The sequence below is a fragment of the Anomaloglossus baeobatrachus genome, chromosome 5 (assembly GCF_048569485.1).
Source record: "Anomaloglossus baeobatrachus isolate aAnoBae1 chromosome 5, aAnoBae1.hap1, whole genome shotgun sequence".
Taxonomy (NCBI): Eukaryota; Metazoa; Chordata; class Amphibia; order Anura; family Aromobatidae; genus Anomaloglossus; species Anomaloglossus baeobatrachus.
The window spans coordinates 467,013,823-467,085,911 of record NC_134357.1 but is presented as its reverse complement, the minus strand read 5'-3'; the positions used below and the strand labels follow the sequence as shown (position 1 = coordinate 467,085,911).

The window sequence follows — 72,089 nt, the reverse complement described above, 5'->3', positions numbered from 1 at the left end:
CTGCAGTCTAGGGGCAGGTGGGGCAGTCGCAGAATTCATCTTACCCCCTCTCCAGGTGCTGCTGGTGGCCGCTCTCCTGGCCTCAGGGGCCCGGTTGTTGGTGTAGTCATCGGCAAGGGCAGCTGTAGCCGTGGACCCCTTTGGCTTCTGGTCTCGGATGAACTGGCGGAGATCCTCAGGGCAGTTCCACAAGAGTTGCTCCGTGATGAACAAGTCCAGGATCTCCGGTCCGGTGGAAAGCTGCAGGCCTTGGGTCCAGTGGTCGGCAGCTCGGGCAAGTGCCCGCCGGTGGTCAGCCCAGGAGTCCTTTGGTCCCTTCTGTAGGCTCCGGAACTTCTTGCGGTAGGACTCTGGAGTGAGGTTGTACTGTTGGATCAGGGCCCGCTTGATGGTGTCGTAGCCCTGATCTGCCTCAGCAGGCAAGTCCCCAAGGATATCCAGGGCCTTACCCCTTAAACGGGGGGTCAGGTATTTGGCCCACTGGTCCTTGTCCAGATGGTGCTGCAAGCAAGTCCGTTCAAAAGCAGTCAAGAAAGAGTCCAAGTCTCCATCCTTCTCCAGCACTGGGAAGTCCTCAACACGGACCTTTGGAAGTTTGGTGTCTCGAAGGTCACATGTGGCTGATGAGGGCCGGAGCTGAGCTAGCTGCAGCTGGTAGTCACGGTCTGCCTGTCGCTCTCGCTCTCGCTCTTCACGCGCTGCCTGCCGCTCTCGCTCCGCAGCCTCACGCTCTGCGTGCCGCTCCGCAGCCTCAGCGTCACGCGCTGCCTGCCGCTCTGCCCTGCGCTCTGCCAGGAGTTCCTTGTAGCCCTTCTGGTCTCCAGCCTGGAGAAGGGCCATAGCCATTTGAAGAAGGCTATCCGAGCCTCCCAGGCTCGGTGGAATGGCACGTGGTGATCTGCGGCACGCTGCAGAGCTAGGCGATTCACTGTCCCTTTCAGAGCGGAGGGCTGGCATCTGGCTCGTTGAGGAACCTTGGGCGAGCTCCTCCTCATCTTGTCCAGCAGTGCCAGGTTGTGCAATGTCCTCTGCAGAGCTGTTCTCTGGCGTCGAGCTCCTGGAGGACTCGTGGGCAACCTCCTCATTGCTGTCCACAGCACCGTCCTCCCTCTCTTCGGCTCCTGCCTTAGCATTGGCCAGTTGCATAGCTCTGCTCCTGGTGCCATCAGCCATTCTTGCAGACTTTTGGTCACTGACACAGAACTGACACCTGATGCCTCCACACACCTTACAGTATCTGCACTCTGACACTCTAGTGTTGAGCTAGTCTGAAGACCCCAGCAGCCACAGCTGCTGCAGGCAGTCTTTAGTGTCTGGGAGTATGGGTCTCACACTCACACACACTATTATCTCGATCCCACCGCTATGCCACCAATATGTCACAAACCACCGGGGGGGGTCACTCAGAAATCCCCCCGCGCTGGCTACCAGTACGTCACAATCGGGGGGTAACAAGTGGGGGTCACCCCTCCTTTATACCTCCCGACCGACAGACAGAGCACGTGACGCGCTCTCTAGCGCCCCTCTTATAGTCAGGCCAATTATGGAATTGCCCGACCATAAGCAAGGAGGCCGCTATACTACTTATGCCGATTATTGAAGGGTCCCCGGTGAGAGTAGGGTATATATTCCCCCGACCTCCGCGGGCGGAATATATAAAATCTCCCTGAATCTCACTGGCCTCCCCACAATAATCCTTGGCACAAACTCGCTGCCACCAACCGATTTACGGTAACTATTAGCCGAACACACAGACGTGGGATTCAAGATCGAGATAACAGAACAGCCCAAGATTAATTATATAATTTAATCAGCCTAAAGCACACTAGAAACTACAATATATACAATAGGGAATCTACAGAATATACATATGTCAGAGTACAGTTACAATCAAAGCATGGGTTACAAACAGGCATACACAGTTCCAGCAGTTACCTTGTTGCGTCTGGCCACAGGGGGGCGCTGTACCCAGGTTTCTAGGATCCTTCCCACAGATGTTTCCTACACGTGCCCCCAGCGAAAAGAACCCTGGAAAATGGCCGAAGTAGGGTTATCAACCTGGGCAAATCCAGGTCCCCTCCTACCTTAGTGACCTCAGAGGGAGCACTGCTCCACCCCTGGCTTGAGTTATGGACAATCCACAACATGGAATATGGGCCATAACTTTGCCTGGGAGCGTCGTAGGCGGACGCCAATGCTCTCATTGTGACAGTTATGAATTTAGCTACAGAACGAGGGGACTCATGACCTGTCTGCCAGTTCCCCATTGGCTGATATCACGCCTGGGGCATTTCCCAATGTCCTGCTCCCATAAAAAGGGTGTGCCGGCATCGTCCGCATGCGGAGACACCATTTTTATGGTTGCCATATTTATCGGAAATATGGCTTGCGAGATATGAACCATTTTTTACTGGAGTCGTTCTGTCTGGCTATTTCCATAGCCTTGCTAACTAGCTAGCAGCCCCCACTACAGGGTCACGGCAGGGAGTCATCCTGTGTCCATTGTCCCCAAGCCACCTAATTTCCATATCACAGGACATGGCCATGGAGGTGTAAGTGGAACACTGAGAACAAGAAGGGAGGGGGCACTGCCAGGGAGTGATGAGGGATTATGACTGGAGTCATAATTCATCTTCATATCCCGGGATTTGCCTCACACCGTGTCTCCGGTATATACGGAAACGGACCAAACACGCACGTGTATCACGGACGTGTGAAGGGGGCCTTACAGGGTTAGCGTCCCCTAACCCGGAAGTGCTTCTCAGGTCTGGAGGCTGCAGGTATTTAAGGCACCTCTGCCCTACTGGGCAGCGTGTTAGTTTAGTTGCACATTTGTCAGGTTCTCAGTGCTGATGCTGTTACTGACATTGTGCTGTCTTGCTAAATTTCTGCTTTGTTGTTATTGCTGACCTGTACTTCTGTTACAGTGTGCCCCCATCTGCTGCTGAGGTGACCATCCACGCTGGCTGTCTACTATACCAGCTGTCGCAAGTGTCCACGCTGGTCGCAGATTCTAGTGGTCCATCGTTGAGTATGTTCCACCCTAGGGCTCCACACCCTGCACTGGGCTGGTTCCAAGGGAGCTACCAGTGATGAGCTCCTGTCCTGTCGCCTCCTGGAACTCGATTCCCTGTATGTGTGGCTCCTTCTCCCCCTCAGTGGCTGCTTCTCCCCTGGGTCCCTGTCGCTAGTGGGTGGATGCCCCAGTGTTTGGTTAGCAACCTTAAGACCCGACCCTAGCCCGGTTCCCAGTGGAGAGGGAAACCTACGGTGTGTATTGTATGAAATGCATGTGATACCTGCACCGACCTCCTCCGGACCCTGGATAAGTACCGCACCTTAAGTTAGGTGCAGTACCCTGTAGTGACTGAAGCCTCAGGGGCGCCACATGTGTACCTGCTGTCACTTCGGGTAGCAGTAGAGAAGACTCAGCGGCTGGTCAAGTTCGCAACACCAAATGAACAGTACCTATGGTCCAGTTGACCCACTAACACAGTGCTCTCTCTGCAAACATAACACACACTAGTGTGCAATTTTACCATCCAGCGATCACCCCCTCCATATTCTGGAGTTGTGTGAGTGATTTGCTCCTCTTGCACCTATGATACTTCCATCTATTGGGGGTTTCGCTGCACCCTGTTAGTGCATTAGTTTTTCTTGGCCTGAGCAGTTCACCACTGCTTGGTGACTTTTATGCCCTCTGCTCCTCAGCACTCGGCACCCCGCTCTGTAACATTACGTGGTCTCCACTTCGTGGCTGATTTGCTGCGGTTCCTTCCACTTCTCAGTAATATCACTCACAGGTGATGGGTGAAGATTTAAAAGAGAAGAAATGTCAAGAATGGACTTGTTACCTTGGTGGCTCCTATTCCAGGATCACGCTGGTATCAGGGAGCTCTTAACCACCAGAAATGCTGTCACACGTTAGTAGACATGTGGCACCCCTGAGGCTTCAGTTGCCACAGGATACTGCATCTCACCAGAGGTGCAGTACTCATCCCAGGTAAGAGGAGGTCGGTGCCGATTCACAACATCCACAACCACACATAAGCCAGTTGCCCTCTCAGTGAGACGGGGTTAGGGTAGGGTCATTTAGGATGGTCACCATATCATCTGGGGCCTCCCATCCGTTAACTCTGGGGCTCGAGTGTGCAGGGCGACTGATCAGGGGAGTAGGAGCCACACACACATACTGAAAAGATTCCAGACACCACCGGGGAACCAAATGAGATGCAGGCAAACATGGTTGCTGAGGGGAGAGCTAATAGTTCACTCAGGACCGGCGTACATTTCATGGTGCAGAGCCCTAGGCTGGTGGGCACTTCTAGGCCTGCCAGTAGAATCCGCCGGGCAGAGGATTTCAAGTCTTCTGGCCCACAAAAGTGCCCGGGGCAAAGCAGCAAATAGAGCCAGGAGCCGTGACCATAGGGCGGTCCATCAACGGACTTGCTCTTCCTGCTATACGGGATGGGGAACATAACTGTGACACCCCACGGAGCAGAAGATAAGAGCTTACCTCCGTACCTTGTATACCCGTTGCCGGGCCAGTGGTTTGTAGAAGTCGTGGCCTGACCCGCTTCCATGGCCCTGTGGTACACAATAAAAGGGGGTTAGCAAGGATTGTCCCTGGAGAGGCCATCACCGGTTACAGTGTTGACTGTGTTTCTTGCCTCCTCCGCTGCGGACCCTTCCTCCGATCTTTCCCCCTCCAGGAGTGGAACGGATGATGTCGACTACGCCACCTGTGCTGTGCGGCCAGGGATAAGTCCGCCGCTCCAGGGTACCTCGCCGGGGAAGATGTTGAGGTACAGCCGGGATGATATCGCTCCCCACAGGTGGAGCGGTCCCTGGGAGGGAGAACTGGGAACTGGGAATCGCCGGATCACAAGGCGATGACAAAGAGAGTCAGAGTCACTGGGTTGTGGGTTTCAGATTTTGTTTACTCACAGTTCTTTCTTTACTGCAATGACTCCGGTCGTTCACAGGCAGGACAGAGGTCAAAGTCTAGTAGAGCAACCTGTGGGCTTTCTCCTTCTTGTGCGCTCGTGTAGTGGTGCCTTCCTGGGCTCTGGAGCTCTTGGGACCCACTTCTCTGCCACTCGAAGCTGCACTGGTTCCAAGGGGGCAATGACATCTTTCCCTCTGTCACCCCTCTTCTCCTCCATGCCACACGACTACCAGTTCCAGGCTCTCAACACCTTCCCGGCTAGCCATCTCTCCCATTCCAAGTCTCTGCCGGCTAATGGACCTGGAGCCTCCTAACTGGCATCTCTCTCAGCTTAGGGGTCCTCAGCCATCCACTCGCCAAGTCCCAGGTAAGGAAAGGGTGTATAACCAGTCTAGACCTGGTGGCTCCTCTGCTCTGCCTCCCTGAGAGGGAGCTCCCTAGGGAGCTGCAAAAGTGTGCCTCCGCTCTCTCTCTGGTCCCCCAGCGTTCTGATGTAAAGTGAAACCAAACTGTCCCTTTTGTACCTTCCTCCTGCACGTGCCCCCACCTAAGGAATGTTCCCTCTGTCTGTGTGTGTGAGGCTGAGTGAAGCAGGAAACAGAGGCTATGTGCGCACTTACCGGATTTTGCCGCGGATTTTCCGCGGATTTGCTGCATGTTTCGCTGCAGAAAATGTTCATAACATCTCTGCAGTGAATCACCAGCAAATCCTATGGAGAAAAAAAATCCTGTGCGCACTGGGCGGAATTTGACAGCTGCATGTTTTGCTGCGGGAATCCCGCAGCAAAAACAAGTGCATGTCACTTCTTTTCCGCACATCGCTGCGGGATTTCACTCCATTGACTCCAATGTTAATCATGAAATCCCGCAGGGAATAACGCAGGAAGCAAATTCTGTGCGGTTCACTGCGTTTTCCTGCGTTATTCCCTGCGGTATTTCGCGGTTTACCTCCGGTAATGTACATCGCCTGTCTGCGGTTTTGCAGGGAAGTGATGTCATTACAGGAAGAGGAAGCCGTGCAGAGAGTAAACACACACATCACACACACACAGACATCACAGACATAGATCACAGACACAGACACATAGAACACACATAGAAAGAAAACGGAAATATAGAAAACAAAGAACGTGGGCTCCGCTGTATATTTACCGTCCAGCCGAGGTAAGCACACAGCGGCGGCCGGTATTCTCAGGCTGGGGAGGGAGAGGGGCAGGGTTAATGTCCCCCGCCTCACTCCCCCTCCGGCAGCCGAGAATATCAGCCGCAGCTGCCCCGGCACTGTCGCATCCATTATGCGGCAGCACCGGCGTGTCCTCGGCTCTTCTTGCCACCGTGTAGCAGTGGCAGCAAGGTAATACAAGGGGTTAATGATGGTGGGGGACCACCGCCATTAACTTCAGGCTTGATCATGGCAGCGTCTATGTGACAGCTGACATGATCAACCCGTAAGTAAAGTGAAAAAAACACAGACACCGAAAAATCCTTTATTTTAAATAAAACAAACAAGCCTCGTTCACCATTTTATTAACCCCTCCCGCACCAAAGCTCCGGCGTAATCCACCGCTCCGGCGTAATCCACAGGTCCTGCGCTGCTTCCATCCAGCCGTGACTGTCACAGACACAGCGCTGAATGAAAGCAGCAGACAGCAGAGGTAATTACCGGTCATTTCCCGGTAATGTGAACTCACTGCCGACCGTGGGAAATGCAGCGATCTGTCATCTATCTATCTATCCCTCTGTCTATCTATCCCTTTATCTATTCTTCTGTCTATCTACTATCTCAGAATTAAATGACTTTTTTTTTTCTTTTTTTTTTTCAATGTGCTTTATTGCATTGAATGCAATAAAGCACATCTCAACCCGCACGCGGCAAAACCGCGAATAATACCGCGGTAAAACCGCAGCAAACCGCGGCAAACCGCATGCGGTTTTCGGGTGTGGTTTCCCGCGGTTTTTTACCGCGGGTGCGGTAATCTTTGAGAGCATGCGGAATTTTCTCAAGAAAATTCCATTTCCCAGTGCGCACAAGGCCTTAACCTCTTCCTGCCCAGGATGGACGAACATTATAAAATACATAAAAATACATACAATACAATAGACAACTTTTCTCAACATCCTCCATGGGGCCTAGCTCTGCCTGTGGAGAGCTGTGACATCTGAGCTGCATTACCATCCATCACAGCAGAGAGAGACCTTGCACAGCGACTGCTCCCATCCTGGCCGCATACCACAGGTGACGTCACGAAAGACAACTACTTCCACCATCATCATCCCCAAACCCATCATTTGGTTGACAATGCGGGATCAGGGAACCAGGCCAGGCCACTGTGACAACCCCAAACCTCCACACCGGCCCAGTGACGAGTGAATCCCCCAGGACCCCGCGGGCGGGTCAAAAGCAGACGGCATGGTGCAGGGGGCAGATGTTCTATACTGGGGGCGAGGGGCCGTATGTTATTCACCTGTGCATCAAACTGCAAAACATGGATATGCACATACTGCCTGACATTCATATACCGACTAGGACATAAGTACAGGTGCTGACCTGATGGAACACCCTATTTAGTAGATGGAACGACCTGTCTGTGGCCATTAAACTTTTTCTATTCCTCGGCATATGTAGCCACCTCTCCATGGTTAAACTGTACCCCTGTTCTTTTGATTACTGGGGGCTTCCCAGATTAGACATTTATGACCCATCTTATTCATAAATTACTCAACAGCATACCACTGTTCTTGGGGACTCTTAAATGTTTTCCATAGACTGGCCATCTATGCACCAGGGACGTGATGTTAGGTTGCTCTTTTCGGGTCTTACCAGTCATTAAGACACTTTTTATGAATATTCTTCACTCCTCTATCAGCCCAACACATGGCTCGTAGGCTTCTGTATAAAATATGGAGAAGTAATATTTTTTATCATGATTTTTATGTATGTGTGTCTATGATAATGTAATGTCCGCCTGCGTGAATTCATCACTTGCATCTGAGATTTCATGATCGAATAAAATCTGCGGGTCTTTTTATGTCACTTTTTTTGTACTATTTTTTATTATTTTTATTGTAAAAAGTTGCACAATCCACAAAATATGCACATAAAATTTTGAAGCACATATAATCACTCCTGGTACAGGCAAGGACTAGAATACATTTGCTCCAAAATTTGACAACTTTTTAAATAGTCATAGTTGATAAATCAGCTGAAAACATCTGGAAACTCCAAACCTCACTCACAGTGCAGAACAGTATATATGTATATATGGCGGCCTTGAGGCTTCAGTCGCCACAGGCTACTGCACCTCACTTAAGTTGCAGTATTCATCCCGGGTAAGGAGGGGGTTAACCACCTTTTATTGCACACCTCGGGGCCATGGAGCCAGGCAGGGCGACCCGTGACATCCCCCTGACCCGATATCGCCAGCCTGGCGACGAGTACGTTTAACCCCTTTCCCCGTGGGTGCTAAATATATATAACAGTACAGTATAGTACTATATAGTACAATAAATATATAAATAAATATATATATATATATATATGTCTCAAGCAAACACATTTCAAATAGGTGTTAAAAAAGCATAAATTAGAAGACAAATAAGTCACAAATGAAAAAAGGCACAAAACACCTAAAGCTAGACAAAAAATAGGTGCAAATGCAATAATGAATAGGGCACAATGTGTGGATCCAGACAAAACGGATGACACGCGTTTCTGTATGCTTAGTCGAGGAAAAACATCTTGCAGATTAATGCCGGCGTCACACGGTACGATATATCAGGCGATATGTCGGCGGGGTCACGTCGTAAGTGACGCACATCCTGCATCGTTTTATATATCGTAGCGTGTGACAGCTACGAGCGACGGTGAATGAGCAAAAATACTCACCTTATCGTTACTCGTTGACACGTCGCTCATTTTCAAAAAGTCGTTTCTTCTTCTGTGCTTCGGTTGTTCATTGTTCCCGAGGCAGCACACGTCGCTCCGTGTAACACCCCGGGAACGACGGACACAGCTTACCTGCGCCCCACTGGCAATACGGAAGGAAGGAGGTGGGCGGAATGTTACGTCCCGCTCATCTCCACCCCTCCGCTTCTATTGGGCGGCCGCTGTGTGACGTTGCTGTGATGCCGAACGTCCCTCCCCCTTCAGGAAGAGGATGTTCGCCACCAACAGCGACGTCACTCAGCAGGTAAGTGCGTGTGACGGGGGTTACCGACTTTGTGCACCACAGGCAACTAATTGTCAGTGACGCACAAACGACGGGGGCAGGTACGATCGCTCGTGTGATCGCACGATAGATCGTCTCATGTGACGCCCGCATTACAGCGATTGTCAGTTGGGTTTAATAAGGATCACAGTGGCAAATCATGGTAAGAAGCATGGCACAACTGCCACATGTGAGTACGCTCTAAGGCTATGTTCACATAAGGCATTTTTGCAGCGGTTTTAGCATGGTTTGCTTTGGTTTTAGGCAAATCCATGCTAATAAAACAGTCTTCACAGTCCAAGCAAAGCCTATGAGATTACAGAAATCTCATGTACACACACACACAAAACACCAGCGATGTTTTCCTGATGGTTTTGTCAACCACCCTGTTTTTTTCTGCGTTAAAAAAGAATGAACATGTCAATTCTTTTCAGCGGTCTTGCCTTGGTTTTTTCCCTGATGATGGGCACACTTGCAGATATCCTGAATCGGCAGATCTAAACAGGTTAATATAAAACCCTGTTTGGCCCGGAATTGATACAGGGTATCTGGCCGGACATCATTCCCCTCATAATATAATATGGGGACCGTAAAATAAAAGAAAAAGAGGGTGCGCTCCTGTGTAAAATCTAATGATAACTTATTAAGTGTGCAGTGTGATGGTCACACTCACCTGATCCTGTTGTACGTCAGGTACAACACTGGGGAGACAGCCGAAGGGAGGTCCACGGTGTACCGCTATGGCATCAGCGGGGATCTCGTCCTTTCCAGCCCGCAGTATTTCCAGCTCAGGCCGCCGCTCTCGCGATCGATATCCCACATGGAGAGCACAGCCGTCAGACCAGCGCTGAGCTGCAGCTCCTCCTCTGTGGTGGACGGACCCGTAGAACAGATGCCGGTGACTCACCGGCCCTTCAGAGGCTTGATGTGATTCAAGCAGAGTCTTGGAATAGCTGCAGCAGCCCCGTGCACTCCAGGAAGGAGAAGGAGAATGGATTAGGGGATAATGAAAAAACCACGGTATTGGCTGCGCTGCTATTAAAGTTCATAAAGATGATGGTATTGTTCCAAAAAACTTTTTTTATTGCAAGATTATAAGCCACAACGCGTTTCGGGGTTAAATGTTCCCCCTTCCTCAGGTAGCAACAATCATATGAAGTGGTATGCCTTATATATACATGAATATGTAGGTCCCCACACCCCTTGATTAATTCAACATATGGATCATAATGATCAATCAGCAGGGTTTTCAGGGACCTCGCCTCACAAAAATCAATTGTACAAATTCACATTTGACAGCGATGTTCAAGAAACCACAAATATATTTTGTCTCAAGTATATTGTGATACCCTCATCATTAAAAAAATCTTTTGAAATATATTTAAAAATTAATAAACATGAATAAAAGACTCATCAAGGAAATTACTTTAAAAACAAGAAAATATGAAATTTAGATTTTGAGATTTAAAATTTACAAATAGAGGGTGAAAATGGATTAAACTAAAAAAAAAAAAAAATAAAAAAATAAAAAAAAAAAATATTAAACTATACGGTTCTACTAAAGGGCTAAAATATTAATTGTTAAAAGTGAGAATGATAGCTCTAAAAATCCATAGAATGGATCGCTAACTAAACAGGTCATAATCCATAATTTATAGTGTTTGACATATGAAAAATACATTTGCTGAAAAGTAACTGCCTATATAGTAATTAAACCATATTTTAACCTCAATTTTATTTTTTTATGGTGCTAGTAAAAATTATGCTCTATTTGATCTGCTCAGTCATTATATTGAGGCCTTCTGGATTCAAAGTGGCTAATTTAAATATCCAGAAGGATTCGCGTTCCACCAACCTCCAATACCTAGCTGTAACATCAGCCATAACCTTACAGCTAGGTATTGGAGGTTGGTGGAACGCGAATCCTTCTGGATATTTAAATTAGCCACTTTGAATCCAGAAGGCCTCAATATAATGACTGAGCAGATCAAATAGAGCATAATTTTTACTAGCACCATAAATAAAATAAAATTGAGGTTAAAATATGGTTTAATTACTATATAGGCAGTTACTTTTCAGCAAATGTATTTTTCATATGTCAAACACTATAAATTATGGATTATGACCTGTTTAGTTAGCGATCCATTCTATGGATTTTTAGAGCTATCATTCTCACTTTTAACAATTAATATTTTAGCCCTTTATTAGAACCGTATAGTTTAATATTTTTTTTTATTTTTTTTTTTAAAAAAAAAAAAATTTTTTTTTTTTAATTTTTTTTTTTTTTTTTTTTTTTTTTTTAGTTTAATCCATTTTCACCCTCTATTTGTAAATTTTAAATCTCAAAATCTAAATTTCATATTTTCTTGTTTTTAAAGTAATTTCCTTGATGAGTCTTTTATTCATGTTTATTAATTTTTAAATATATTTCAAAATATTTTTTTAATGATGAGGGTATCACAATATACTTGAGACAAAATATATTTGTGGTTTCTTGAACATCGCTGTCAAATGTGAATTTGTACAATTGATTTTTGTGAGGCGAGGTCCCTGAAAACCCTGCTGATTGATCATTATGATCTATATGTTGAATTAATCAAGGGGTGTGGGGACCTACATATTCATGTATATATAAGGCATACCACTTCATATGATTGTTGCTACCTGAGGAAGGGGGAACATTTAACCCCGAAACGCGTTGTGGCTTATAATCTTGCAAAAAAAAAAGGTTTTTTGGAACAATACCATCATCTTTATGAACTTTAATAGCAGCGCAGCCAATACCGTGGTTTTTTCATTATCCCCTAATCCATAATATGGGGACCAGAATTCGGCACTTAAAAATGGTGGTGGAAAGGATAGGGGGATTGGAGCAGTCACGTTACTTACCGGGTCACCGGCACGGCTGTACACTCCTTGACTTCCAGGGCCGCTCATTAACTTTATTGCATATTCAGTGCTTTCCTCGCCCACCGGCGTCTGTGATTGGTTGCAGTCAGACAAGCCCCCAGTCTGTGTGACAGCGTCTAACTGCAACCAATGACAGACCGGTATGTAGGTCTATCGTACAGTAAAAATAAAAAAAAAAATTAAAAAAATTAGCGTAGGACCCCCCATATTATGATACCAGCGCAGATAAAGCCTATGGCTACAGGCTGCGGCCCCCATCCGTGCGCATATCTTGGCTGTGTATCAAAAGAGGACCTCCATGAGGCTTTTTTTAAAATTATTTAAATAACTAATTATAAAAAAAACGATGTGCAGTCCCCCCAAGATAAAGCCTGACAGCTGGGGACTGGTATTCTCAGGCTGGGGAGACCCAAGCTTATTGCCCCCCCAGCCTTAAAAATAGCAGCCTGCAGCTGCCCAGGATTCTCACATCCATTAGATGTGATGTGACAATCCCAGCTCTTCCCGATTGCCCTGGCGTTGTGGCAATCTGGGCAATAAGGGGTTAGTGGCAGCTCACAGCTAGCACCTGAAAAGAAATAAACACAAACACTGAAAAAATCCTTTATTTGAAATAAAATACAAAAACCCCCTCTTTTACCACTTTATTAACCCCCCAAAACACCACTGCAGGTCCAACGTAAGCCACACGTGGTCCCACGACGATTCAGCTTTGCTACATCTGAAATTACAGTGCGCGGCCATAGGACATGTCCGCATGCTGTAACTGCATGCAGTGAATGAGCCGCGATCAGCGGTGACGTTACTCAGGTGATGTGTGGTCACAGCTGGAGGTTCCTACGGTCCACCACCTGTGACCGTAAATAGCCTGAGTGACGTCACCACTCTTGGCGTGGCTAACACAGACTGTGCCTGAACCTCACAGTGAAACAAAAACAGGATAATTGTGGTATACTCTACGCTGCTGTACAAAGAATCACTCCAAGTAATAAAGCAATGTGGGTGGTTTATTGCGGAGCATACCACAATTATCCTATTTTTGTTTTACTTCTGCCTTTGGCACGTGGGTTTTCCTTTATAGTCACCATATTATACATCGGTAAGACCCTATTGCGCTCCTTATACCCACAGCTTGTTCCTGTCTATGAACCTCACAGTGGACAGTAATGTTATATGGTGCTCAATATGAGCTTCATATGTAGCAGAGCTGGAATCATTGTGGGACATCATAGGGATTACGTCATACCTGCAGGGGTGTTTTGGGGGTTAATAAAGTAGTGAAAGATGTTTTTTATTTGTATAAAGGATTTTTTCAGTGTTTGTGTTTATTTCGTTTCACTTACAGATTAGTAATGGGGGTCTCTCATAGACGCCTAACATTACTAATCTAGGGCTTAGTGGCAGCTATGAGCAGTGACTAACCCCTTATTACCCCGATTGCCACCGCACCAGGGCAATTTGGCGAGAGCTGGGTAAAGTGCTGGGATTGTCACATCTAATGGATGCGACAATCCTGGGCAGCTGCAGTCTGCTATCTTTATGTTGGGGGGGCGATAGCCATGGGTCTCCCCAACCTGAGAATACCAGCCCCCAGCTGTCGGCCTTAGGTATCCATAGTTGTGACCACGCATATAGAGAAAGTTTGTTAGTTCCTAGTACTCATAACCATGGATACCCAAGGTCTTGCAATGCCCTGCACATGAGGTAAGCGACATAGTGAATCAGGAAGACTACAGTACATTTCTAATTGGAGGTATTTACTAATAATATTATTACTACACCTACTACATATTGGATAGGATCTTAGAGATGGGAATACCCCTTTAAGTCACATTTGAAGCAATATTTAAGGTGCTTTTTATAGGAGCAGATGTGTAAAACATCCTGGAAAAAAAAGTATGAAATATGTACTTTTTTTTAATCCGAAATAGAAGTTTTGATAAATACTTGATGGAAAAAAGAATAAGTGCTTCTAGTGCAGTTATGTATTGCGTTTATTGGTTTTGGAGTTTCTAAAACACTTTTTATCACTAAATTGTACTTGTGACCACACAATGTGACTACACGGGTCACAGGGCTGAATTTTCCTGTCAGACGAGTCAAAAACTTCAGCCAACAGCAAACGCGCGCCCAGTTTGGAGACAGCACAGCGCAGGCGTAGTGATGAACACTTGGGCTCGGGGTCGCGCCTCCCTGACAGGTTCACGCTGGCGTGCGCGCACATTCTTGTCTGCGTGCTGACGTCACATGAAGGAGGAAGTGGAGCGTTCTTCCATAATGGCGGAGGTGAGAGAGAAGCTGCGGCTCGGGATGTGAGAGGGGGCGCTGCTGCCGCCTCTGCACCAGCAGCTCCCGGCCTGGGTGTGTATAACCGGATACTGCGGGACATGCTGCTTTGGCTGCTGTGGGGGTTGGGGTCCGGCTCCTCCGTAGGCCGGTTGTGGTTTATAATATCTCCTGTCGGGAAAATGGGAGAGAAGGAACCGGGCAGGAGGCAGCACCTGTACCCAGACCGTGCCCCTCACCCGGGGATTACTGCAGAAGACGAAATATACTGTCATCTGTGCCCAGGACCGTGTGGGAGCGGCGAGTGCAGCATCCTCGACTAGAGGATGTGTGTCACTGTGTGTGTGTGTGTCACTGTGTGTGTGTGTGTCACTGTGTGTGTGTGTGTCACTGTGTGTGTGTGTGTCACTGTGTGTGTGTGTGTCACTGTGTGTGTGTGTGTCACTGTGTGTGTGTCACTGTGTGTGTGTGTCACTGTGTGTGTGTGTCACTGTGTGTGTGTGTCACTGTGTGTGTGTGTCACTGTGTGTGTGTCACTGTGTGTGTGTGTCACTGTGTGTGTGTGTCACTGTGTGTCACTGTGTGTGTGTGTGTCACTGTGTGTGTGTGTCACTGTGTGTGTGTGTCACTGTGTGTGTGTGTCACTGTGTGTGTGTGTCACTGTGTGTGTGTGTCACTGTGTGTGTGTGTGTGTGTCACTGTGTGTGTGTGTCACTGTGTGTGTGTGTGTCACTGTGTGTGTGTGTGTGTCACTGTGTGTGTGTGTCACTGTGTGTGTGTGTCACTGTGTGTGTGTGTCACTGTGTGTGTGTCACTGTGTGTGTGTCACTGTGTGTGTGTGTCACTGTGTGTGTGTCACTGTGTGTGTGTCACTGTGTGTGTGTGTCACTGTGTGTGTGTGTCACTGTGTGTGTGTGTCACTGTGTGTGTCACTGTGTGTGTCACTGTGTGTGTGTCACTGTGTGTGTCACTGTGTGTGTCACTGTGTGTGTGTGTCACTGTGTGTGTGTGTGTGTGTCACTGTGTGTGTGTGTCACTGTGTGTGTGTGTGTGTCACTGTGTGTGTGTGTGTGTGTCACTGTGTGTGTGTGTGTGTGTGTCACTGTGTGTGTGTGTGTCACTGTGTGTGTGTGTGTGTGTGTCACTGTGTGTGTGTGTGTGTGTCACTGTGTGTGTGTGTCACTGTGTGTGTGTGTGTGTCACTGTGTGTGTGTGTGTGTGTCACTGTGTGTGTGTGTGTGTGTGTCACTGTGTGTGTGTGTGTCACTGTGTGTGTGTGTGTGTGTGTCACTGTGTGTGTGTGTGTGTCACTGTGTGTGTGTGTGTCACTGTGTGTGTGTGTGTCACTGTGTGTGTGTGTGTCACTGTGTGTGTGTGTGTCACTGTGTGTGTGTGTCACTGTGTGTGTGTCACTGTGTGTGTCACTGTGTGTGTCACTGTGTGTGTCACTGTGTGTGTGTGTCACTGTGTGTGTGTGTCACTGTGTGTGTGTGTCACTGTGTGTGTGTGTCACTGTGTGTGTGTGTCACTGTGTGTGTGTGTCACTGTGTGTGTGTGTCACTGTGTGTGTGTGTCACTGTGTGTGTGTGTGTCACTGTGTGTGTGTGTGTCACTGTGTGTGTGTGTGTCACTGTGTGTGTGTGTCACTGTGTGTGTGTGTGTCACTGTGTGTGTGTGTGTCACTGTGTGTGTGTCACTGTGTGTGTGTGTGTCACTGTGTGTGTGTGTGTCACTGTGTGTGTGTGTGTCACTGTGTGTGTGTCACTGTGTGTGTGTGTGTCACTGTGTGTGTCACTGTGTGTCACTGTGTGTCACTGTGTGTCACTGTGTGTGTGTCACTGTGTGTGTGTCACTGTGTGTGTGTCACTGTGTGTGTCACTGTGTGTGTGTCACTGTGTGTGTCACTGTGTGTGTCACTGTGTGTGTCACTGTGTGTGTCACTGTGTGTGTGTGTCACTGTGTGTGTGTGTGTCACTGTGTGTGTGTGTGTCACTGTGTGTGTGTGTGTCACTGTGTGTGTGTGTGTCACTGTGTGTGTGTGTGTCACTGTGTGTGTGTGTGTCACTGTGTGTGTGTGTGTCACTGTGTGTGTGTGTGTCACTGTGTGTGTGTGTGTCACTGTGTGTGTGTGTGTCACTGTGTGTGTGTGTGTCACTGTGTGTGTGTGTGTCACTGTGTGTGTGTGTGTCACTGTGTGTGTGTGTGTCACTGTGTGTCACTGTGTGTCACTGTGTGTCACTGTGTGTGTGTCACTGTGTGTGTGTCACTGTGTGTGTCACTGTGTGTGTGTCACTGTGTGTGTGTCACTGTGTGTGTCACTGTGTGTGTGTCACTGTGTGTGTGTCACTGTGTGTGTGTCACTGTGTGTGTCACTGTGTGTGTCACTGTGTGTGTCACTGTGTGTGTCACTGTGTGTCACTGTGTGTGTGTCACTGTGTGTGTGTGTCACTGTGTGTGTGTGTCACTGTGTGTGTGTGTGTGTGTGTGTGTGTGTCACTGTGTGTGTGTGTGTCACTGTGTGTGTCACTGTGTGTGTCACTGTGTGTGTCACTGTGTGTGTCACTGTGTGTGTGTCACTGTGTGTGTGTCACTGTGTGTGTGTGTCACTGTGTGTGTGTGTCACTGTGTGTGTGTGTGTCACTGTGTGTGTCACTGTGTGTGTCACTGTGTGTGTCACTGTGTGTGTCACTGTGTGTGTGTGTGTCACTGTGTGTGTCACTGTGTGTGTGTGTGTCACTGTGTGTGTCACTGTGTGTGTGTGTGTCACTGTGTGTGTCACTGTGTGTGTGTGTGTCACTGTGTGTCACTGTGTGTCACTGTGTGTGTCACTGTGTGTGTCACTGTGTGTGTCACTGTGTGTGTCACTGTGTGTGTCACTGTGTGTGTCACTGTGTGTGTCACTGTGTGTGTCACTGTGTGTGTCACTGTGTGTGTCACTGTGTGTGTCAGTGTGTGTGTGTCACTGTGTGTGTGTCACTGTGTGTGTGTCACTGTGTGTGTGTCACTGTGTGTGTGTCACTGTGTGTGTCACTGTGTGTGTCACTGTGTGTGTGTCACTGTGTGTGTGTCACTGTGTGTGTGTCACTGTGTGTGTCTGTGTGTGTGTCACTGTGTGTGTGTCACTGTGTGTGTCACTGTGTGTGTGTCACTGTGTGTGTGTCACTGTGTGTGTGTCACTGTGTGTGTGTCACTGTGTGTGTGTCACTGTGTGTGTGTCACTGTGTGTGTGTGTCACTGTGTGTGTGTGTCACACTGTGTGTGTGTGTGTGTGTCACACTGTGTGTGTGTGTGTGTCACACTGTGTGTGTGTGTGTGTGTCACACTGTGTGTGTGTGTGTGTCACACTGTGTGTGTGTGTGTGTGTCACACTGTGTGTGTGTCACACTGTGTGTGTGTCACACTGTGTGTGTGTCACTGTGTGTGTGTCACTGTGTGTGTGTCACTGTGTGTGTGTCACTGTGTGTGTGTCACTGTGTGTGTGTCACTGTGTGTGTGTGTCACTGTGTGTGTGTCACTGTGTGTGTGTGTCACACTGTGTGTGTGTGTGTGTGTCACACTGTGTGTGTGTGTGTGTCACACTGTGTGTGTGTGTGTGTCACACTGTGTGTGTGTGTGTCACACTGTGTGTGTGTCACACTGTGTGTGTGTCACACTGTGTGTGTGTCACACTGTGTGTGTGTCACACTGTGTGTGTGTCACACTGTGTGTGTGTCACACTGTGTGTGTGTGTCACTGTGTGTGTGTGTCACACTGTGTGTGTGTGTCACACTGTGTGTGTGTGTCACACTGTGTGTGTGTGTGTGTCACACTGTGTGTGTGTGTGTGTCACACTGTGTGTGTGTGTGTGTCACACTGTGTGTGTGTGTGTGTCACACTGTGTGTGTGTCACACTGTGTGTGTGTGTGTGTCACACTGTGTGTGTGTGTGTGTCACACTGTGTGTGTGTGTGTCACACTGTGTGTGTGTGTGTCACACTGTGTGTGTGTGTGTCACACTGTGTGTGTGTGTGTCACACTGTGTGTGTGTGTCACACTGTGTGTGTGTGTGTCACACTGTGTGTGTGTGTGTCACACTGTGTGTGTGTGTGTCACACTGTGTGTGTGTGTGTCACACTGTGTGTGTGTGTCACACTGTGTGTGTGTGTGTCACACTGTGTGTGTGTGTGTCACACTGTGTGTGTGTGTCACACTGTGTGTGTGTGTCACACTGTGTGTGTGTGTCACACTGTGTGTGTGTGTCACACTGTGTGTGTGTGTCACACTGTGTGTGTGTGTCACACTGTGTGTGTGTGTCACACTGTGTGTGTGTGTGTCACACTGTGTGTGTGTGTGTCACACTGTGTGTGTGTGTGTCACACTGTGTGTGTGTGTGTCACACTGTGTGTGTGTGTCACACTGTGTGTGTGTGTCACACTGTGTGTGTGTGTGTCACACTGTGTGTGTGTGTCACACTGTGTGTGTGTGTGTCACACTGTGTGTGTGTGTCACACTGTGTGTGTGTGTGTCACACTGTGTGTGTGTGTGTGTCACACTGTGTGTGTGTGTGTGTCACACTGTGTGTGTGTGTGTGTCACACTGTGTGTGTGTGTGTGTCACACTGTGTGTGTGTGTGTGTCACACTGTGTGTGTGTGTGTGTCACACTGTGTGTGTGTGTGTGTCACACTGTGTGTGTGTGTGTGTCACACTGTGTGTGTGTGTGTGTCACACTGTGTGTGTGTGTGTGTCACACTGTGTGTGTGTGTGTGTCACACTGTGTGTGTGTGTGTGTCACACTGTGTGTGTGTGTGTGTCACACTGTGTGTGTGTGTGTGTCACACTGTGTGTGTGTGTGTGTCACACTGTGTGTGTGTGTGTCACACTGTGTGTGTGTGTGTGTCACACTGTGTGTGTGTGTGTGTCACACTGTGTGTGTGTGTGTGTCACACTGTGTGTGTGTGTGTGTCACACTGTGTGTGTGTGTGTCACACTGTGTGTGTGTGTGTCACACTGTGTGTGTGTGTGTCACACTGTGTGTGTGTGTCACACTGTGTGTGTGTGTCACACTGTGTGTGTGTGTCACACTGTGTGTGTGTGTCACACTGTGTGTGTGTGTGTCACACTGTGTGTGTGTGTGTCACACTGTGTGTGTGTGTCACACTGTGTGTGTGTGTGTCACACTGTGTGTGTGTGTGTCACACTGTGTGTGTGTGTGTCACACTGTGTGTGTGTGTGTCACACTGTGTGTGTGTGTGTCACACTGTGTGTGTGTGTCACACTGTGTGTGTGTGTGTCACACTGTGTGTGTGTGTCACACTGTGTGTGTGTGTGTCACACTGTGTGTGTGTGTGTGTCACACTGTGTGTGTGTGTGTGTCACACTGTGTGTGTGTGTGTGTCACACTGTGTGTGTGTGTGTGTCACACTGTGTGTGTGTGTGTGTCACACTGTGTGTGTGTGTGTGTCACACTGTGTGTGTGTGTGTGTCACACTGTGTGTGTGTGTGTGTCACACTGTGTGTGTGTGTGTGTCACACTGTGTGTGTGTGTGTGTCACACTGTGTGTGTGTGTGTGTCACACTGTGTGTGTGTGTGTGTCACACTGTGTGTGTGTGTGTGTCACACTGTGTGTGTGTGTGTCACACTGTGTGTGTGTGTGTCACACTGTGTGTGTGTGTGTCACACTGTGTGTGTGTGTGTCACACTGTGTGTGTGTGTGTCACACTGTGTGTGTGTGTGTCACACTGTGTGTGTGTGTGTCACACTGTGTGTGTGTGTGTCACACTGTGTGTGTGTGTGTGTCACACTGTGTGTGTGTGTGTGTCACACTGTGTGTGTGTGTGTGTCACACTGTGTGTGTGTGTGTGTCACACTGTGTGTGTGTGTGTGTGTGTGTGTCACACTGTGTGTGTGTGTAATGCTGCCGTATATATTTGACATACAGATTATTATACTGCAGTGCTATTACAGATGCTATGTAGTTCTGCAGGGCTGTACATTATACCTTATAGCCTCATATAGATGATATATGATAGACATAAAGGCAATTATACTATAAAGCTGTACATTGTATACTAGAGGCACCGCTCTGGTGTAGGATAACTATATAATGGATGTGTGTAGTATATTATAGTACTGTACAGCAAGTGCTATAGCCTCTGTGCTGGTCTATAAGTGATGCTGTATAATGGACAAAGATAGTATACCCTATATACTCTGATGTACATATGGATTGTTAGAGTGCTATACTATATACATGTGGATTATTACTTGCTGTACCTTTTTATATAGTACATTATATAGTTAACCAAAACGACCAGTACGTATCTTTATGACATAGTTCTACATTATATCTTGTAGTCTCTTCTGGTTTATAGATGTTTTTATAGCTGCTTATCCTGCTGTCTTTTACCCCATAGTGTGAAACCTTCTATTAAGGTGGTGTCACACATAGCGACGCAGCAGCGATCAAGACCATCGATCTGACCTTATCAGGATCGCTTCTGCATCGTTACATGGTCGCTGGTGAGCTGTCAAACAGGCAGATCTCACCAGTGACCAGCCCCCAGCGATATTTACCTTAGTTACTAGCGTCTGCCGCTCTCACGCTGCCAGTGCCTGCTCCCTGCACTCCTAGCCACAGTACACATCGGGTTAATTACCCGATGTGTACTCCAGCTACGTGTGCAGGGAGCCGGCACTGGCAGCGTGAGAGCGGCGGACGCTAGTAACTAAGGTAAATATCGGGTAACCAAGGAAAGGGCTTCTTGGTTACCCGATGTTTACCGTGGTTACAGCTTACCGCAGCTGCCAGACGCCGGCTCCTGCTCCCTGCTCGCTTCAGTTCGTCGCTCTCTCGCTGTCACACACAGCGATGTGTGCTTCACAGCGGGAGAGCGACGAGCAAAAACTGAAGCAGGACATTCGGCAATGACCGGCGACCTCACAGCAGGGGCCAGGTCGTTGCTGGATGTCACACACAGCGACGGGACGTCGCTGCTATGTCACAGAAAATAGTGACTTAGCAGCGACGTCGTTGTCGCTATGTGTGACACCACCTTAAGGGTAAGGTTGTTTATATGGACTACATTACATTGTATCTTGTAGACTTACACTATATAGGTAATGAGACAAAATGTGTAATTCGGTATATGATTAGTGGCGTTCACCACCAACAATAATTTTATTCCTACATGGGACAGGGATACAATGTAGATATTTTGGGCCATTAGCCGAATGTTTTGTGTCACTGGGCCGCATCCCAGTACCACATTGGAACAATATATCATTGTTGAAACATTGGTGGTGAGCGCCACTTAGGTTGGAGTCACACTTGCAAGTGTCTCGCCTGTGACATGCATCACATCACCCGACAAGGACCCGACAAGGCCTGCTGCTCTCCAGACAGGAGCGGCTCAGCTGCATAGAAATATACAGCTGACCCGCTCCTGTCAGGAGAGTGTGCGGCCGGGGTGATGTGATGCGAGACTCAGCGAGTGACTCGCCAGTGTGACTCCGGCCTTATACTGAAGATCTGCTATTGTGCTGTTTTCAAAGTTGAGCATCACTGGCGTCGAGTGAACTCTAAAGTGGATATGACGCTGAGCACGTGCACTCAGCTCCTTGGTCGACCATGGCAAGGCCAGTTCTGAATGGAATCTGTCTGGTTAAACCCCTGTATGGTCTTGGCCACCGCACTGAGCTCAGTTGCAGGGTATTGGCAATCTTCTTATAGCGAGGCCATCTTCATATAGAACAACAATTTTATTTTTTTTTTTCACATCCTCAGAGAATTCTTGGCTATGAGGAGCCGTTTTAAACTTCCAGTGACCAGTATGAGTGTGAGTGATAACACCAAATTTACCACACCTGCTCCCCATTCACACCTGAGACAATGTAACACTAATGAATGAGTCACATGACACCAAGGAGGGAAAAATGTCTACTTTTGCACAATTTGGCCATTTTCACTTGAAGGTGTACTCACTTTTGTTGCCAACGGTTTAGACAATGAGTTATTTAGAGGGCATACCTGATGTACACTGTTAGGCTGGGGCCACTCGGGGCACTACTGTGATGCTCACATGAGACTCGGCTCGCGCTGGCAGCATAGCAGGAGCCAAGTGTCATGCGAGTGTGCCTGCGTCTGAGGTCCGACTCTGCGACCGTACCTCAGCTGCGGAGGAGAGGGAGGGATTTATCTCCCCCTCTCCTCCGTAGCCGGCTATTGCGATTCTCGCTCTGCACGCACAGTACACCGGTGTACCGCGAGTGCAGTGCGATTTTTCTCTCGCCCTATTCACTATAATGGGTGCGAGAGAGTCTCGCATTACAGTTGCAGCATGCTGCGATTGTTTTCTCGGTCCGATTAGGGCTGAGAAAATAATCGCTCATGTGTGCTGACACACAGGCTAGAATTGGTCCGAGGGGAATGTGATGTTTTATAGCACTCTACTCGCACCGATTTTCTCGCCGTGTGGCTTAGGCCTTATACAAGCTGTACACTGACTACTTTACACTGTATCAAAGTGTCATATCTTCAGTGTTGTCTCATGAAAAGATAAAATATTTACAAATGTATATGACGGGTGTACTCACTTTTGTGATCTACTGTAGATAATATACATTTTAGTGACCATACAGATTGTATGGTGTAGCCTCAGCACTGTGCTATAGGTGATGTATACTTAGTATATAGATTATCCTGCGCTGCTGTACATTGTGACCTACATTTCTCAGCTGGAATATATTGGATTATATATAGAGATGTATAATTCTTCTGTTTTAGACTCAGAGCTGACATATAGGTGATATTCTGCTTTCTTAAACTTGGCGTGGAGAAAGCTGAATTCATCATTCCACTACCTCTCTCAATTGTATTACCAGATATAACAATTAGTGTTAAAGGGATTGTGTCAAGTTTTTAAGTTATTCCCTATCCATAGGATGGAGAATAACTTCACGATTTCTGTGGGACCCCCCACTGATCCTGAGAACAAGGCTATGGGGAGCCCTGGCTGACTGAAGCAGAAGTCGACCTCCGCACCATTCCTCATCTACGGGACTGCCAGAAATCTCTGCGTACAGCGCATATCTCCAGCAGTCATGTGACAGTGAATGGAGCGTAGGTGAGCAGGTCCCACCTGGAAACCATTAATTGTCGCCATATCTGCTCCTACCCTCACAGGCAGGGTCCGCTCACTCCCTCTGTGTCTGTCACTTCACCATCTTAAGTTAGACTTTTGGTGCCTTATGTTTTAAGTGATTGTCTTGTACACCTTTTGTTTATCTTGTGCAGCGGTGAGCAATATTAAGGAAATAAATTATATAAAGCTGTATTATGCTCTACAGACTGCATCAGCCTATAATATATTGATCTGATGGCACGGCCATATGATGATATATTATCAGCCTGCTGATATGTGGATAATGTTACTGTTGAATTTTGTAAAGATCGGCATGAACTAATGTCTGTACAGAGTAAGCCCTTGTGGTTGTGTTGCTGTTTGTTCCTTTATAAAATTCTATTCTTCTGTCGCTAAATGAATATTTAATGATCTAGTTTACCAGGCCAGGTCTTCATATCTATGTATGTATGGTGTAGCCTATAGCGCAATGATTGGTCGGTATGTACTATCCTGTGCGTACCATGCAGTGATGGATGAAGCTGCTCCTGTAGTGGCCAGTCGATGATGACTGCATACAGTGATGGCTTTCCCTCAGTAATATGCGGACAATGTGTACAGCAGTGTGACCCCTGGCTAGTCAGCAGATAGGATCATGCATTGTTTACTGGCCTCAGAATGGGTCTTTCTTACATTTGCAACATTCTGGTGCAAATTGTATGTAAAATACAAACCTGTTGTGACCTATTGATGTGTAGGGTTGAGTAGGAAAAATATTACTCATGAGAAGAGTGTCGATTCCTCATGAGTAATAGTGAAGTTAGTGTTATGACTAGTGTTGAGTAAGCACTAAAATTCTCGCATGCTCGCTCCTTTCTCTCCCTTTGTTCAGTCCTTGGATCGAGCAGGTCGGACGCTCGGACAGGCTCGATTCGAGAAACGAGTATAATATAGTCATTGGGGAACTCGAGCATTTTTCTGGAAATCCTAACAGGAAGGCCTGGGAGGCCCTCGAATTGCTGAAATGGATGTAAACCGCACTCTAATGGAATGGGAATAGCATGGGGAAGACGCCTGAACCCATCTGACTCCCAGGTCGCTGCTGGAAACTGTCAGAGTATTACACCACTTTTACAGACTGACAATAAGGCTATGTGCGCTGCGCACTGGGAAATGGAATTTTCTTGAGAAAATTCCGCATGCTCTCAAAGATTACCGCACCCGCGGTAAAAAAAACGCGGCAAACCGCACCCGAAAACCGCATGCGGTTTGCCGCGGTTTGACCGCGGTATTGCCGCGTGCGGGTTGGGATGTGCTTTATTGCATTCAATGCAATAAAGCACATTGAAAAAAAAAAAAAGTCATTTAATTCTGAGATAGTAGATAGAAGAATAGATAGAGGACAGATCGCTACATTTCCCACGGTCGGCAGTGAGTTCACATTACCGGCCGTGGGAAATGACCGGTAATTACCTCTGCTGTCTTCTGCATTTATTCAGCGCTGTGTCTGTGACAGTCGCGGCTGGATGTAAGCAGCGCAGGACTTCGCAGCTGTGGATTACGCCGGAGCTTTGTTTCGGGAGGGGTTAATAAAAGGGTGAACGAGGCTTGTTTGTTTTATTTAAAATTAAAGGATTTTTCGGTGTCTGTGTTTTATTCACTTTACTTACGGGTTGATCATGTCAGCTGTCACATAGACGCTGCCATGATCAAGCCTGGAGTTAATGGCGGTGATCCACCACCATTAACCCCTTGTAGTACCCTGACCGCCACTGCTACACGGCGGCAGTAAGAGCCGGGGACACGCCGGTGCTGCCGCATAATGCATGCGACAGTCCCGGGGCAGCTGTGGCTGATATTCTCGGCTGCGGGAGGGGGAGTGAGGCGGGGGACATTAACCCTGCCCCTCTCCCTCCCCAGCCTGAGAATACCAGGCCGCCGCTGTGTGCTTACCTCGGCTGGAAGGTAAATATACAGCGGAGCCCACGTTCTTTGTTTTCTATATTTCCGTTTTCTTTCTATGTGTGTTCTATGTCTGTGATGTCAGTGATGTGTGTGTTTACTCTCTGCACGGCTTCCTCTTCCTGTAATGACATCACTTCCCTGCAAAACCGCAGACAGGCGATGTACATTACCGGAGGTAAACCGCGAAATACCGCAGGGAATAACGCAGGAAAACGCAGTGAACCGCACAGAATTTGCTTCCTGCATTATTCCCTGCGGGATTTCACGATTAACATTGGAGTCAATGTAGTGAAATCCCGCAGCGACGTGCGGAAAAGAAGTGATATGCAATTGTTTTTGCTGCGGGAATCCCGCAGCAAAACATGCAGCTGTCAAATTCCGCATAGTGCGCACAGGATTTTTTTTGCCCATAGGTTTTGCTGGTGATTCACTGCAGAGATGTTATGAACATTTTCTGCAGCGAAACATGCAGCAAAACCACAGGAAATCCGCGTCAAAATCCGGTAAGTGCGCACATAGCCTAAGGCTGGGGCCACACGGGAACTAATGCGATCCTCGCATGACATTCGGCTCATGCAGGCAGCACAGTGGGAGCAGAGTGTCACTGCGATTGAGGTCCGACCATGCGATCGGATGTCAGCTGCGGGGGGCGGGGTAGCGCTGAGGAGAGGAGGGCCAGCACGGAGGAGGAGAGGGAGGGATTTATCTCCCTCTCTCCTCTGTAGCCAACTATTGCCATTCTCGCCCTGCACTCGCGGTACACCGATGTATCGTGAGTGCAGTGTGATCTTACTCTCACCCCATAGACTTGAATGGGTGCGAGAGTCTCGCATTAGTCGCAGCATGCTGCCATTTTCTCAGCCCCAATCGGATCGAGAAAACAATCGCTCATGGGTGCTGGGACATAGGTTAATATTGATCCGAGTGGAATGCGATGTTTTATTGCATTCCACTCGGTCCGATTTTCATGCCGTGTGGCTTAGGCCTAAAACATACAACACCAAAGATTAAAATGGATTTTACAGGGAAAAATATAAAGAATCATTATGCATGAAATGACTTCTATATAAGGCAACATAAAGAGGGAAAACAATTGCCTGAGCGGTGGAGGTGGTTATGTTCACATGTAGCTTTCCTTTTTCCTGTGGTTTTGCATACTCTCATTACTTTCAATATTGAAAAACACTGCAAAAGAGCTGAAAGTATTGACTTGCTGCTTCTTTAAAAAAATGCAGCAGTTTTCCATTTTGGGCAGGAAAAAAATAAATTGTGTGCATTAGATTTGACATGTTAGATTTTGCTGGTACTGTAAAAATCAGCTTTTAAGTTGCATTAAACTCATAAAAAAAATGCAAAAAACAACCTCAGCAAAAGTGTAATGTGTGTTCATAGCCTTGATAGCAGTGTCATCTCAATGTATCTCCCTGTTGCTTATGACTACAGTAGGTGACATAGTGGAGGGGAAAAAAAAACTACACCTGCTGGTATTAACTCTGTAAGTTAGTAAAATTTTAAAATTACAAGTGTGTGTGTGTGTGTGTGTGTGTGTGTGTGTGTTTGTGTGTGTTACCAGGCCAGACACATCCTGTTTAATTTAGTAAGGAGGGACTCTAAAACTCACAAAACCTATGTGGACAATGCAATTAATACCAAAACTTAGGAGGAGAGACTCCGATTAGACATAAGAGGCTCATACCTGTTCTGCTAAAATTGTTAGCTAGTGGGACTCCTACACTCAAAAAGGCTATGCACGAAGTGCAAGGGCTGGCAAAACTGAGGAGAAACTGCAATACCCCTGGAAGACACGTAAAGGTGGACCTTAGAATTTTTTTTTTACTATTTAAGAGTGGGACTCTTAGACTAGGAAAGCCTATGCTGTAAGTGCAAGGGCAGAAAAACATTTACACCTGGCAGGTATGTACAGTGGGTACGGAAAGTATTCAGACCCCTTTAAAGGAGTTGTCCGACATTAGCTTACCAAAAATGTTTGAGTTTATCTGTGCTGTATTGTCATATAAAACACCCCTACATTGTTGTTTTTTGTTTTCTAACTTTTGTTCCTCTTGAATTCACCCTTTATTCTCTGCAGCTCTTTGTTTACATTCAGCTCTAGCAAACATGACCACTTCCTGTGCAAAACCTCAGTCAGAGCTGGCACCACTCGGCTTCAGTGTCCAGCCCCTCCCCAGTGTCCAGCCTCGCCCCCTGCCTGCCCCCTGCACACACATTCCATGTCAGTATTCTTCCCCACCACCTGACCTGTTATCACTACAGCACTGCAAATAACAGCCCCACATTGGGCTCTGCGCCCCCCACCGCATTGGGCTCTGCGCCCCCCACCGCATTGGGCTCTGCGCCCCCCCACCACACACGGCGCTCTGTACCGACCCCCCCTACCCCCATAGGGAACACATGTTAGGGAGTACATACTCACCCGTCCTCGGTCCCCGCCGCTCCTGCACGTTCGCGCGCTGTCTGTGCTCTGGACATATCAGCACAGTAGTGACGTCACCGCTGTGCTGAAAAAAGCACAGACAGCGGGACAGTGATGAGAAGCAGCGCTGCTTCTTAATCAGCGCTTTCAAATGTACCGGCATCTGTGATGCCGGTACATTTGAATGTGTGATCCTGAGCAGGGGGCCTGGTGCTGGCGGTGACACCACGGCAGCTGCCGTCAGGCCCCTCCCCCAGGTCACAGACCCCACAGCAGTGCAGGGGGAGGTTGCGGGGACAGCAAGGGGTGCGGGGGAATATGTGGGAGGGTGCAGGGAAGGGGGGCGGGGCCCATCGCACTGTAGCCGCCCAGCAGGGAGGCGACATGCTGTTCCAGATTTGCATGTCAACATGGTCCTGCCAATGTTGACATGAAATGACCGGAAGCAGCAAAATCGCGGCAGGAGCGGTCACATGACCATTCTGAGTCGGGGGAGAGGGGCTGACAGCAGGGCAGGTAAGTGCCCTCTATCTACTTACCTGCCCCAATGTAGCCCAATAGGGTAATAAAAAAAAAAGTCAAAAGAAGCCGTATAACCCCTTTAAATATTTCACTCTTTGTTTCATTGCAGCCATTTGGTAAATACAAAAAACAGCTGATGAGAGGACGCGATTGCAGCTAATTGCGTCTTCTCAGCTGTTCTGCAGTCCTGTTGTGACCACGCGCGCTCCCGCGGTCACAACGGGATCTGAAGAAGCGAGGCATGCGCTGCCCTCTCCTGCAAAATACTAAGTACCGCGGGCTTCAGAAACATGGCGCCGGAGATAAGCGCTATGCGCAGGTGCCAACTCCGGCCCCATGTTTCTGAAGAGAGAGAAATTTACATACGGCCAGTGAGAGGGAGGAACAGGGGGCGAGGATAAACGTCCATAACACGCCCGGACATTAGGAGAGAAGTGCACACGTCAATCAAAAAGTGGATGAATTTTCAAACTTTATAAAGTTGGATTTCACTGACTAAACACCCGAGCTGCACCCTAATGGTATGTATACAATGTGCATGATAGTGCCAGTACTGCACCGGCTGCACCTTATACATGAAAATTCTGATTTTTGGTTCCCTTTAAATGAAAGAAGATTGGGACCACCAGAACTCTTCCTAGACCTGGCTGTGCAGCCAAACTGAGCAATCGTGGGAGAAGAGCCTTGGTGAGAGAGGTAAAGAAGAACCCCCCAAGATCACTGTGGCTGAGCTCCGGAGATGCAGTAGAGAGACTGGAGAAAGTTCACTGCAGTACTCCACCAGTTGGCCCTTTATAGCAGAGCAGCCCAACGGAAGCCTCTCCTCAGTGCAAGACATATAAAAGGAATCACTGAGGACACCGGTATGGCTGGCTAGTTACTCCTTACCCAGCTTTCAAAACTATTCCCTCCTTGTCGGTACATCAGGGCCTGAGTCCAAATGAAATTGTCCCAGACCTTTGATAATGTTCCCATGCCTCTGTTGGTCCTGTTGTGTGTCTGCCTATTTCCTCCTTGGTTGCCCAAGTAGCTATGACTTCTGCCGCCGGTGTTGTCAAATAGGAATTTTTTGACTAATTGTTCAACTGGGCTTTCTGGAATTACATTTTACTAGCCCTCTTTGCCACAGGAAGGAGAGATGGAAAGTTCTCCTTGTATCATGGGTCGAGAAGGGTAAACAACGAGCAATCAGTGTTGGCAAAAATGCGTATAATGTGAGGGTCACGGGAAAGGCAGCAGAACATAGCCATATATGCCAGACTCCCAACAGGTGAGACTTCCCTGTCCCTACCAGGAGGACGAATCTCCTCCTTCTTTAGGCCATCCACACTGAACAGATGGGATGAAGCTGTTGTGGGTAGTACTGCCTGCAGTGCAATCAACCATCTCCCATCTTCTATTACTCAACCATCTCCTGTTCCTCAACTGCCTCATCCTCATTATCGCCCAATCCGCACTGAGATGAGGCTGAGCTGGGTAGTATTACTCTGTGTACTTTCTTCCATCTCCACCTGGTCCACATGCAAAGGTTCCACTTTAACCCCTTCACGACATGATGTAACTGTATGTTAAAGGTCGTGTTGTTCCATTTGATGCGGGTTCAGCTGACATGTTCCTGTAACAGTGATGGGCAGATTGGAAATCCTCCCGCCACTGTTAAATAGTTAAATCTTGCTGTCAGTCTCAGACAATGGGATTTAACGCTCGCCGGCAGGGAGAACGTTATTCTCTACTCCGATAGGCAGCCTTGTGACATGATCACTTGATGCCAATGGAACTAGTGTAAGAGGTGGGGGAATCCCTGATTGAACTAGTACCAACAAACCTGGACATCGGTAGCACGTGAGCCGGTCCTGGCCACAACAAGGTTCACGCAGTGTGCAATCAGAAAAATGTAGCGTCCCCGGCCACAAGAGCTTGTCCACTTGTTGCTGATTTAAGTAGATCTTCCCAGTAACTGTTGGCGAGAGGCATGTTATAGGACACATACTTGTGTAAGGCAGGGATAGCTCACTGGGAGAAATAGTGGCGGCTGGGGACAGAGTACCGAGGTTCTGCCGCCACTATCGGGTTGTGTAAAACCTCAGTGTTCGCAAGCCTAGACAGCAATATTTCCAGTGCAAGCGGTCAATTTGGGCTAAATTTAGAAGAGGGATTGCAGTATGCCCTGAGAGACACGTAGAGGAGGGCTTCACAATACATTTTTGAACTAAAAAGTGGGACTCCTACAATGATAAAGCTTATGCACTAAGTGCAAGGTCTACCAAAAATATAAATCAGGGATTGCAATACACGATGGAAGACGTAGGGAGGAGGGCTTCAATGCAATGTTTTTTTACATAAAATAAAAAAAGTGGGAATCCACTGGTAAAGCAAAGACCTGGCAAAAATTTTAAAGGAGGGCTTTCAATACATCCTGGAAGAAAAGTAGAGGAGGGCCTCAGAATACATTTTTGGACTATTTTAAATATTGGGACACCTATAGTGGAAAAGCCTATGCACTAAGTGCAAGTGTTTAGGCCTGTGAGGGGGGTAGAGACAGCTGCACGTTGCGCTGAAACAAAGAACCGGATGTAGTTGCTGATGGTGCTTGTGAATGTTCAGCGATGGACAAGCATGTAGCACACGGGAAGAGGCAGCTATGTCACTCAGACACTAATATTGGACCCAGCCGTTCCGCCCATCCCACCTAGTCAGGTGTTTTGATGACGTGCCTGTGCATGCTGGTGGTGGTCAATCTGGTAGTGATCAGGCTCCTTTTACTCTTGCTATGACACAGGTTGAAAATGACCGTTTATTTTTATCATGCACAGGTTCTTTAAAAAAAGCGCCAGATTGGGAAACGCCTAACCCTTGGCCTGGGAATTTGCCCCATGTGTCTGCTATGATGAACAGTGTGCCTATTCCCTCTGGCCACCCCACTGCTTGTTGCGGTGTAGCAGAATCCTCCCCCTTTGTACTGCACTTGGTGCCCTACATGCTACCTTCCCAGGTTGGGTCAGTGAGTTCCTCGTCCGCCAACCTTGTCTTCCACTTCTACACTCTGGTCCTTCTCCTGACTTGTTGACTTAACATGACTTGTTGGCAACAGTACTAGTCATTGCACTGGCTGCCCATACATTATGGGATCCAATTTGAATTGCTTGTTCTCACCCACAGAGCTCTTCATAACATGGCACCCCCCCCCCCTCCCCCATCCACCCTCATCTCTGCCTATCACCCTACCTGTTCTCTACGCTCCGCAAGCAACTTCCGACTAACATCCACGCTAATCCGAACCTCCCACTACCGGCTTCAAGACATTTCCCGAGCTGCACCAATCCTCTGGAATGTTTTACCTCAAGAAACTAGGATGATCCACAACTTGCTCAGCTTCAGACGCTACTTTAAAAACACATTTTTCATTATATATCCCCCTCAACTGTTTCTCAGAACATTTAATTCTCCCTCAAACCTAACTGTGGCCAAACCATTACAAAGATTAGCTGATGACTGGTTCATGCAGCCTTTGCATCTCATTGCAATTAAAAACTGCTGTGGGTGGAGAGGGGTAACCAAGGACTTTCTTATATAGGATCTCCTATATAAGAAAGTCCTTGGTTACCCCCATCTCCTATATAAGAAAGTCCTTGGTTACCCCTCTCCACCCACAGCAGTTTTTAATTGCAATGAGATGACACACAGTTAGGGTCACAGAGCTAGGGACCCCAATATAGAGATATACCTTGACGAGGTTTTGGGGCTCAGTTACATTGATCAATGCGATTGCTAAATATCTCCTTTTTCCGAATATTCATGGCAGGTATGCTATTCATTATTCACATGTTCAAGTTAGCAAGTAGCATTTTTCATTGTATTTTTCCAATATTTTCCATATGCTTGAGGCATTATACTATTATCTAAGTTTGATGTGCAGCCTTATTCTTATATAGTATGTATTTCTTTGGCTTGCACTCCTAATATAAATATTAGTGCTCACTTCAGTTATCCTATTCAGTGACAGCGATGACGTCAGGAGTGCAGGAGATAGTCACTGCAGGTAATGATCTCATCTAACCTCCTGACAGCAGCGCTCATCATCCCCGTGGCTGCCAGTATTGCAGTGTGAGGAGCTGCTGATACTGCAGTGCGGGCAGCCGTGGGGCTGGAGCGGGACACAGACTGCACAGGCGCCCGACGGAGGTCACACGGAAGTGCTTCCGTGTGGCGTCCAGGGAGTGTGATGTGTGTGTTTTATGCTCTGCTCCGCTTCCTCTTCCTTTCATAATGACATCACTTCCCTGCAAAACGCAGGGTAGTGATGAATTTACCGCAGGTAAATCGCGGCTATACCGGGGGTATACCGCACATCATTTGCTACCTGCGGTATACCCCCGGTATTTCGCAATTACATTACAGTGAATGGAGTGATATACTGCAGGTACCTGCGGAAAAGAAGTGACATGCACATTTTCTCAAGAAATTTTCTCAAGAAATTCTGCAGAAAGAATGTTCTTGAGAAAAAAACGCAGCGTGCGCACAGTTTTTTTTTTTTTTTTTGGTTTTTTTTTTCCCCCCCATACGTTTTGCTGGGAAATGTCTGCTGAAAGGTTACAAACCTTTCTCAAGAAATTTCTGCAGCAAAACCGTGGGTAAAACCGCAGTGTGTGCACAGGGCCTAAGACTGGTATTGATAGAAAATAGAATAGATTTTTTTTTTATATAGCAGCAACAGCAAGGACTGCAAGGCAATAATAGCTGTAATACGCTATCCCTGCTCCAGCAGCTCTCCATACACTGTTTCCACGATAGTGACCTGAGCAGCGAATCACCAGGTCTTGTATAGACCCAATGACGTGCGGCCGGCCAATCACAATAATGCCAGTAGCCAACGTAACTATGGCATTACTGTGATAGGCAGGCAATTGCCACCGGTTTAGTGACTAAACAGATGCAAAACATGGAGGGCAGTGACTAGAGCATGGCACAAGGGTACTTGATCAAGTACCGAGCGTGCCGAGCACCCTGATGCTCGATTGAGTACTGAAAATTGCTGAGCACGCTCACTTATCACTAGTTATCAGCCCTTTTACTGTATGTAAAGCTGCAGTGTAGACTAATGTGGATGGGTAAGGGCTCATTCAGACATCCATGAAAATCAAAAAGAGGTGCTCAATTGTACTGAAACTTGGACTGTACATACTCTGGTTCATGAGAAACTGATATTTTCAAGCAGGTGTTGAAAATGTCCCCGGTTCGCATGCCTGCATGCTCCGTTCCATATTGCTGAATGGATTCTACATGACATATTTCAGATTTCGACCTCCAGATTTCTTTAGAAACTCCCTTTGGCACCGCCTTTAAGGGCTTCAGTTTTCCAATAAGTTTTCACAATGAAAACAAACTCCTGTAAATTGTTAAAGGGAACCTGTCATCAGAAAATCAGAAATTTCGCCCAAAAGCTAAAAGATTCCCCCTCTGCAGCTCCTGGGCTGCATTCTAGGAAGGTCCCTGTTATTATTGTGCCCCATGTGAGACCAAAATAAAGCCTTTATAAAGTTCTACCTTTTTGTATGCAGCTTCTGTAAATCCGTCACGGGGGCGGGCTCTCTGCCGTCCGTTATTCTGCCTCCTGGTCCTGTACGCCGCCCCCATCGCTCCTTTCCATATCTGATGCACCGCCCACTGCTCCAGCCATCCCCGCGCATGCCCAGTGCCAGTCTCACAGGTCTGAGCAGTGTGACCGCTGGTGACGTGTGCGCAGGCAAGTGATTATGGACGGGACTGTGACTGTTATCAGCAAGTACCCGGCCATAATCTCGTGAGCGCGCAAACCTCTCCAGCATTCACACTGAGCTCAGTGTAGATGCTAGACTGTATGGGCTGCTTCCAGGGATGACGTCCCTTTGTCATGTGATAGGGGCGTGTTCGAAATACTATCACATGACAAAGGGACGTCATCCCTGGAAGCAGCCCATACAGTCTAGCATCTACACTGAGCTCAGTGTGACCGCTGGAGAGGTTTGCGCGCTCAAGAGATTATGGCCGGGTACTTGCTGATAACAGTCACAGTCCCGTCCATAATCACTTGCCTGCGCACACGTCACCAGCGGTCACACTGCTCAGACCTGTGAGACTGGCACTGGGCATGCGCGGGGATGGCTGGAGCAGTGGGCGGTGCATCAGATATGGAAAGGAGCGATGGGGGCGGCATACAGGACCAGGAGGCAGAATAACGGACGGCAGAGAGCCCGCCCCCGTGACGGATTTACAGAAGCTGCATACAAAAAGGTAGAACTTTATAAAGGCTTTATTTTGGTCTCACATGGGGCACAATAATAACAGGGACCTTCCTAGAATGCAGCCCAGGAGCTGCAGAGGGGGAATCTTTTAGCTTTTGGGCGAAATTTCTGATGACAGGTTCCCTTTAACAAATGAAGAAGGAATTTGGCAGGAGTGACATGCAAGCACCACACAAACTACTGACACGCAGAAGGACATGAAGTCTCTCCTATAGAAGACGACCGGCGGAGGATGTTTCTGGTTGCTGAGGATCATTGCACTCACCTCTCATCAGTTAAAGTATGTATAGACCAAGTTTCAGAACCATCAACTCTTAAATTTTACAGCAATTTTTCAAAGTAGTGCGCAGGAAACCCACGGCCAGTCCATGCATCACGGTCCTTGTGCAGAATGAATGTTCTCTGATGTCTGAGCCTACACTCATCAGTCTGCATTCAATTGCACCTGAAAATGGAGACCATATTTTGCCCTCTATCAGCCACTACCAAATGGGCAGCAAATTAATATAGAATACATAATATACACTGTGCCCTACATTATCAGTATTCAAGCTGAGGAGATGCAGAAGTAGAGACGTAGGCTCAGATTACAGCTGGCAGTTTGTACACCAGGATTTGGCTATCTGCGCACGCTGCATTTTTTTTACGCTGCGCTTTTTGGCCGATAAAAACGCACAAACGAACCCACGTCGAAAAACGCGTCAAACGCATGCGTTTTTACCGCGATTTGGTGCGTTTTTGGTTGCGTTTTGCTGCGTTATTGATCTCTGCGTTTTGCTGCGTTTTTCCAATGCATTGCATGGGCGGAAAACGCAGGAAAGAATTGACATGTCCATTTTTATTTTTTTTTTCAAGCTCAAAAACGCAGCTTAAAAAAAAAAGTTGTGTGCGGACAGCAAAAATGAAAACTCATAGCCTTTGCTGTGGAAGCAAAGTCCTGCAGTTTTGAGGCCAAAAACGCACCCGAAAAACGTGCAAAAACACCGCGAAAAACGCACTGTGCGCACATAGCCTTAATGAATTTGGTGTATCTTACTCCAGCACTCTCCTCGTTAAGAGGACCAACCACCAGAATAGTCATACACTGTAGAAACTAAAGCCAGTGCTATACTGGTGCTAACATGTTGATTCTATACATACCTTTTAGTTGTGAGATTGGATGTATGCTTTCTGAAATATAAGCAAGCAAAGTTTGTGAAATGCACTGTTATTTGATGTGAAGTGCAATGGAATATCTAATACGCGAGTTGGGTTTTTCTAGTTACAGTGGAACCTCGGATTACGAGTAACTTGGTGTGCGAGTATTTTGCTATATGAGCAAAGCTTGCTGGAAATTTGTAACTGCGTTTACGAGCATGCTTTGCTGTACAAGCAAATACTCACCGCACACACTTCCGGTTCCGTACATCCACCGCACTCTGACCCGCTCTTGCGTACGTACGTACGTACACGCACGTACGTACGCGCGCGCACACACGCGTGCACACACACAATTATGCTCATCTTACCTTCTGTTCCATCGCCAGCCTCCTGGTTCTTGTAGTTCGCTGGTACAGGATGTGTATCTGGTAACCATCGCGACGATGGAAGAACTTTCGCTGTCAGCAGCTTCTCAAAGGCAACGCCCTGACCAATCAGAGGCAAGCGGCTCCTGCCTTTAACGTCAGCGCTCTGGCAGCGGAAGCTCCGGCATCGGTCGCAATGGTTACCCGATACACATCCTGTACTTGCAGACTACAAGAATCAGGAGGCTGGTGATGGAACGGAAGATAAGGTGAGCATAATATGTGTGTTTGTGAGTGTGTGGAATGGCACAATTTTGCTTTGCTAGAAGAGTAACTTGGTTTACAAGCACACTCCCAGAACGGATTGTTCTTGTAAACCAAGGTTCCATTGTATTCCCGCCCATGCCTGCCTTCCTGTCCTCCCCCTCACACCCCCCCCCCCTCAAAAACGCCGTCCTTCTATCCTCCACCTGTAATAAGACATGAGGAGGAAGATCAGGCAGGGAAACGGGTGGGATTAACTAGCAGAACCCGACCTATTAGATATTCCGATGCACCTCACGTCAAATAACTGCATTTCACAAACTTTACTTGCCTATATGTCAGAGACTACACATCCGATCTCACAACTAAAGGTATATATACAATCAGCATGATAGTGCCAGTATAGCACTGGCTTTAGTTTATATAGAAAAATCCTGATGGTTGGTCCTCTTAAAGAGACATGCACTCCAGTATTAAATTTAGAGCATTTTACAACTACTGTGTGCGACTGCCAAAAATATGACCAGTTAGGGGCTGATTTAAATTTGTCTTAATTTATGCTGCAAAAGTAGAGTAAATTATGATGAATGTGTAGCTTTAATTTGTCCATGGTACATCCTGCCTGAGTTGTCTTCCTTTTAAAGGGAAGGTATCGTCAAAAAAAACAAACTGAAAAAATGTAAAGTAATAATGTTTAAATGTTTTGTTTAAATATTATTTTTTTTTTAATTGTGCAAAATATAAAAAAAAATTAAAGTTTGATATTTCCCACTGTTAAACACTAGGGGGAGCAGCTTCTGAAATCCTACTAAATTTCCACTGTATAAAAAACTCAGATTACAGCCTGCAGTAAAGTGGGCGGAGTCTGCTCTCCTGTGTGTGGTGGCGCCTCCCCCCTCCTAACCTGAGTGTTTACAACAGATAACAGAGAATTACATGTAAGGACACAATGCACAGCCATTTTCCTGGTGACCAGAAATGTCTAAAGTGTCACCAAGGACAGCAGGAGTATCACACAGGAGAGAATTAGATACACTGCTCTGCAGACAGTATCACATAGGATAGGATTAGATACACGGCTCTGCAGACAGAATCACACAGGAGAGGATTAGATTCACAACCCTGCAGACAGTATCACACGACATGATTAGATACACGGCTCAGCAGACAGTATCACACAGGACAGGATTAGATACACGGCTCAGCAGACAATCACAAAGGATAGGATTAGATACACAGCTCAGCAGACAGTATTACACGATAGGATTAGATACACAGCCCTGCAGACAGTATCACACAGGATAGGATTAGATACACAGCTCAGCAGACAGTAACACACACACACACACACACACACACACACCACACCCCTGTTGGGGACCTTATGCCCCACACACACACACAGTCACCCCTGATGGGGACCTTATGCTACACACACACACCCCTGATGGGGACCTTATGCCACACACACAATCACCCCTGATGGGGACCTTATGCCACACACACAATCACACACACACACACACTCACCCCTGATGGGGACCTTGTGACACACACACACACACACACACACACACACACACACACACACACACACACACTTTTCACATCATTCCTCCCCTGTGACCTGGTGGGCGCTCCAGGCAGCTGTGCTGCATGCCATCCTCCCCTGCGTCCGGCCGACATTTCACACATCCGATCGCTTACACTCGCATATCCGATCGCATACACTCACACACACACTCACGATATCGCACATACCTGTACAATCGCGCGCGCACACACTCAGAACATCCGGAGATATCACATGCTTCCCATGTGATCCTCTCGCAGGTCCTGGAAGCTCACTGCACAGCATCGCAAGCGCCGACACACACTCACAATCACCCCTGATGGGGACCTTGTGACACACACACACACACACACACCAGCGGCGGGCAGAGCTGGGGGAGCTGCGGCAGCGGGCACAGAGGGGGCTTGGGAGAATGGAGGGAGGGGGGTGTCATTGGAGACGGTAACGGCGGGGGGGGGCGGGGCGGCGGCAGTAGCTGTGGCAGAGCAGGGGCTGGGGAGAACGGAGGGATGGGATGTTATCGGAGACAGTAACGAAGGGAGGGGAGGCGGCCCGTACTCACACATCCCGGCGGGTGACGGGTAAAGTGGAGCAAACAGCACATGCTGTGAGCTCCACAATGATGGCGCTGGTCTCCTCCCTCTGTTGTGTTCTGGACAGCCCAGGGGGCGCGTCCAGGTCACAGCAGATGCCCACTGTAACGTACTTCATGGGGTCGGAGCGCGACTATCAGAGTCTATGCACAGGGGCTGTCATAAAGGAAGGAGTTAGGCTATGTCCGCACGTTGCGTCGGAGTACCTGCAGTTTATTCTGCACGTTTTCCTTCCCTTGGTTTTTGTCCAAATGGCTTTTGACCATTTTTTAGTGCTAAAAACACATGCGTTTTTACCGCGTTTAGTGCTTTTTACCTGCGTTTTCACCTGCGTTTCTAGAGATCCGTTTTGTAGATCAAGACACTGAGAAATAAAGTTGAAATAGTAAAAAAGAATGAAAAAAGAGAAAAAAATATAAAATTACTTTTAATAAAAATATATGGGAAATTATCAATTTTAATGAAAAAATAGTGGTTATGCACATTTTAACAGCAAAATAGGTGAAGTTTATTATTTTTTAACATTTAAATTTTCGGTTATTGTGTGTGTGTAAAGGAACATTAGAACCCATTATTTTTTTGGCCAGAAAAGCATGCGTTTTTGAAGCCAAAAACGCAGTGGAAAAAGCAGGTAAAAAGCATGAAAAACGCAGGAATTGTGCTTTTGGTTGCATTTTGCCATTTCTCATTGACTCCAATGTTAAGGAAACGCTGCAGAAATGGCAAAAACAACTGACATGCTGCTTCTTTTTCAGCATGGTTTTTGACCACAAATATGCAAATTAAGGCTATGTTCACACTAGAAAAATGATTTTTCTTAAGAAATTTCTTAATAGTGCACCTGTGTTAAAAAACGCACCAAAAACGCACCTGCGTTTTTGCCGCGTTTTCGGTGCGTTTTTGGTGCGTTTTTGGTCCGTTTTTGGTGCGTTTTTACCGCTGGTTGCTCCCTGCGTTATTGTGCCAATTATCTATGGCAAAAAACGCAGTTAGCTGCAGAAAAGAAGTGACATGCTCATTCTTTTTCTTAAGAAAATCTACTGAAAGAATTTTCTTAAGAAAAAAACGCAGTGTGTGCACAGCTAATTTTTTTTGCCATAGGTTTTGCTGGGGAAGTGTCTGCAGAAAGGTTACAAGAATTTCTCAAGAAATTTCTGCAGCAAAAACGGACCCAAAACGCAGTGTGTGAACATAGCCTAAACGCTGCAGAAAAAAAAGCAAAGTGCAGACAGGATTTATACTTTTCCCATAGACTTTGCTGGAAAACAAAAACGCATGCGTTTTTGCACAAAAACGCTGCTGCTAAAAACGCTGCAGAAACGCGGTAAAAAACGCAACGTGCGAACATAGCCTTACTGTCGTTACAAACACGGCAAATCCAGCATGGCAGCCCCCAGTGCCTCCAGTAAAATAAGAATTACATAAAAACTAAATAAGCTGCGATTTTCATTTTGTATTAGAAATACTTGATTTCATAATCACTATTTTTAATACAAAAATAAAAAACCGCGACACCTTCCCTTTAAAAAGCTAACAGGAATAGTAATGTAAAAAACAAAAAAAACAAACCAAACTTCCCATTGCAGAATTTGTTTGCAACATTTCAAGCAGTCTTTGGACAGAATTGTGACAGAACCTGCTTGATAAATGTGGCCCAGAGTGGTAATGTAAAAATAAATAAAAAATGTGGGGGTACGAGGGGTGCATGGATGGGGCATTGTAAGCTGGTCACATGTAGTAGGAACCATGTTGTGGTTGCTATTTTAAGTACATAATAGGGTAGTGCAATTTGGGTGCTTAGAATTTGGAGGTGCTGCTCTTGTGTGTTTTTCTTACCTCCTGACCTGTTGAGAGAGGGGTTTTTTTTTTGTTTTATAACACCAGGAAAACCAGATATTTAAGTGTTTTTTAACGGTGTGTGATTTCAGGAAAGACTAATTTGTTTAGGGTTTTGTAGGAGCTGGAATTGTAACTTTCTATGAAGGGAAATGACATTAGTATGTGCTCAGTGTTTACACACTGGAGTATCGTCACTATTGTAGGAAAATAAATCCCTGCGGCTCCCATGTCGGGGTTCCCCTTCTGGGAATTATTTATTCAAGTCATTCCATTGGGGAAGTTTTTTTTTTTTGTAGTGTGAAACATATACTGTATCCACATAACAAAAAATATACAGGGTGTATGTGTGTGTGTATAAAAAAAAAAAAAAATTTTATATATATAATATATACAGTCATGGCCAAAAGGTTTGAGAATGCTACAAATATTAATATTTACAAAGTCTACTGCTTAAGTTTTTCTAATGGCAATTTGCATATACTCTAGAATGTCATAAAGAGTGATCAGCTTAACAGCAATTACTTGCAAAGTCAATATTTGCTAAGAAAATTAACTTTAACCCCCAAAACACATTTCAACATCATTGCATTCCTGCCTTAAAAGGAGCAGCTAACATTGTTTTAGTGATTGTTCCATTAACACAGGTGTGGGTGTTGATGAGGACAGGGCTGGCAATCAGTCATGATTAAGTAAGAATATCACCACTGGACACTTTAAAAGGAGGCTGGTGCTTGGTATCATTGTTTCTCTTCAGTTAACCATGGTTATCTCTAAAGAAACACGTGCAGCCATCATAGCTCTGCGCAAAAATGGCCTAACAGGGAAGAGTATCACAGCTACAAAGATTGCACCTCAGTCAACAATCTATCGCATCATCAAGAACTTCAAGGAGAGAGCTTCCATTGTTGCCAAAAAGGCTCCAGGGCACCCAAGAAGGATCAGCAAACGCCAGGACCATATCTTAAAACTGTTTCAGCTGCGGGATCGGACTACCAGCAGCGCCGAGCTAGCTCAGCAATGGCAGCAGGCTGGTGTGAGTGCTTCTGCACGCACTGTGAGGCGGAGACTGCTTGAGCAAGGCCTGGTTTCAAGGAGGGCAGCAAAGAAGCCACTTCTCTCCAGAAAAAACATCAGGGACCGACTGATATTCTGCAAAAGGTACAGGGAGTGGACTGCTGAGGACTGGGGTAAAGTCATTTTCTCAGATGAATCCCCTTTTCGATTGTTTGGGACATCTGGAAAACAGCTTATTAGGAGAAGAGGTGAGCGCTACCACCAGTCTTGTCTCATGCCAACTGTTAAGCATCCTGAAACGATTCATGTATGGGGTTGCTTCTCAGCCAAGGGAATCGGCTCACTCACAGTCTTGCCTAAAAACACAGCCATGAATAAAGAATGGTACCAGAATGTCCTTCAAGAGCAACTTCTCCCAACTGTCCAAGAGCAGTTTGGCGCCCAACAATGCCTTTTCCAGCATGATGGAGCACCTTGCCATAAAGCAAAGGTGATCACTGGAACAAAACATAGAGATTTTGGGTCCATGGCCTGGAAACTCCCCAGATCTTAATCCCATTGAGAACTTGTGGGCAATCCTCAAGAGACGGGTGGACAAACAAAAACCAACAAATTCTGGCAAAATGCAAGCATTGCTTATGCAAGAATGGACAGCTATCAGTCAGGATTTGGTCCAGAAGTTGAGAGCATGCCAGGGAGAATTGCAGAGGTCCTGAAGAAGGGTCAACACTGCAAATATTGACTTGCTGCATTAACTCATTCTAAGGGTACCTTCACACTTTAGCGATGCAGCAGCGATCCCACCAGCGATCTGACCTGGTCAGGATCGCTGCTGCATCGCTACATGGTCGCTGGTGAGCTGTCAAACAGGCAGATCTCACCAGCGACCAGTGACCAGCCCCCAGCCAGCAGCGACGTGCAAGCGACGCTGCGCTTGCACGGAGCCGGCGTCTGGAAGCTGCGGACACTGGTAACTAAGGTAAACATCGGGTATGGTTACCTGATGTTTACCTTAGTTACCAGCTCACACCGCTTAACTTAGCGTGTGCAGGGAGCAGGAGCCGGCACTGGCAGCGTGAGAGCTGCGGAGGCTGGTAACGAAGGTAAATATCGGGTAACCACCTTGGTTACCCGATGTTTACCTTGGTTACAGCTTACCGCAGGCTGTCAGACGCCGGCTCCTGCTCCCTTCACATTCAGGATTGTTGCTCTCTCACTGTCACACACAGCGATGTGTGATTATCAGCGGGAGAGCAACAATAAAAAACCGAACCAGAGCTGTGTGTAACGAGCAGCGATCTCACAGCAGGGGCCAGATCACTGCTCAGTGTCACACACAGCGAGATCGCTAATGAGGTCACAAAAAACGTGACTCAGCAGCAATCTCAGTAGCGATCTCGCTGTGTGTGAAGTACCCCTAACTGTCAATATAACCTTTTGGTACTCATATGATTGCAATTATATTTCTGCATGTGATGTAAACATCAGACAAATACAATTAAAAACCAGAGGGCAACAGATAATGTGAAAATATAATTTTGGTGTCATTCTCAAAACTTTTGGCCATGACTGTATATACATTTATATCTATATATCTCTATATGACACACACACACACACACACACACACACACACACACACACACACACACACACACACACACACACACACACACACACACACTTGTAGATTCTCATTGAAGGCATCAAAACTATGAATAAAACATGTGGAATGAAATACTTAGTGTGAAACAACTGAAAATATGTCTTATATTCTAGGTTCTTCAAAGTAGCCACCTTTTGCTTTGATTACTGCTTTGCACACTCTTGGCATTCTCTTGATGAGCTTCAAGAGGTAGTCAATGGCAATAGTTTTCCAACAGTCTTGAAGGAGTTCCCAGAGATGCTTAGCACTTGTTGGCCGTTTTGCCTTCACTCTGCGGTCCAGCTCACCCCAAACCATCTTGATTGGGTTCAGGTCTGGTGACTGTGGAGGCCAGGTCATCTGGCGTAGCACCCAATCACTCTCCTTCTTAGTCAAATAGCCCTTACACAGCCTGGAGGTGTGTTTGGGGTCATTGTCCTGTAAAAAAATGATGGTCCAACTAAATGCAAACCGGATGGAATTGCACGCCGCTGCAAGATGCTGTGGTAGGCATGCTGGTTCAGTATGCCTTCAATTTTGAATAAATCCCCAACAGTGTCACCAGCAAAGCACCCCCACACCATCACACCTCCTCCTCCATGCTTCACGGTGGGAACCAGCCATGTAGAGTCCATCTGTTCACCTTTTCTACAAAGACACGGTGGTTGGATCCAAAGATCTCAAATTTGGACTCTTCAGACCAAAGCACAGATTTCCACTGGTCTAATGTCCATTCCTCGTGTTCTTTAGCCCAAACAAGTCTCTTCTGCTTGTTGCCTGTCCTTAGCAGTGGTTTCCTAGCAGCTATTTTACCATGAAGGCCTGCTGCACAAAGTCTCCTCTTAACAGTTGTTCTAGAGATGGTGTGTCCAAACTTTTGGTGTGTGTGTGTGTGTGTGTGTGTGTGTGTGTGTTTTTCATTTTTTTTAACCTGACGTGTCTAATGTAAAAAAAAAAAAAAAAAAAAAAAAAAAAATGATAAAAAGCCGTTTTCTATATGTGCTTGAAAATCCCTACTCACTTTGTCTACTGCTCTTATGCAAATGTTTTTAAAGTTGCAGACCACTAAATCCCTGTGTAGTCACTTCATGCAAACGTTATTTCCCATACACTAATGATCAAAATGGTAACCATGATTTTAACACTTGACTTTCAGGCCCTGTGCGCGCTAGAAAATGGAATTTTCTTAAGAAAATTCCGGACCCTCAAAGATTACCGCGCCTGCGGTAAAAGAACGCAGAAAACCGCATGTGGTTTTGCCGCGGGTTGTTCCCTGCGATTTTTGACCATTATCTATGGCAAAAACCCGCAGGTACCTGCGGAAAAGAAGTGACATGCAATTCTTGTTGCTGCAGAAAACATGCAGCAAAACCTGTTGGTGGGAAAAAAAAAGCACAGTGCACACTTTTTTTTTTTTTTTTTTTTTTTTTTTTTTAACCATAGGCTTTGCTAGGGAAGGACTGCAGCAAGGTTATGAACATTTTCTGCAGCAAAACTACAGTAAAAACTGCAGCGTGCGCACAGGGCCTCAGGTTCCATCTCTCCCCATCCACTACAGCTTCAAACACGAGACTACCTTTATTTTATAAACAATCATCTTGACTATCTCATACATAAGTTTGACTAACTATTTAGTCTGATTAGTTATGCAGATTCTTGTCATGTCACTGCATTGTTACTGTTTTGCTCCTGATGGTTGTGAAAAAATAAATCTTGCTGTATACTACAAATTACAACCTGTTTTTTCACATTCCCTAATAGCTCAGTGTATTATTAGATTGATTCCAATGTGAAAGGTCACTGGTTTGAGTCAAGGAGTAGCCATGAAGATGGTTTCCCAAGGAAAGAGGAACCGCTCATCGATTAGTGGTCTCTCAGTCAAGAAAACTGACAAACTGCTTCATGTGAGTGCCATGACAGTTGGAAGAATATGAAATTAAAGGGAACCTGTCACCAGATGTTTATAATACTTACCTAAAGGTCTGTGCAGAGCAGACTGGTCGGATGGGCGTGTCTGGTTCCGTGCCACCTTTTTCAGCCATCTTTGTCCTCTTTCTGAAGCTAGTGTGGATGACACATCATACATACAAGCCGACATTGAGGTCCTGCGCAGGCAGGAGTAGGCCTGAGTAGGGCAGACCAAAGTATTGTAGTGCGCCTGCACGGGACCTCCATGTTGGCTAGGTGTAGATGACCTAGAACGCGTCATCCACACTAGCTTCAGAAGGACAAAGAAGGCCGAGGGAGGCGGCATTGACCCGGAGAATGTAGACGCCCATCCGACCAGTCTGCTCCACACAGACCATTAGGCCCTGTGCGCACACTGCGTTTTTACCCGTGTTTTTTTGTTTTGTTTTTTTTTTTTTTTGCGTCTTTGCTGGTTGTAACCTTTCTGCAGACATTCCCCAGCAAAACCTATGGGAAAAAAAATAGCTGTGCGCAGACTGCGTTTTTTTTTTTCTCAAAATTCTTTCTGCAGAATTTCTTGAAAAAAAGAATGAGCATGTCACTTCTTTTCTGCAGGTACCTGTGTTTTTTGCCATAGATAATGGTAAGAACGCAGGTACCAACATGCGGAAAAAAACGCGGTAACGCACAAAACCGTGGTAAAAAAAAAAGCACACGTTATTGGTGCGTTTTATGAACAGAAGTGCGCTAATCTTTGAGACTCAAATTTCTTGAGAAAAATCCTTTTTCTAGTGCGCACAGGGCCTTGGGTGAGTATTTATAAACATCCGGTGACAGGTTCCCTTTAAGTCCGTCCAAACAAAATATTACTATATTACAAAGCATGCGAGCTGCCTCTACTGCCGTGTTTGTCACGCCAAAACTGATAGACCTTGTGATGCGCCGACTTGTCGACTGATACTTTGTCTAGATGTCCTCCTCTTGGCTTTTGAACGGATGCACGGATTTCATTTTGTATTCTTCCCACGGTCACGGCACTAGCATGATGCAGTTTTCTTGGCAGAGAGACCGCTATCGATGAGCTGGATGATGCTGTTCCTCTTTTCTTTTACTGTACCAGTAAAGTAAAAGAGGATTCAAAAATCTCATGCGTATGTTTGTTTTTTGTTTTTCTCCTTTTGTGGTTCTTTGAGCTGCTGGCCAATACTTTTTTTTTTTTTTTTCTTTTTTTTTTTTTCCTTTCTCTCCCCCCCCCCCCCCTTTTCCCTTTTTTTTTTTCCTCAAGTCTGCAGCATGTCAATTCTTTCAGCCTTTTTCACCCATTCTAAATTTTATACAGCCTTTTTTTTTCATGTCAAGGCTGACAATAAGCCACGTGTGACGTGTGAACATACGCCTAAATATTCTCCAGCATATAAGGACGTTTTTACAATTTGTCATTATTAGGGTAGCTATTGTTGGAATGATTGATGCTTGTGTAAGGCCAGATTGCATGATCGCATGCTGTCGGATGATCTGATCCAGTGCGATTTCTCTGCTTCATTCAGGCTGCTTTCACACACCAGTTTTTTGGCATCAGGCACGATCCGGCGAAAAAAACTGATGCGACGGATCTGGCGAACAAACGGATCAGTTGCATCAGTTTTTTCCATCAGTTCCTTCGGTTTTTTGACAGATCCGGTGTGATACTGAGCATGCTCAGTTAAAAAAAAACGGATCTGGCTGCCGAATCCGTTTTTTGCCACATTCGGCATCCATAGGCTTTCATTATAAAACGCCGTTCGGTGCCGGATCTGGCGCAATCCGTTTTTTTTGCCAGACACAAAAACGATCACTTCAACGTTTCATCCGACTGCCGGACAAGTAAATTTTGCCGGATCCGGCAAAAAACGGATGAAACGCAAAGCCATCCGGGGCTAATGAAAGTCTATGGGGGGAAAAAACGGATCCGGCAGCAACAGACGGATCCGCTTTTTCATGTTTTTGCCGGATTGTGCCTGATGGCAAAAAACTGATGTGTGAAAGCAGCCTCAGAATCCAGTGCCTGTGAATGTGAAACATTGTTCTTCGATCTTGGTTTCCATTCAGCCCTATGGCAGTGTTTCTGTTCAGAAGTGTCACATATGCAAGAAAACTAAGTTCTCTGAATGTCTCTTGAATCTCTTCTAAAAATGCCTAAAGTTGTCCTCTGTCCTCAGCATAAAGCTTATTAGTGACATTATTGGTGACCTTTTTTGTTATTCCTTTTGCAGAGTCCTCAGATTCAGCGGAGTGACTGATGGTCGCCTCACGAATCTGGACGCCATAGAAAAGCCATGGATGGGATGAGGTAACTGCAGACCCGCGACCAGACCCACATTTCAATGGATACAAAGTACAAGGAAGATCTCTTCAGAAAATATGTACAGTTCCACGAATCTAAACTGGAAGCTTCAGATAGTAAGCAGCGAGCAGTCAGCGATGAGTACCTCCGCACCGCCGCCTCGGCCTTACTCAGCCTGCCGAAAATTGATCCCATTTATAGATTCAGGCTGATCAGGTTTTACGAAGTCTGTGAGAACTCCCTGAAAACCGTGCGAACATCCAATCTACGCTCCCTTCACAATGCCGCAGCTATGCTGGAGACCATAGGCATTAACCTGTTCCTATACCCCTGGAAGAAAGAGTACAAAAGTATCAAGGTGAGTCCTGCCCTGGGCATTTAATGGGCTCAACAAATGCTAAGGCTGCTTTCACACTACGTTTTTTTTTTAACATGCATCATGAACGTTTTTTTAACGCAAAAAGGGATCCAGTGCAAATGCGTTTTCATTTCAATGCATTTGCAATGGACTCGCGTTCACCTGCGTTTGTGTGCGTTATAGTGAGGATCCAGCGACTTGCAGTTTAACTTTTTTTCAAAAACGCTACTTGTAGCGTTTTTGTGCTGCGTCCAAATACTGCAAATTGCTGGATCCTGACTATACTGCATGCAAACGAATGTGAGCACTGGCATGCTGATAGACAGGATCCTGCTTGCTCTACTGAGCATGCCCAGAAACCAGTCTCGCGTGATCAGTCCCCCTCCCTCTCTCCCCCCTCCCGAGAGCGGAGGACGCTCGTAGCCACGGTAAATATCGGGTATCCAAGCAAGTTACCCGATGTTTACCTTGGTTACAAGCCTCCGCAGGTGTCAGATGTCGGCTCCCAGTCTTTCACGTTCAGTTCCCCTCACTCCCAATCACATGACTCCAATGCCCGCCCATAAACTTAAAGTGACAGGATCCTGCAAATAACACATGTTTGCGTTTTTCTTTGCAAAAACAGGATCCGCTTTTGCAGCAAAAAAACGGTCATGACGCATGCTAAAAAAACGTAGTGTGAAAGCAGCCTAAGTAAAATTAATTATAGCCTCTATTACAGGTCTCATAGGTTCTATTAACTTTTGATGGCATAGAAATATACACTGTTTTCACCTTCCATATGTCTGTCAATTAATCATTTATAAATACATGGCATCGCCCATGTACGAGTTTGATTTACCTCGGAATTATTCCGCGGAGCTGCAACTATTTTTCTTCTGAAGATGGTGTACAAACATTACTTGTACTGATCCTGGATTACATCCTGTATTAGGCCATGTCCACACACTGCATCTTAGTGCATCTTTTTTCCTGTAGTCACAAAAACATAGCTTGTGGCCCAAAATACTCATGAAGGAACACATGCATTTTTGCTGTGTTTTTTTGCGGCGTTTTTTTTTTAGTTTTTTAAAGGAGAAACAAAATATTATAGGATAATTGATAGCTAGAATAAATAGAAAAAAATAGAACAGAAAATAATAAAAAATAGAAATAACAGAATAGCTCAATAGAGCGATGGCTAGCTTGGCCAGCTGTTTTTTTTTTAATAATTTTTTTGGTTAAAAAAAATGTCTTGGGTGTCCCCCTGCATTTTTCATATCCAACACAGGAACAGCAGCAGTTGTGGCCTGCAATCCTCAGCTTTCTGCTGTACCTTGGCTGGCTATGAAAAATAGAGGGGATCCCACGCTTTTTGATTTATTTAAAAAGAAAAGACCTGGGGTCCCACCCCCATTTTTCTAAAACCAGACAAGGTACAGGAGACAACTGGAGGCTGATATTATTAGGGTTTAAAAGGCCATGGTTCTTTGGCCCTTTCCAGCCTAATATTAGTAGCTCGCAGCCGCCCCAGAAGTGCCGCATCAATTAGATGCGCCAATTCTGGCGCTGGATCGGGCTCTTCCTGTTGCCCTGGTGCGGTGACAATTGAGATAATAAGGAGTTAAGGGCAGCCCACTGCTGCCACTAAGGCCTAGATTAGTAATGGGAGGCTTCTGAGACATCCCCATCACTAATCTGTAAATCAAAGTAAATAAACACAAACCAAAAAATCCTTTATTTGAAAAAAAACAAAGCACCATCTTTCACCACTTTAACTACAAAAACACCCCTGCAGGTCTGACGTAATCTACATAATGTGCCAGCACTGCTACATCTGAATTAACACCAAGTGGCCATAGAACATGACCACCTGCTGTGAGGTTCAGGCAGCGACTGAGTGAGCCGCGCAATCAACGGTGACGTCACTTAGGTGATTTGCGGTCACAAGTGGTTTTGGGGTTAGTAAAATGATGGGTTTTTTTGTCTTTTAGTCCAAATAAAGTACTATTTCGGTGTCTGTGTTTATTTCTTTTCCAATAACCATGGGTATCCCCCTGAGAAAACCAGCCCCCAGCTGTCGGGCTTTATCTGTGCTGGGTATTATAATATGGGGGATCCTACACCATTTTTATTTTACTGTATGATATAGACCTGCCCACACGCCTCCAAAAAAATGCACTTTGCGGACAGTAAAATAGAAATCTCATAGACTTTGCTGGGGAAAGGAAATGCATGCATTTGGGTGCATCTTTTATGACCACAAACTTCACAAAAAATGCACCAAAAATGCAGTAATAGATGTAGCGTGCGCATATAGCCTAATATTCCATACATGAAAAAATTGTGTATTCAGATGAATATTAGTGATGACTGAACACTACCATGCTCTGTAGTTAAGAGCAGTTGGATGCTTGGATGAGCGCAACTCGAGCACCCGAGTCTAATTAAAATCTTTCAGAAAAATGCTCTAGTTCCCATTAACGTCCATTATACTTTATTGCTCGAGTCGCGCCCATCCGAGCATGGTAGTGTTCTGTCATTACAAATTAATATGGATCTCTATGAGAAAAAAACCTTTTTAAGATTGCCTTCATCAATGGTACTAAAATCATTGAATTATTTACTGCTTCTGAGTAAGATAAATATTCAGTCTAAAGATTTATTTTTGTCTTTTAACAAGATAGTTGTTTTTTTTTTGTAGCATTCGCAGCTCAGTTTTTCTGAAACAGAGTTCCAAATCCCCTGCACAAACAGATCAAACAGAGTTAAAGGGAACCTGTCACCAGGATTTTCCCTAATCTGCGACCACCACCAGTAAGCACTTATATGCAGTATTGTAGAATACTGTATGTACAGTGCCTAGCGAAATTATTCAGCTCACTTTGAATTTTTTTTCAACCTTTTCCCACATTTCAGGCTTCAAACTTTATGGTGAAGAATCAACAAGTGGGACACAATTGTGAAGTTGAACGAAATTTATTGCTTATTTTAAACTTTTTTAAAAAATAAATAACTGAAAAGTGGGGCGTGCAATATTATTAGTCCCCTTTTTAAGTGAATACTTTTGTAGCGCCACCTTTTGCTGCGATTACAGCTGCAAGTCGCTTGGGGTATGTGTCCATCAGTTTTGCATATCGAGAGACTGAAATTCTTGCCCATTCTTCCTTTGCAAACAGCTCGAGCTGAGTGAGGTTGGATGGAGAGCGTTTGTGAACAGCAGTTTTCGGCTCTTTCCACAGATTCTCGATTGGGTTCAGGTCTGGACTTTGACTTGGCCATTCTAACACCTGGATACATTTATTTGTGAACCATTCCATTGTAGATTTTGCTTTGTTTGGGATCATTGTCTTGTTGGAAGACAAATCTCTGTCTCAGTCTCAGGTCTTTTGCAGACTCCAACAAGGTTTTCTTCAAGAATGGTTCTGTATTTGGCTCCATCCATCTTCCCATCAATTTTAACCATCTTCCCTGTCCCTGCTGAAGTAAAGCAGGCCCAAACCATGATGCTGACACCACCATGTTTGACAGTGGGGGTGGTGTGTTCAGGGTGATGAGCTGTGTTGCTTTTATGCCAAATATATAGTTTGGCATTGTGCCCAAATAGTTCAATTTTTAGCTTCATCTGACCAGAGAAACGTCTTCCACATGTTTGTTGTGTCTCCCAGGTGGCTTGTGGCAAACTTGAAACACTTTTTATGGGTATTTTTGAGAAATGGCTTTCTCCTTGCCACTCTTCCATAAAGGCAAGATTTGTGCAGTGTACGACTGATTGTTGTCCTATGAACAGACTCTCCTACCTCAGCTGTAGATCTCTGCAGTTCATCCAGAGTGATCATGGGCCTTTTGGCTGCATCTCTGATCAGTCTTCTCCTTGTCTGAGATGAAAGTTTGGATGGACGAACGGTTCTTGGTAGATTTGCAGTGGTATGATATTCCTTCCATTTCAATATGATCGCTTGCACAGCGCTTCTTGGGATGTTTAAAGTTTTGAAAATCTTTTTCTAACCAAATCAGACTTTAAACTTCTCCACAACAGTATCACAGACCTGCTTGTTGTGTTCCTTGGTCTTCATGATGCTATCTGCGCTTTAAGGGCACGCTCACACGAGCGTAAAAAACGGACGCGTCCAATGCGAGAAAATCTCGCATTGCACTCTGACCAATGTTAGTCAATGAGGGAGAGCAGTTGGTGAACTTTTCTCGCATCCAGAATCTGGATGTGAGAAAAGTCGCAACATGCTGCGATTTTTCTGCAAGAGCCGTATCCCTCGCACACATTTAAGTGAATGGGTGTGAGAGAAACATCGGACTGCATTCTGATGTTATCCCAGTGCAGTGCGATATACGCACAGGCTGACCATGGAGGAGATGAGGAGATTATCCCCTCCCTCTCCTCCGCAGCGCCCGCCCTCCGCTTCACAGTCGCATGACACTCGCTCACGCTCGCAGCAGAGCCTAAGCCGATGGATATTAGCATATCGCAGCCGATGCTCTCGCATCCGAGGCCCTACGCTAGTGTGAGTCCAGCCTAAACAGAACACTGAGACTATCACAGAGCAGGTGCATTTATACAGAGACTAGATTACACACAGGTGGCTTATATTTATTATCAGTCATTTAGGACTGTGAGGTAAATCCGGAGATATGACGATAAATCATGATATTCAAGTTATGTCAGGAAGCCCTCTCCTGGTGTCACCCCCCCCTTTCCTTCACACAACTCCTTCAATCAGAAAATTTACCACAGGGATAAACGGTTTGTTTAGCAGATAGGTGTCAAAGGAACTGGTCTGTGTTCCACTTACACCTCCAACAGCCATCTCCTCTGATATGGAGATTAGATGACTTGGGAACAATGGACGCAGGATGACCCCCTGCCGTCACCCTGTAACAAGAGTTATCTCATTATAAGGCTATGGAACTACCCAGACAGAACGACTCCAGTAAAAAATGGTTCATATCTCGCAAGCCATATTTCCGATAAATATGGCAACCATAAAAATGGTGTCTCCGCATGCGGACGATGCTGGCACACCCTTTTTATGGGAGCAGGACCTGGGGAAATACCCCAGGCGTGATATCAGCCAATGGGGAACTAGTAGACAAGTCATGAGTCCTCTCGTTCTGTAGCTAAATTCATAACTGTCACAATGAGAGCGTTGGCGTCTGCCTACGACGCTCCCAGGCCAAGTTATGGCCATATCCCCTGTTGTGGATATTGTCCATAACTCCAGCCAGGGGTGGAGCAGTGCTCCCTCTGAGGTCACTAAGGTAGGAGGGGACCTGGATTTGCCCAGGTTGATAACCCTACTTCGGCCATTTTCCAGTGTTCTTTCGCTGGGGGTCACGTGTAGGAAACATCTGTGGGAAGGATCCTAGAAACCTGGTCTACAGCGCCCCCCTGTGGCCAGACGCACAAGGTAACTGCTGGAACTGTGTATGCCTGTTTGTAAACCATGCTTTATCTGTAACTGTACTCTGACATATGTATATTCTGTAGATCTCCTATTGTATATATTGTAGTTTCTAGTGTGCTTTAGGCTGATTAAATTATATAATTAATCTTGGGCTGTTCTGTTATCTCGATCTTGAATCCCACGTCTGTGTGTTCGGCTAATAGTTACCGTGAAGCGGTTGGTGGCAGCGAGTTGTGCCAAGGATTATTGTGGGGAGGCCAGTGAGATTCGGGGAGGTTTTATATATTCCGCCCGCGGAGGTCGGGGGAATATATACCCTACTCTCACCGGGGACCCTTCAATAATCGGCATAAGTAGTATAGCGGCCTCCTTGCTTATTGTCGGGCAATTCCATAGTTGGCCTGACTATAAGAGGGGCGCTAGAGAGCGCGTCACGTGCTCTGTCTGTCGGTCGGGAGGTATAAAGGAGGGGTGACCCCCACTTGTTACCCCCCGATTGTGACGTACTGGTAGCCAGCGCGGGGGATTTCTGAGTGACCCCCCCGGTGGTTCGTGACATATTGGTGGCATAGCGGTGGGATCGAGATAATAGTGTGTGTGAGTGTGAGACCCATACTCCCAGACACTAAAGACTGCCTGCAGCAGCTGTGGCTGCTGGGGTCTTCAGACCAGACCAACACTAGAGTGTCAGAGTGCAGATACTGTAAGGTGTGTGGAGGCATCAGGTGTCAGTTCTGTGTCAGTGACCAAAGTCTGCAACAATGGCTGAGAGCACCAGGAGCAAAGCCAAAGGAATGGCCGATGCTCAGGCCAGAGACGATGAGGAGGTTGTCCACGAGCCCTCCAAGAGCCCGACGCCAGAGAACAGTTCTGCAGAGGACAGCGCACAACCTGGCAATTATGGACAAGATGAGGAGCAGCTCACCCAAGGGTCCTCAACGAGCCAGATGCCAGCCCTCCGCTCTGCAATGGACAGTGAATCACCAGGCTCCGCAGCGGGCCGCAGATCACCACGTGCCATTCCACCGAGCCTGGGAGGCTCGGATAGCCTTCTTCAAATGGCTATGGCCCTTCTCCAGGCTGGAGACCAGGAGGGCTACAAGGAACTCCTGGCAGAGCGCAGGGCAGAGCGGCAGGCAGCGCGTGAGGCTGCGGAGCGACGGCAACAGGCAGACCGTGACCACCAGCTGCAGCTAGCTCAGCTCCGGCCCTCATCAGCCACACGTGACCTTCAAGACACCAAACTTCCAAAGGTCCGTGTTGAGGACTTCCCAGTGCTGGAGAAGGATGGAGACTTGGACTCTTTCCTGACTGCTTTTGAACGGACTTGCTTGCAGCACCATCTGGACAAGGACCAGTGGGCCAAATACCTGACCCCCCGTTTAAGGGGTAAGGCCCTGGATATCCTTGGGGACTTGCCTACTGAGGCAGATCAGGGCTACGACACAATCAAGCGGGCCCTGATCCAACAGTACAACCTCACTCCGGAGTCCTACCGCAAGAAGTTCCGGACCCTGCAAAAGGGACCAAAGGACTCCTGGGCTGACCACCGGCGGGCACTTGCCCGAGCTGCCGACCACTGGACCCAAGGCCTGCAGCTTTCCACCGGACCGGAGATCCTGGACTTGTTCATCACGGAGCAACTCTTGTGGAACTGCCCTGAGGATCTCCGCCAGTTCATCCGAGACCAGAAGCCAAAGGGGTCCACGGCTACAGCTGCCCTGGCCGATGACTACACCAACAATCGGGCTCCTGAGGCCAGGAGAGCAGCCACCAGCAGCACCTGGAGAGGGGGTAAGATGAATTCTGCGACTGCCCCACCTGCCCCTAGACTGCAGGGGGTGTCCCCCTCAACTCCCCTCTCCAGGCCCGTGGCAGAGCCAAGACGGTGCCACCAGTGCAACCTACCTGGACACTTCAAGGCCATGTGCCCTCAGCGTCCCAAGGCCCCGGCTCCGTCCCCGTCCCAAGGGCCGCCCAAGGTGTATTGTGTGGGTGGGGGTGGTGGTAGGTCCCTGGACAGCTTCCAACCTGTCACCGTCGGCCAGTCTGTGACCATAGGACTGCGAGACAGCGCCTCGGAGGTGACTCTGGTGCGGCCTGAGATGGTGTCCCCCCCAAGACTTGATACCTGGAAAAACCCTCGCTGTCTCCGGGATTGGAGGCATTGACCCGGCGCTGCCTGTTGCTGGCATTTATGTGGACTGGGGCGCAGGGCGAGGGGTGAGAGAGGTGGGGGTAACTGATCGGATCCCTGCAAACGTGCTACTTGGGACAGATTTGGGGCAGATAACCTCCCAGTTTGGGCCCCCCCCAAGGGCTGAACCTTCAGCCAGTACTGACGTGCCTCCGGACAATGTTAATGTGTTATCTATGAATGATGTAAGGGAGGAGGGAGTGAACTCTGATTTTTCTGCTTGCATAGACACCATAGACACACACACAGCTGCAGCTGTGACAGGAGGGGAGGAGGTCAGAGAAAGGTGTGACAATGCCTCTACAAGTAATCAGCCTGTGAGCTGGGATCTGTTGCCCTCTGCAGGGATAAGCAGAGAGCAGGGTGCTGCAGGGGGAGGACCAGTGTGTGGGGTGGGGGCTACCACAGCAAATGTGGGGTCCCCAGAGATTTCACAGCGGGGTTCTGTTGCTGCAGGGGGGGAACAGGCAGGTGAGATTGGGGCCGGTCCCGGAGCGGAAGTGCTCCCAGGTAAGATCTCGGTGCAGGGTTCCCCCACAACCGGGGTGTCAGGAAGCCAGGTAGGTCTGCCTGAACCGGCGACTTGGTCAGGAACGGAGGAGGAGCAGGCACGACCCACGGTCGCAGCGGCTGTGGCCGCTGTCACCCGCAGTGGGAGTGCTGGAAGCCAAGGGGCCTCCCGGAGGTCCGATAGCTCTTCCCCTTCTGACCAAGTGGCAGCCGAGTCAGGTGGAGGCCAGGACACAGGTCCCGGGGTACTGACCGAAGATGTGACAGTCTCGTCGATTCTGGCCACATCTAGTCAGGGGTTTCAGGCAGCGTTAGAAGCTGACGACAGCCTGAAAGCTCTAAAGGAGCAGGCGGCACAGCCTCCCTCGGACTCGGACCCGGAGCGAGTGGTCTGGGACCAAGGACGGCTGTACCGGGTCACGGTCCAGCAGGGTTCACCGGAGGCGTGGCCCAGGGACCGACAGTTAGTGGTACCCTATCCGTTCCGGACGGAGTTGTTGCGGATCGCACATGAGATTCCGATGGCCGGACACCTAGGGATCGCTAAGACCAAGGCCAGGTTAAACCAGCATTTCTACTGGCCAAAAATGGGGGCCGATGTGGCTGCCTACTGCCGTTCGTGTGAAACCTGTCAGAGAGTGGGGAAGGCGGGGCCACACCCCAAAGCCCCACTGGTATCTCTGCCCATCATCGATGAGCCTTTCAGGAGGGTGGCTGTGGATCTGGTCGGCCCGCTGGCCATCCCCAGCAGCTCCGGGAAACGCTTCATACTGACGGTAGTGGACTATGCCACCCGGTACCCAGAAGCAGTGGCCTTGTCCATTCGGGCTGACAAGGTGGCCACCGCCTTGCTGGAGATTTTCTCCCGAGTGGGTTTTCCCCAGGAAATGCTCACTGACCGGGGGACCCAATTCATGTCCCAGCTGATGGAGGCCCTCTGTAAGCAGGTCCAGGTGCGACATCTGGTGGCCAGCCCGTACCATCCACAGACTAATGGCCTGTGCGAGCGGTTCAATGGCACCCTAAAGCAGATGCTTAAGATGTTGGTCGACTCCCACGGGCGTGACTGGGAGCGGTATCTCCCACACCTGTTATTTGCTTACCGGGAGGTCCCACAGGCCTCAACAGGATTCTCACCGTTTGAGCTCCTGTACGGGCGACGTGTGCGGGGCCCCCTGGCTCTGGTGAAAGAGGCTTGGGAAGGGGATTTGGCCACCCCTGGAGTGTCGGTTATCGAGTATGTCATGCGCTTCCGGGACAAAATGCAGGCCTTGACGCAACTGGTACACGACAATATGGCTCAAGCCCAGGCCGATCAGAAGCGTTGGTACGACCAGAACGCTTGTGAGAGGACCTACCAAGTGGGTCAAAAGGTGTGGGTACTGGTCCCCGTACCACAGGACAAGCTTCAGGCAGCCTGGGAAGGCCCATACCTCGTGTACCAGCAGCTCAACCCTGTGACGTACCTGGTCACCCTGGACCCTGCCCGTGGAAGGCGGAAGCCCTTCCATGTGAACATGATGAAGGCACATCATGAGCGGGAGGCGTGTGCGCTCCCCGTGTGCAACCTGCCCGAGGAGGGAGAAGCGGAAACCCTCTTGGATATGCTAGCCCAGGTTAGGGCAGGCGGATCCATTGAGGATGTGGAGGTTGGCCACCAGCTCTTGGAGGACCAACGGTCCCAGCTGTGGGCCACCCTACACCCCTTCCGGGGGTTGTTTACCAACCAGCCCGGAAGGACTAACTTGGCTGTCCATCACGTGGACACTGGGGATCATCCCCCGATCAGGCGTTCAGCATATCGGGTCTCCCTGGAGGTGCAGCAACACATGCGCCAGGAGATTGACGAGATGCTGAAGCTGGGGGTGATCCAGGCATCCAACAGCGCTTGGGCCTCGCCTGTAGTCCTCGTCCCTAAGAAGGACCGAACCACTCGGTTCTGCATGGACTACAGGGGGCTCAATGCTGTCACGGTCGCCGATGCGTACCCAATGCCACGCATCGATGACCTGCTCGATCAGTTGGCCGGGGCTCAGTACCTGACCATCATGGATCTGAGCCGGGGATATTGGCAGATCCCCCTGACTCGCAAGGCCAGGGAACGCTCTGCCTTTATTACCCCATTTGGACTGTACGAGTCCACGGTGATGCCATTCGGGATGAGGAATGCCCCTGCCACCTTCCAGCGGATGGTCAACACCCTGCTCAAGGGACTTGAAGGGTACGCGGCCGCGTACCTGGATGACATTGCCGTCTTCAGTCCCACCTGGGAAGATCACCTAGAGCATCTAGCACAGGTGCTCAGGCGGATCCACCAGGCAGGTTTGACCATCAAGCCGGGAAAGTGTCAGCTGGCCATGAGCGAGGTCCAGTACCTCGGTCACCGGGTAGGCGGGAGAACACTGAAGCCCGAGCCTGAGAAAGTGGAGGCCATCGCGTCCTGGCCCACCCCCAGGACCAAGAAGCAGGTGATGTCCTTCTTGGGGACCGCTGGGTACTATAGGAGGTTTGTTCCATGCTATAGTAGCCTGGCAAAGCCCTTGACGGACCTCACCAAGAAGAAGCTGCCCTCTGCAGTCGATTGGACAATGGACTGCGAGACAGCCTTCCGGGCCCTAAAGGACGCCCTGTCCAGCCCGCCCGTGCTACAGGCAGCCGACTTCACGCGGCCGTTTGTAGTACAGACCGACGCCAGTGACTTCGGCCTCGGTGCGGTGCTCAGCCAGGTGGACTCTGCGAGCCAAGAGCACCCAGTCTTGTATCTGAGCAGGAAGCTGTTACCAAGGGAAGTGGCCTATTCCACGATGGAAAAGGAGTGCCTGGCCATAGTGTGGGCCCTGCAGCGTCTGCAACCCTATCTATACGGGCGCCACTTCATCGTGGAGACGGACCACAATCCCCTCAGCTGGTTACACACTGTCTCCGGGACGAATGGCAGGTTGTTGCGATGGAGCCTGGCGCTCCAGCAATACAACTTCACCATTCGACACAAAAGGGGCCGTGACCACGGTAACGCAGACGGGCTGTCCCGACAAGGAGAGGTCGCGGACGGGCGCACGGGGGAACACCGGAGTGTGCTGCCCCCTAGCGCCCTCAAAAGGGGGGAGGTGTGAGGTAAATCCGGAGATATGACGATAAATCATGATATTCAAGTTATGTCAGGAAGCCCTCTCCTGGTGTCACCCCCCCTTTCCTTCATACAACTCCTTCAATCAGAAAATTTACCACAGGGATAAACGGTTTGTTTAGCAGATAGGTGTCAAAGGAACTGGTCTGTGTTCCACTTACACCTCCAACAGCCATCTCCTCTGATATGGAGATTAGATGACTTGGGAACAATGGACGCAGGATGACCCCCTGCCGTCACCCTGTAACAAGAGTTGTATCTCATTATAAGGCTATGGAACTACCCAGACAGAACGACTCCAGTAAAAAATGGTTCATATCTCGCAAGCCATATTTCCGATAAATATGGCAACCATAAAAATGGTGTCTCCGCATGCGGACGATGCTGGCACACCCTTTTTATGGGAGCAGGACCTGGGGAAATACCCCAGGCGTGATATCAGCCAATGGGGAACTAGTAGACAAGTCATGAGTCCTCTCGTTCTGTAGCTAAATTCATAACTGTCACAATGAGAGCGTTGGCGTCTGCCTACGACGCTCCCAGGCCAAGTTATGGCCATATCCCCTGTTGTGGATATTGTCCATAACTCCAGCCAGGGGTGGAGCAGTGCTCCCTCTGAGGTCACTAAGGTAGGAGGGGACCTGGATTTGCCCAGGTTGATAACCCTACTTCGGCCATTTTCCAGTGTTCTTTCGCTGGGGGTCACGTGTAGGAAACATCTGTGGGAAGGATCCTAGAAACCTGGTCTACAGCGCCCCCCTGTGGCCAGACGCACAAGGTAACTGCTGGAACTGTGTATGCCTGTTTGTAAACCATGCTTTATCTGTAACTGTACTCTGACATATGTATATTCTGTAGATCTCCTATTGTATATATTGTAGTTTCTAGTGTGCTTTAGGCTGATTAAATTATATAATTAATCTTGGGCTGTTCTGTTATCTCGATCTTGAATCCCACGTCTGTGTGTTCGGCTAATAGTTACCGTGAAGCGGTTGGTGGCAGCGAGTTGTGCCAAGGATTATTGTGGGGAGGCCAGTGAGATTCGGGGAGGTTTTATATATTCCGCCCGCGGAGGTCGGGGGAATATATACCCTACTCTCACCGGGGACCCTTCAATAATCGGCATAAGTAGTATAGCGGCCTCCTTGCTTATTGTCGGGCAATTCCATAGTTGGCCTGACTATAAGAGGGGCGCTAGAGAGCGCGTCACGTGCTCTGTCTGTCGGTCGGGAGGTATAAAGGAGGGGTGACCCCCACTTGTTACCCCCTGATTGTGACGTACTGGTAGCCAGCGCGGGGGATTTCTGAGTGACCCCCCCGGTGGTTCGTGACAAGGACAACATTGGATCATTCAGAGATCCTCAATGAACTTCTGGAGTGAGTTTGCTGCACTGAAAGTAAAGGGGATGAATAATATTGCACGCCCCACTTTTCAGTTCTTTACTTTTTTTAAAAAAGTTTTTAAAATAAGCAATAAATTTGGTTCAACTTCACAATTGTGTCCCACTTGTTGTTGATTCTTCACCATAACATTAACATTTTTATCTTTGAAGCCTGAAATGTGGGAAAAGGTTGAAAAATTCAAGGGAGCTGAATACTTTCGCAAGGCACTGTATATACAGTATTCTACAATGCTGTATATAAGGGCTTACTGGTGGTGGATGCAGGTTATTAAAGGGAACCAATCACCAGGATTTCCATATATAACCTAAAGCCAGTGCTATACTGGCACTATCAGGCTGATTATCTACATACCATTAGTGTTTAGGCTTTCAAATCTAAGACAGTAAAGTTTTAAAAAAAAATCGTCAGCTGCTTGAGTGACGGCTGCACTGGAGCAGATAATATATTCATACTTATCCCCTCCCCCTGTTAGAATTAGCATAAGTATTATACAAACGATTCGCTTTGTTGCAGGACCTGTGAGGTCATACCCATGTGACCTGGTATCCAGCTTTATTGGCTCAGGCCCCGCCCCTTCTGGTCACATGGGTATGACCCCACACAGGTCCTGCAACAAAGAGATTTAGCTTAAGTATTATACAAACGATTCAAACAGGGAGGGGATAACTATCAATATCGCAGCTAATTTTATAAAGTTACTTTTTTGGATTTCAAAAACTAAACAGCTGAGCTTGGCACTAAAGGTATATATAGAATCAGCATGATAACGCCAGTATAGCACTGGCTTTAGCTTATATACGAAAATCCTGGTGACAGGTTCCCTTTAAAGAAAATCCTGGTGACAGGTTCCCTTTAAGAGAAGTCTGACTACCTGCAGCCACCACTGGAGAAGGCTTACCACTAGTGGGAGTTTAGGAGTATGCAGGAAACTCCCTCTAGTGGTGGCTGCACATAACAGAATTCTAGTTACGTCGCTTTCATGTTTTCCCAAGGGGGGTTTGGAGCTCTGGATCAGACCGCTTTAATAACTTTGTCAGTAAATTGATGATTTCATTTTATATTGCCCTAACTGTTTGTTTCTTCCCCAGACATACACTGGGCCCTTTGTATATTATGTTAGAGCTGCTTTAATTGATGACGACATCCGGCATATATTGAACCATATGGGTTACATACAAGAGCAAGGCACAGTCTACAGACTGAAGGACCACGTGGACACCACGCAAGTCAAGAAAGTCTCCTTTGAACTTTTTCTAGCCCGAGTTGAATGTGAACTTCTCCTAGAAATCTACCTGCAAGTGAAGGATAAAGGTTATTTAGAAGTAGACGTGGTAAACGAGCGCAAAAACAGCAATGAGGACGTTAGGGGCTGCACGGACGAAATGAAGAGGCGTGTGGAGTGTAAGGAATCCTTAAACGTATCCATGGCTAGAATGGTTCTTCAGAAATCTGCCAGTGAGAGGGCTCCATCTAAGGATTACTTCAAGCAAAAAGTTACAAAACCATCCAAGTCCGTCGACACCTACGACAGCTACTGGGACAGCAAAAACAAACCGCCACTTACTGCATCCCTCAGCCTGCGCAAGGAGCCCATCCTGGTTGACGCTGAAGACGACCTCAAAGACGAAATCATACGTCCCCCACACTCCTTGCTGACTATGTCCAGCTCTCTGCACGGCTGCTCCGATGAGTTTTTAAATCTTTCCTCCAACCCCAACGGCCTAATACGAGCCAACGCCACATACGGCTACTTCCCCAACGAAGATGATGTAGACTTATATACGGACATGGATGCTAGATTACTAAATGTGAAGAGGCCCGAGTCCTGGCTGTTTGAAAGCAAAATGAACCCGTCTTATCACAAGCGTTCGCAAGTAGCCAAAGACACCGTATTCATAAAGTGCCAAAACTGCGGCGTACCCTCCGGCAGCCTCGTATGCCAAAAGTGTGACAGTCTGCTTCTCTACAGACCCGACGGCCCTTTGCTTAAACAGAACAACCTATCAATCAAAACTACTGTACAAAACGACACCTACTCCTCCGGCTCAGCGCTGCGAGACAAGTCTTCTTCGTATGGGACCTCATCATCCCAGGAACGCCCTTCTCAGCAGAACGCCAAAATGAAGCCTTCCACCACCATGCGCTGCGGCTTCTGCAACCGAGCTGGAGCATCCAACACCTGCACAGTTTGCTCCAAAGTCTCGTGCGATGCTTGCGTTGTTGCTTACTCTCATGAGTATTGTTGCCGAAAAAGCGATCATCACAGGTTTGCACCAAACAATCAGCTAAACTATAAATCCTCTCAACTCTCCCACCTTGTATACAGATAAACACGCAAATTACAATTTCCTTTCTTTTTTTTCTTTTTCTTTGTTTATATATATATTTTTTTGTTTTGTTTTTGTTTTTTTTTTAATTTTTCCCTTCCTTTGAAAAAAAAGGGCTAAAGGACAAAGACCTCTGAACTGGAATAACCCCACTGACCGCCTGCTAGAACAAATACCACGGTGAAAGGGTTCAGGGAGAAGATCCCAATCAGTGTTTTGTGGTTCCTTACAGACCTTGCTGCTATACCATGGTGCAATAAATCCTTAGGCTTGCTATTTAAATTAAAATCCTTTCCGAGCAGGAGATGAAATATGTTTTAGTGTGATATCTGCATATTCAAAGCCATTAAATGGTCCGGATTCTGAGAATAGAAGTTCAGGGGTTAAATGGTCACTAACGAGAATCACTTTACCCTCCCCCCACCACCACTTTGGTCCAATTATTAATTTCTATAGCAAGTGCGCACTTTGAGGATTTGTTAGGTAGGTAAGCGCGTCTTATAAAGCGATGCTAAATTCTAAGGCAGAAGCAGTTTATTTTGCAGATTAATATTTAATATCTCACAGATCTTCACCCACAATGGATTTTTTTTTTTCTTTAAAAACAATCGTACAAACAAAATTGTGAAAGGTTTCTTGATTCAGGTAATTTTACTTAGTCGTTCACGTCTGGTTTGCATGCAGTGACCCTGCCGAAATGATATCCAGGTTTCAGTGTCTGGCTGTTTACTGAGATGGTCGTGCCCTGTTCTCTGATCTATGGCAGTTTTACTGTGTATAATGTGGGGTTAATAAGTATATAGTTCCAGATGATGCTCTATAATAACGACACTCGTGTCACTTGCCGAGGTTTTGTTTTTTTTTTCCCCCACATAAATTTATCAACGTATTTAAAATCCTAAATAAAAGTGGACTGAGATTCATGTGCTGATGCTTTGAGCTGCCCCTTCTGTACAAATGGTTTATTGCGTTATGTTGCCGCCTTATACGTTTTTGCTTCAGGTTTTACAGACCTTTAAGTGAATGACCTTGAACGTCATTGATTGTGGATAGAGTTGAGCGAGTACCTAATTATTCATACTCGCTTTACCCTTAACGAGTACTGCCTAATACTCCCGTATTCGTTCTCAATAGCGTGTGCAATGCAAGTCAGTGGGGAAAAACCTCGCAATGTAACGGGTAACCCAAATGCCGTGCTATTCATGTGAGTAGCGAATAGTGCGGAATTACGGTTACTCATTACAATTTGAGTATTCCCCATTGACTTGCATTGCGCACGTTGTTCGGAATGAATATGCGAGTATTAGACAGTACTCGTTATGAGAATAGTGAGTACGAATAGTTAGGTACTCGCTCAACTCTAATTGTGGGAAGATTCACTTGAAAGTTTGTACATATGGAGGGTTGCGGTGTGGTCATGTAGGCCAGAGGTCCCCAACTCCAGTCATCAAGGCCCACCAACAGTGCAGGTTTTTGGGATTTCCTTAGTATTGCACAGGTGTTAATGTAATTACCTGCCCAGGTGCTGGTTCCAACAGCAGTGCAATGCTAAGGAAATCCTGAAAACATGCACTGTTGGTGGGCCTTGAGGACTGGAGTTGGGGAACCCTGATGTAGGCAATGTAGAAATCTAATGTCCTGGTCACGAAAAAATCAAACATAGGGGCGAATCAAAGTGTTAGTGCACTGGAGGAGTGCGGATGGCTTCTGAGTGCACTGACACGCCCTAGTGCACTTTCAGCCTGATTTGTATATGAATTCTACACTAGATTTCATATGACGGGCACAAAAAGGTATCATTTTATACAGCCTTACCACTACTTCCATATGTAGAACAGGGCGGACTGCTTTCCGGTAAAGGGAACCTGACAGCGGATACGTGCTGCACAATGTACGGGCAGCATCTATCAGACACTGGCTGCATTATTTTAGGCAGGTATGTTTGTCTCAAATATACAGTGGAACCTTGGTTTACGAGAACAATCCGTTCTGGGAGTGTGCTTGTAAACCAAGTTACTCGTCTAGCAAAGCAAAACTTCCCATAGGAAATAATGCAAGCTCAGACAATTCGTTCCACAACTTGTTCATTGACCCATCCTGGTCCCCTATTGTGCCATTCCACACACGCACAAACACGCACACGCATATTATGGTCACCTAACCTTCAATTCCCTCGCCGGCCTCCTGGTTCTTGTAGTTCGCTGGCACAGGATGTGTATCGGGTAACCATCGCGACCGATGCCGGAGCTTGCTTCTGATTGGCCAGCGCGCTGCCTTTTGAGTAGCGGCTGACAGCGGAACCTATACACATACTGTATTGGCAGACTACAAGAACCTGGAGGCTGGCGATGGAACGGAAGGTAAGGAGAGTATAATGTGTTTGTGTGTTGACTGCAAGAGCGGGTCAGAGCATGGTGAAAGTACGGAACCGGAAGTGTGTGCGGTGAGCATTTGCTCGTACAGCATAGCTTGCTCGTAAACTGAGTTACAAACTTACAGCAAGCTTTGCTCATATTGCGAAATGCTTGCACACAAAGTTACTCGTAAACAAAGGTTCCACTGTACTTCAAAATCCACATGGGAAACTAGTCGTAAAGGCCGGTCTCTCGGCTTCTCCCTAACCACTGTCCATTACTGATGGATCTCTCCCTATACAAGCACACAGGGAAAGACCTGTCAGTTAAGGAGGATCGGGTGGGGAAAAGGCACTGATGACGGCCTTTTCGACAAACCACCATATAGCTTGGTCCACAGCTATTTTGTAAGTGTGTTTGACTTTGAAGCACTGAGGTGTTGCAGAGACAAACGTCCTGGGCTGAAATTACACAGCCAGTGGCTCTGGCTATCATCTTCAGCATCTATCAGATGTCAGGTGTTCTTTAAAGAGTTAAGGGGGGCTTTCCAACCATATCCTTGATTATGGCATTCCATTTATTAATGCCATAAAGGCTTGGTTAGTCAGAGGTCTGAGCAATACAACCCAACCCTCAACTAACCCAAGATGTGACTGTACCTCATTCATTAAAGTGAATATGTGAGGAAAAACCCTTGGTTTCAGGTTCTATGGAGGGGGAGGAGCTAGAGGCAGACACATTCTGCTGCAAGTTCTCCTGAAATGACAGTTACATTCTACTGCAATGTTTAAATTGTAACTGTCATTTCAGGAGAACTTGCAGCAGAATGTGTCTGCCTCTAGCTCCTCCCCTTCCATAGAACTTTGAGCACCAGTGTCGTTATCTCTTTTATTAATGGGGAAATCTGTCTTCACTTGAATACAGATTTTGCAACATGAAAGATCAGTCCAGACGGGGAATGAAGCGGACTTCTCTGGTGTGAGAAACCTTTTTTTTTCCATCTGCACTATTAATTGAAAACTATGGTTACACTTTTTAAATGTAGATAACCTAGCTTCCTCTGGTAATGCCATGTCATGAGGTCTCCCGGTGATTGGGCCCCATTCTGATCACTGGTTTTTTTTCTATAGTGTATACTCCATAGACATGTATTTATTTAAGAGGAATTTCCAATACATTTTTCAGAAGTATGAGATTGGAAATCCACTGATTACTAAATTGATAGCACTATGCACTTCTAGCACAGTGCAGCCCATGGAAGAGGGTTTCACTTGTAGTTCACCATTCATGTATATAGGTGATTTACCGGTGATCGCTAAGGACCCCTATCAATTGCTACAAAGTTTATCTTGGTCGCCTGTTTCCCTCTTGCTTAAGCGAACAATTGCTGCCTTATGTCTGTGACTGAGGGAGATGGTGGAGCTCAATCCTTCCCATTGAGAATGAATGGGTCAGTGATCATGGGCAACTATCACTTTATTCATTCCCAACTGGAGTGAAAATGGATTGGGAGACCCGTTCTAGTGATTGGTAAGACCCCCAGTGATGACATTTATCACCTATACTGTGATAGGTAATGACTTTTGTTGCAAAGCCCTTTAAGTTGAGGTTTCTATGTGGGCCCTAATTCACAACCCTCCATTGTTCTTCTCTTGAGGATTTCTTAGTTTCCTCGTCTCCCTTAATAAAAAGAGTGGGTAATGTCCTCTGGGGTGGGCGGTTTGTACTTTGTTTCCACTGCACGAGAACTTGCCAATTGCCGATAAGGCCGCCCATCATATGGTTTATTTCTGCCAAGGGTCTAACTTTTTTTTTTTATATAATGTAAGAATGAATGGGATATTCCTTTTGAGGCTACAATTTTGAAAACCGAATTTAATTTTATTGGTGTAATCGAGGTGGAGTTAAGCTGCAGGGCATCACTGTAATTCCCACCCCGACCTGTAGGTGGCAGCATCGCAGTTCAGGTCTGTGCTCTCTATCCTTATGCCTTGAAGGATCCTTGTGCTTCACACACAATAAGATGCCATCTATCCAAAAATCTATCCAGTGTTACCACATAACAACCAACCGACATGAAGTGAATAAAAATGCCATGCAGATATTTTTATTTTTTTTGTATGTAAAAATACTTACAAAATTTATTTCTTGTAGGAATTATATACTGTATATATGATGTCTTATAAACTGTATCATGTTTATGGCCTCCGCCGACAGGGAGCACCTTGTATTAGTGAAAAGGCTAAACTGTGCCATGATCCTGCTGCAATAATCCCAGCAGTCATGTTGTTGTGCTCTATACTGATTCTTAGTTTTTTGTCGTCATACCGTGCGAGTAAATCAATCATGACTTCTTTTTCCCTGTAATTAGCCAGTTTGAGATGTCACTTAAGTATCTTGAAACCTCTGCAAATCCTGCGCTACTTTGGCACAATAGGGGAACCTATCGCCAAATACGCCACTTACCGATATATACCTGGCAAGTGGCCGCTCTGGACTGTGGGCAGCAATCGGGGACCTCACAGGTTTGGTGAAGTCCCCGCTCCTAAGAAAAGGAGCAAGTAGTTCCTCCAACCATGAGGTGAGCGCAGCGTATATAGCGTGGCAAGATTTACTATTAACCCAAGTGTAAATATCTTAATTTATAGATTTTTTTTTTTTTAAAAAAAATCCTAATTAATGCTTACTGAACTTTTTGAGTTCTTTACAGTTTCAAGATCACTGATTAAAAATATATATTTATTTTGTTATTTTATAGGTAGAGATTGAAAACCTGTCTGGGTGGTCCTACAGGTTTGTTGCACCAATCCGGGGGTGTAATATCAGCAGCCGCCTCACTCTGCTGGGCGCCGGTACGAAGACTGGGGCTAAACGGCGACTTTGGCCACATCTAAAGGTCCCACAGATCACAATGTGATGCAGATACAGGTCAATTGAGTCTCGTGACTCTTTGTGACAAGCAAATGTCCAAGTCCTTGTAGCGGTCAAAGTCGCCGTGCCCGTGTAACCGGCTGGGGCTACTTGTGCTTTGTGAGCAGGGCTAGGTTAGGATGTATATAGAGGTGAGCATTTTACTCATTGACTTTAAGCAGATATCTTGAAATGCAGTAGAATTGATAGTCTATAGAAAGCTACACAAGAACCAGACCAGCTCTTGATTTTGGCCGCCTGCTCCCTTGCATATATTATTTGCACTCCAGCGTTGAGCGTTTGCAGTTGCATTTGGCTTCTGTTTGCAGCCGTGACATTGCAGAGCGTGCACAATGACGAAAAACCAGCAGCGGGCGACCTCCCTGTTCCCTCCACCCCTTGTAAATTTTATAATGTGAATACTAAACGATGGCTCTTAGGTGTACATATGTAACATGTATATAAGGAAAGTCATTTTAGGAAGGACTGGACGTTTATAACCTGTACAGCACCGATCACACGAGATGTTACTTCTAGCAGCCGCTTGCCGGTCCTCCATAGACAATGCCAGCGTCCTCCACCTCGGGAATATCCAGCACTACATAGCGGAGCCTGCAATGCCACGTATCCTCTCCAGTGATCACAGCTCGGGCGGCGTGCGATTCCTGTGCATATCTAGTGCCATACAAATGACTAGTCGTATGACCTGTGTTGAATTGCGAGTTATATCGATGCTATTTTTTTGTGAATATTTGTTGTATGGGTTTGCTGTGATGGCCGTAAAGATCGAAAATATAAACTCATTTAAGATCTGGGTGTTCTCGAGGTTTTATTTCAATGTGTAACGCGCAACACAAACTGATCTTGTGTTTTACATGGAGCCAGAAAATGTGAAGTTCACCAATCTGTCATATAAATTATTTTTTATTATATTTGCAGTTTGTTTTTACTTGGTACCATACTGTAAAATTATTGTCATTCCTGTACCCCATGAACACAGCCCCAGAGTGTGACGAACACAAACCCCATCCTCCCAGGGCTGCATGTGACACAATATACAGTAAGGTTAGGCCACACTTTCAACGCTGAAAAAAAAACTGTTGTATCAGTCAAATGTGAAGATATGTGACCTGTGGCTGTAAATTGTAGTGTGGGGGAATTTTTACAACACATTTTGTAGGTGAGTACACATTTCCTACTGGTGGTGCCCTGACCTAAAAATAATATTCTCAGAAAAAAAAGTTCCTTCAATTTATAAAAAATTGTTTTTTAATTCTTTAAAATCTCAATTAAAAAGCAAGCCTGGCAAGGTAGCAGGACTTTTTTTTTTTTTTTTTGAGGCTTTACCTTCAGCTGAGGCTTGTTTCACACATCCAACATTTTGCCGGGTCCTGCACGCATGCAGTACAGTACATTCATTTACAGTGGAAGCGCGACACCATGCGGACAAATGCCGTTGTGCATGAAGCACACAACCGTATAGTGTTGCGCTTCCACTGTAAATGAATGTACTGAATGCGTGCAGGATCCGGAATCCGGCGAAACGGGCCTTACTTGAAACGTGTCAATATTTTGTACCGTTTTGCCAGCCTGAGTTTTCAATGGGGATCTTCTAAAGATGGATTTTAAATATGATGGAACTTTTCAGCTCCCCCTCTCTTTTTCTTCTGTTTTTGTGGATTTAGTTGGTTTGACTGAACCAATAATCCAGCTGAAGGTTCTGGACTATGCAGTTGTGTGAAGCTGTTTTGCTGAACGTTTTTTCCATTTACATGTAGACTAAAAGTCTCGTTTCACATTAGTTAGACTAGTTTAGGTGGCGCTGAATTGATGTGGTGCCTGGAAACTAACTCTTGATTTGAATGCAGAATAATCATTCATTCTTCTGTGTATTGATGGTTTGTACAATGCGATTCAGTTGAGGACAACAACCTTTATTAGGTATAATTTATCTATTCCCACAAATTAATGGTGTTTTTCAGGGGTCCTCTTGTATGAAGCGCGGGCTCAGGGGCTGACCTCCCTCCACCCACAGCAGATATCATCTATATTATATAGGATTTGTTTTGAACAGTTGCAGCAGACTAAGGCTATGTGCCCATGGGACAATGTACCCATGGATTTTGCAGTGGAAAACCTGAGGATTTATCTGGATTTTCTAAATAAATCTGCAGGTTTTAGCAAGTACAGACACTCCCCATGTTATCCTATTGGACATGAGGAGTGCTGTGACCTTGCTGCAGTCTGTGCGGCTGTGAGATATTCCACAGCCGCACATAACTGCATGTCAATAATGCCTGTGGAAATACCGGCGGATGTCCCGCCTTTCCTCTATGGAGATAGGGGCCGGGACTTCTACCGGTAAGTCGCATGAATGTCTGCAGGTATTGTGCTGGAATCCCGCAGCAATGGATAGCTGCGGATTCTGGGGAGCTGCTGCAAGATACCTGCAGATATACCCACGGGTACATTGTCCCGTGGGCACATAGCCTAAGGCTATGTGCGCACTAGTGCGTTTTACCCGCGGAAATTTCTTGAGAAATGTCTGCAATCTTTGTGCAGACATTTCCCAGCAATTTCTATGAAAAAAAAAAAAATAGCTGTGCGCACTTGTGGGGATTTTTCTCAAGAAAGTTCCTTGAGAAGAATTTCTCGAGAAAATTTCTTGAGAAAATGAACATGTCCATTATTTCCGCAGGTACCATGCGGATTTCGGCAGTACAGCCTGCAAAAATCCGCAGGGAACCACCCGCGGGAAAATAGCGGCTATTCCGCGGCAAATCCGCATGCGGATTTGGTGCGGATTTTTTCCGGAGGTCCGGAAATCTTTCACTCCCAGAAGTTTCTCAAGAAATTTTCTTGAGAAACTTCACATTTCTAGTGCGCACATAGCCTTAGAGTTCTGGCTGCGGCTGTTAATCATTTAAATGCCGCTGTCAATTTGACAGCGGCATTTAACGAGCTGCAGAGCCTGCTCACACCAGCTCCTGTTGGCCCCCTGTGACCTGATCAGGGTCGATCGATGGGTTACTATGACAGCCAGGGGTCTACTGAATACGCCTGTTGCTGCCATCTTGGATCTCCTATGAAGTTCAGCCATAGGATAAGCTTCATAGGAGACCTGAGATTTTCACTATAAACTGCAATACTCCGGTATATACTATAGTCTGACTGAAATCAAAAAAGCAACCTCTTCACATTTTAGCTTTTTATCTGGATTCAGTCCATCAGCATTGCTTTCTACTGCCAGAGAACAGTCTGAAAATGGGGGGGGAAAAAAAAAATTCTTGGTCTAGAATTTACAGGAAGTCTCTGAGAGGGAATGTCCTTGTTGGGTTTGCTGGTCATGATTCTAGCTGTCCGGTGGGCTCAACTTTATACCAGATGCCTTCAATGGCAAATTCTTGAAGTACAATCCAGTGCGATGGGTTTTCTGAACCAGAATTTTTGACTGGCAACAGAGGTTCTGGACTTCATGGTATGGTGGAGGGAGAGGACTGATGGTGAAAACACACTAATACAGAGGCTTACATGTAGTATGTACACCCCTCAATTTTTTTTAAGTATTGTTATATGTTTTTATGGGACAACACTGTAGATATGACATTGATACATTATAAAATAGTCAGTGTCCAGCCTAACAGTGTAAATTTGGTGTGCCCTCTTAACACAGCCATTAAGGTCAAAACCACTTTTAGCAAAAGTGAGTACACCCATAAGTGGACATGGCCATATTGTGCCCAATTAGCCACTTTCCCTCCCCATTGTTATATGACTCATTAGTGTTACAAGGTCTCAGATGGGAAAGGGGAGCAGGGGTGTTACATTTTGTATTATTACTCTCACAATCTCACTAGTTACTGGAAGTTCAGCATGGCACGTCATTGCAAATAATTCTCTGAAGATCTGAAAAAAAAAAAAAGAATTGTAGCTCTACATGAAGATGGCCTAGGCTATAAGAATCTTGCCAACAGCCTGAGACTGAGCTGCAGCATGGTGGATAAGACCATAGAGGATTAACAGGATAGGTCTCGCCATGATTGACTAAAGGAGTTGAGTGCACATGCTCAGCGTCATATCCAAAGGTGCTTTGCAAAATAGACGTTTGAGTGCTGCCAGCATTACTTCAGAGGTTACAGGGGTCGCACACTGCATCAAATAAATCTGCGTGGCTATCATTCCAGAA

At 46.8% G+C, this 72,089-nt stretch overlaps 1 protein-coding gene across 2 annotated transcripts; it reads left to right on the top strand.

Annotated features, from left to right (window-relative positions):
• The first annotated feature begins 14,305 nt into the window (after nucleotides 1-14,305).
• SPATA2 (spermatogenesis associated 2) lies at nucleotides 14,306-65,760 on the top strand. Of its 2 annotated transcripts, none has more exons than XM_075350613.1 (3): nucleotides 14,306-14,352; nucleotides 47,247-47,675; nucleotides 61,401-65,760. In XM_075350613.1, the coding sequence occupies exons 2-3, from the start codon at nucleotides 47,358-47,360 to the stop codon at nucleotides 62,640-62,642; spliced, it is 1,560 nt and encodes a 519-aa protein (XP_075206728.1). In that variant the 5' UTR covers nucleotides 14,306-14,352; nucleotides 47,247-47,357; the 3' UTR covers nucleotides 62,643-65,760. The 2 variants fall into 2 exon arrangements, with proteins under 2 accessions (XP_075206728.1, XP_075206727.1); XM_075350612.1 differs by having other exon boundaries at nucleotides 14,314-14,427.
• The last annotated feature ends 6,329 nt before the right edge of the window (nucleotides 65,761-72,089 follow it).

Excerpts from the sequence above, each read along its gene's own strand:
- SPATA2 (XM_075350613.1), top strand. The coding sequence starts at position 47,358 with ATGGATACAAAGTACAAGGAAGATCTCTTCAGAAAATATGTACAGTTC. Across the intron at positions 47,676-61,400 it reads AAGAGTACAAAAGTATCAAG|ACATACACTGGGCCCTTTGT; the intron begins GTGAGTCCTGCC and ends TTTCTTCCCCAG.